Source organism: Rousettus aegyptiacus, unplaced genomic scaffold, assembly GCF_014176215.1.
Source record: "Rousettus aegyptiacus isolate mRouAeg1 unplaced genomic scaffold, mRouAeg1.p scaffold_m13_p_13, whole genome shotgun sequence".
Lineage (NCBI taxonomy): Eukaryota > Metazoa > Chordata > Mammalia > Chiroptera > Pteropodidae > Rousettus > Rousettus aegyptiacus.
This window is the reverse complement of record NW_023416288.1, coordinates 79,982,027-80,054,115: the sequence shown is the minus strand read 5'-3', so window position 1 is coordinate 80,054,115 and position 72,089 is coordinate 79,982,027. Positions and strand designations below refer to the sequence as shown.

At 40.4% G+C, this 72,089-nt stretch overlaps 1 long non-coding RNA gene across 1 annotated transcript; it reads left to right on the top strand.

Moving 5' to 3' along the window:
• The first annotated feature begins 31,566 nt into the window (after positions 1 to 31,566).
• On the top strand, positions 31,567 to 45,191 carry LOC107507083. Its single transcript, XR_001596070.1, has 3 exons — positions 31,567 to 31,676; positions 41,378 to 41,503; positions 44,579 to 45,191. It is a non-coding gene; the product is annotated as an uncharacterized LOC107507083 (long non-coding RNA).
• The last annotated feature ends 26,898 nt before the right edge of the window (positions 45,192 to 72,089 follow it).

The following is a 72,089-nucleotide window of genomic DNA, read 5'->3' as shown; positions in this document are numbered from 1 at the left end:
TGAGGTTATAGCCCCAGGGAGGCGGAAAGGCTCCAGGGAAGAAGTGGCTGTGTAGTGTCTTTTGGCAGGCAGAGCCTTTTACAGTATCATAAAGAGGTGAAGAACCAAGAATGTCAGTCCTGATGGATCTGCAGACAGAAACCAAGGGTGACTCTCCAGGTTGTGTGGTTAGAAAAGACAAAGGGCCAGACAGGCTGATGGCTGCTCAGTGGATACCAAGAGTCTACCCATCTCCTCTCATTTGTCATTAGGTAAACTAAAATATAAAGGAAAAAAAGAAAAGCATCTATGAGAAAGGCATTGTGCTGTATATGTGTGGTGGCAGAGGGGACCCATTTAGCACTGAATTGGCAGTAGTATCTGTCACTTGGTGGAATAGAGCCTCACAATAGAAACTAACACTGTGAGGTAGACCTGGTGCAGAGGCAGTCTTGCCAAAGTAAAACCAGCAAAGAGAGGAAGAGTTGAGCCTAAAGTGATTATAAATCTTAAATCCTAAGGGTTTCATCACCATGATGGACTGCCTCGGGGTTTATAGATGGCAAACGAGACACACACATTTGCCCACAGCCCAGAGCTCTTGGAAAGGAGCTGGTGTCTGAAGCCAGCCTGGGCGCTTTCTTCCAAGTGTCTCATTGTTTCCATAGCATTGGCATGTGTGAAATTTAAAGCTGCACTTCTTAGCTCTATAGAACATGTTAGTCAGCTTTCCAGATGACATGTGGGTATTTATAGAATAGGTTGTGAGAGCTAAAAGGAAATCACTTAGTCCAATGGCTTTATTTTAGAGCTCAGGAAATTTAGACATAGTGTTATGGGTGGACAATTTTCCAGTAAGCCAGCATTAAATATTTACTTCTGATTCTGTTAACCAGGGTGTGGTAATCTGATTAAGGAGATGCTAACAGCCAACTATTAACCAGGGTGTGGTGATCTGCTCAGGGATGTGCTAGTGGCTATATAAACTGCCTCTTCTGGGAGCTTGGGGCTGATTTCTTCTAACCCTGCGTGGTAGAGAGTCAGTCACAGGCTGGCTAATAAAGGCTCACAATTCATCTCAATTGGCTCCATGGGTCTTGGATTTGATCGCACCACAACATTAGCCTTAAACAAGATCACAAAGCTAGTGAATGTTAGAGATGGGTCTATAACTGCATCTTGTGATGCGGAACAGGATAGATTCCTCAATTAGAGGGAAGAACAAGACCTGAATTGAGAGAAGAGGGTTCTTTGGTGGAGTGTAGAAATTTAACACACACTAGAATCAAAAGGAAAGTTTATTGGAAAAGGAGTAACAATCTATACATAGAACGTGGTCTCCTTTCAGAGGCAGAGCCTAAGAGAGACTCAGAGGGAGAGAGACAATAGAGACAAGGACAGTGAGAGAGTAAAGGCACTGAGGGACCGAGAGAAAGATACTGAGAGGGACTCAGATGTTTCAGGCAATTCAGTTTATCTATCATTCTTTAGTTTCTGTGAGTTAGTTTACCCATTTTCTTTTGATAATGAACATACAGTGAGAAAGGGTAAGAGCATGTAGCATGAAAAGTTAAGAGGTAGTGTGATAGGCCTGCTGGCATTTTCCAGCCTTTAAGCCAGTTTCTCTATGGTTTTAGCCATAGGGAATGAATGATTTTATTTGTGTAGGGCAGCTGCTTAAAGACTGTTTTTTCTCTTTCCCTTCACAGGTGTGAGAAATGGGTTGTTAGCAATCCCGGCAGAAATTCTTTCTTCTGCAGGTGTCCTTGTGGACTGGCTGCAGTCTCTTAATGTAGCTTGATTTAACATTTAGTTCTCTTGCGTCTTCCCTACATTATTCCCCTTAGAGATTTTATTCCCTTATTCTTAATGGAGTGTTGAGGGATGAAGGTGTGGAGGCTGAAAAAAATGGCTCTTACTAGAAATTACTGTTTGACTATCGCTATGGGAACATAGGCTTTTGATTATAGGAACATAACATTCTAAACAAGCTTTCTGCTTCTGTACCTCCACTTGCACACCCAACCTGTGGGTCGACAGGTAATGAATAGAAGAAACATAGAACCTTTGTGTTTAGATAGAATGAAGAATGGGATTTTGGGCTTAAAAACCCTGTACTTCTACTTTTCGGGGCTGCTTAATTTGGAGTCTACGTATCTCTGGCAGACCCAGCTGGCTGAATGAAGAGTATGTTTCCTATAAGTCACTGAGTTCTGATGGTCCGTGTGTCTTTTGGGGGCTGGCAGCTACAACATTTGGAAGCCCCAGAGAGATCTCAGGGAGGGACCCTGAGACCTAAGACCAGACCGGCCTCCAAAGCAGTTGCTGTCTTTGTTACAGCTTCAAAGGGGTGGCCAACCTGAGACATTCCAGGACCCTCGAATGCCATGACAGAGTTAATGCAATTGTCAAGGATGCAACTTTCAGGACACGCTCTTTATTCCTGGTCCTGATGGGAATCTGGAACTTTGGAGGCCTCAGCGTCTGGATAAAAGGTACTTTCCTGGTTCTGTTGACTGGTCATTGGGCATCCATGGAAAGAATGGACACAGTCATATCTCCCAGACCATGGCCAGGCCACGGGATGCCACCTCCTGTGCCCTGTTGTCGGGTTCTGTTTATTGTCTCTGGTCCTGTCTAAGTTGTAGGTGGCGGACTTCTCTGGGTCCACCTACACCTCAGTAATTGTACTCTTCTAAGTGTCTGTTTTGTGCTTTGTTTTATATTTTCTGCGCAAGCAATGGGGGGGAAAGCCCAAGTTCACAGAAGACACTCTTGGGGTGTCTCCTGCGACGTTTCATAGAAGGGTTTGTAGAGGGAGCTGACTATGGCATAAAGTTTTCTCCAGGCAGACTAAGAACACTGTGTGAAGTTGAGTGGCAGTCTTTTGATGTAAACTGGCTTCTGGAGGGGCCTTTTGACAAGGTTTTGGTGAGGAATGTTTGGAAGGTTGTCACAGAGAGACCCGGGGATCCCAATCAGTTTCCCTACATCGATCAATTGTTACACCTTGTTCAGAACCTGCCTCCTTGGCTCCGCTGGTGTGCCTTGTCTCTGAGGGTGCAAGTTTTAGTTGTGGGCACCCCAAAACTTGCAGCAACTGAATCTCTAAGACAGCCCAGTCCCCCAGTCCTCCAATCTCCAGGAGAGGACAGTGACCTTCCCTCACCCTACAATCCAGGACAACAGAGGTCAAATAGCACCACCTCACCTCCTCAGACATGGACAGGTAACTCCTATGGGCCTCCTGCTCCCACTCTGGGCAGGGCACCAGCCGATACCACCACTCCGGCTATCTTCCCCTTGCAAGAAGCACCACCCTAGGGGCATCACACTGACAGGCCCTTTATGGTTTATGTGCCTTTCTCAACTAGTGACCTGTACAACTGGAAGGCACAGAATCTACATTTTCTGAGAAACCCCAGGCATTAATGGGACTCTTAGAAAGTATCTTTCAGACTCACTGCCGCCACCTGGGACCATTGCCAACAGCTTTTATTTACCCCCTTGACCTCAGAAGAACATGGACGCATTTGGACTGAAACACGAAAGATAGCTGTGGGAGGGAGGAAAGTTGAGGAAGCAGGAGAACAGATCGAGGAGGAATTTCCCTCCACCCACTCAGACTGGGGACGCAATTCTCAGGCAGGGAGAACGGCACTAGATCAGTACCACCAGATTCTAATTGATGGAATTAGGATGGCTTCTCGTCAGCCAACTAACCTTTCTAAGGTAACTGAAGTTATACAGGGACCTCAGGAATCCCCCGGAGCGTTTCTTGAACGACTACAGGAGGCGTACCGAGTATACACCCCCATTGATCGTGAGGCCCCCGAAAACCAGCGGGCAATTAATATAGCCTTTGCTACTCAGGCAGCCCGATATCTGGTGTAAATTACAAAAATTAGAAGGCTTTGCAGGGATGAACCTGTCCCAAATTGTCGAGATAGCCTAGTAGGTGTTCAACAAGAAGTACTGGATGACCCCAAACGTATGGCTAAAATCCAAAGCTACTATCAACAACCCAGCCTATCTGTTGCCAGACCCAGACCCCAAAACCCCCGTTCATGACTGCATAGATTTCACTGATGCTGTGTGTTCATCACGGCCAGACCTCAAAGACTCCCCTCTGCCTGAGGCTGATGAAGTTCTGTTTACAGACAGGAGCAACTTCATGTAGGAAGGAAGGAGGTATGCTGGGGCAGGGGTTGTAACTCTAACTGGCACCATTTGGTCACAAGCTCTTCCCCATGGGACTTCTGCTCAAAAGGCCAAAGTCATCGCCCTCACTGAGGCACTAAGATCGGGAAAGGATAAGGCAGTCACAATATACACTGACAGCTGATACACCTTTGCCACTGCACATGTAAAAAGAGCCATCTGCAAGGAAAGAGGGCTTCTGACTTCAGCTGGGAGGAGCAAGGAGGAGCTCTTAGCCTTACTTGAAGCCATATAGATGCCAAGGGCTCTTGCTATTGTTCATTGTAAAGGGCATCAAAAAGAGAATAGTCCTGAGGCTGAGAGAAACCGACAAGCTGATGCAGAGACAAGAACAGCGGCCACAAGGCCAGTGGAGCAGCCACCATCTACTGACTGTTGTTCCTTACCCAGAAATGCCTCTGTCTTCAACCTATATGGCAGAAGGGGACATATACTTCCAAGACAAGGGAGCCACTAGGAGCCAACAGGGGTGGTGGATGACCCCAGGTTAAAAAATCGGGCTCTCACAGGCCCTTGGAAGGACTCTGCTCCACCAGCTACACCAGACTATACAGCTAGGGCAGACTAAGATGTTCCAAGCTTTAGACTTCCGCTTTCACTTGTTAGAAGGGAGAAGAATCACAGAGAAGATTGCCTCACGATGCTCAGCCTATCCTCAATTAATCCAAAGAAAGGGAAGAATGAAGAACCTAGGCATAGGGAAAGAGGAACTTATCAGAGAGACCACTGCAAAGTAGATTTCACTGAGGTAACCCCGACTGTGGGGGGCTACAGAGACTGCCTTAGTAGTTACTAAGAAACTACTGCAAGAAATCCTCCCTCATTTTGGTCTCCCCAGAACTTTAGGGTCGGATGATGGGCCAGACTTTGTAGCAAAGGTATCATAGCAATTGGCTAGCTACCTAAATTTGCAATGGAAACTCCACTGTGCCTACCAGGCCCAAAGTTCGGGCCAACTAGAGTGACTGAATCGGACACTAAAAAAGACATTAGTCAAGTTAGGTTTAGAAATTGGTGGGACCTGGGTATATATATCTTCTCCCATTTGCTCTTCTCCAAGCCAGATGTACTCCATATATTAATGGATTCACCCCATTTGAAATTTTTTTTGGAAAACCCACACCTTAGTACCTAGAATAGAAGATTTTAAAAAAAGACAGAACTGCATAACCTTGTCTTACTTAAGTCTTTACAGGCCCTTCAAAGTGTACAGAAAGAGATTTGGTCTTAGGTTCGTGCTGTCCACTCAGCCCCAGGGGACAGATTTCCCCATCAGTTTCAGCCTGGCGACTCTGTGTGGATCCGAAAGTTTACTTCCAAGGACTAGAACCCAAATAGAAAGGACCCTTCGCTGTCTACTTGACAATGCCCACTGCAGTTAAAGTAGACAGTATCCCATCATAGATTCATCACCTCCATGTAAAGGCAGCACTAGAGTGGTCAGCTCAAGAAGACAGGCCCTTAAGACTAAGACTCAAGTGTACATAAGTATAACCCTCTATTTCCTCCTTTTTTCCTCTTTAGCCCAGGCATTCAACCAGCCACAACCAGAACAAGGAGCATTAATAACTTTGCTAATGACAATACACAAGGTCTTAAATAGGACCACCCGAGACATAAGACAAGATTGCTGGCTGTGCCTTAAACCAAAACCCCCTTATTTTGTTGGGGTAGGAACTCCCCTAAATTTAACTGACCTCAGCAGACTAAAACTTCAAGTCAATTCACTAACAGAAGTAGTCCTTCGGAATAGAAGAGGGTTACATTTATTATTCTTAGAACAAGATGAATTATGTATAACTCTAGGTGAAACCCGTTGCTTCTATGCCAATAACTCTAGAATAATTTTTAAAAGTTTACTACTAGTATAGAGAAATTTAGATGTCAGGGAAAGACAGAGACTAGAATCAAATAACTGGTTTCATAGAATGTTGAACCGGTTACCATGGCTAACAATCCTTTTATTTGCTGTAGCTAGACCTTTAATCATCCTCCTCCTCTTGTTAACTTCCTTGATTTCTTGTTTGCATATATAAAGAAGAGTTAATTCTATTAGAATCAAAGACTTGGTTGTCTGCGGAGGCCACTGGGGAATGTGGTGGCTGAAAAAAAATGACTCTTACTAGAAATTACTGTTTGATTGTCACTATGGGAACATAGGCCTTTGATTATAGAAATATAACATTCTAAACAAACTTTCTGCTTCTGTTCCCCCACTTGCACACCCAATCTGTGGGTTGACAGGTAATGAATAGAAGAAACATAGAACCTTTGTGTTTAGACAGAATGAAGAATGGGATTTTGGGCTTAAAAACCCTGTACCTCTACATTTCGGGGCTGCTTAATTTGTGGTCTGTGTACCCCTGGCAGACCCAGATGTATGAATAAATAGTATGTTTCCTATAAGTCACTGAGTTCTGATGGTCCATGTGTCTTTTGGGGGCTGGCAGCTACAATAAAGATTTGTCCTCTGTAACTTCTTCAAAGCTCAGATAGGGCTATAGTATAGTCCTTGCTTACAGGGAATTAAAATCTCTGGAAGCCTAGCCTAGGGGCCCCTGGAGGCAGAGAACATGAGGTTGTTCCAGCATTTGGAAGTAGCAGAAAGTCTTACAGCCTAGAAGATATAAATTTAGCAAAGATTGAAAAGACAAAAGTCAAAATTAATAGTAGAGGTAATTGACAATGAAGTTACTTTTCTGTCCCGGCCCGCGGGACAGTCAACAGGGACCCCTAAGACAGAGCGGGGAGGGGAGGGAGACAAGACGACGCAAAGAATGGAGACAAGACAGGCTTTCTGATCAAGTCTCGTTTATTAAGGCTCGCTGCAGGCTTATATAGGGCGAGATCGGGTGATGTTGCGTTAGCGGGGCTGATTGGCCAGAGGCATTCAGGATATACTGTGTAACACAAAGGGGCCGGGCGAAAAGACCCGCGAAAAGTCCTTTCGGCGGGAAACGAGGCAGATACATCCAGGAGGCTTACGTGGCCTTGGTGGGAAGCCCTGCTGAGCAGCCATCTTAGTCAAAACAGCCCCCGACAGGTCCCCCTTTTTTCTTTATTAAATGGAAGGGGCCAAAACTTTCATAGCTTTGGAGCAGATAGACTGTGCCTGTCTTAGGCGACTCTCTACAGACATGAGCCTTACCCGTCATTGGTACATGAGTGTCATGCAGTCATGCCCTGTCTTAGGTTGGTCTCAGTCTTAGAGAATTCTTACCCGTCTTTGACTACCAGCCTCTGCTTGGGGGGTCTTGCTGTTGACATCTTTATTTAAAGGAGGGACATGGTGGTCAGTCCTCTCCCAAGTGGATATAGGCATCGCCTCTCAAGCATCTCTAGGCGAGTATAATGAACCTGAATAGGTTTTGCTTGTAGGGCCTCTATCTGTTGGCGAATGAAGGTCATGAGCTTCTGGAATAAAACTGGCCCTAATGAAAGCAGAATCAACAAGCCAAGTAGCGGGCCAAGTAGGGGAAGCAAATAGGGCAACATCCCACCCATCCCCGACCAAAAGGGATTAGAGGTTATTTCTTTTCGTCACCTTTCTAAATCTTCTTGTAGTTGTTTTATTTTATCTCGGACAATTCCTGATTTATTGGCATAAAAACATTTTTCTCCTAGGGCCAAGCAAATGCCGTACCCAGTAGGTGTCAGAGGATCCGAAACTGTCTTTTCCTCTGGGCATGTTTGTGACCGCAGCGTTTGTTGCAGTGAGGGGTAACAAAAGCAACTGAGCAATCCTCTGCCCATTTTTAACAAATGCGGGCGCTTTGTGTGAGGATGCCATGACTTTAATTTCTCCAGTATAATCATTATCTATTATTCCAGGATGAACAAATAGCCCATTTAGGGTGGCACTGCCTCTCCCTATCAGTAACCCAAAAGTGTTGGAGGGCAGGGGGCCATAAACGCCTGTAGGCAGGAGTTGTACCCCCGTCTCGGGGGCTAATATTGTGTCGGAGGAGCAACAGAGGTCCAATCCTGCGCTACCTGAAGTGGCCTCGGAGGAGGTCTGAAATTGTTCGGTAACTTTTGTCTGGGGAACAAACCTGATCGCCCCAAGGTTTGGACTCTTTTTGGGGGCCTGGGGCGGGCCCCTCCAGAAGTTTCCCTGATTTGGAGGGAGAGGATTACCTTGTACATCTGTCTTAGAATAACATTGATTTGTCCAATGAGCCCCCTTTTTACACCTGGGACACAGCTTTGGGTTAACATTGCATCCCTGACAGGTAGCGATACAATTTTTTGCAAAATGTCCGGGCTGTCCACAGCTGAAGCATTTAGATTGACTAGGATTATTAATTAAGGCTCCCTTTATTGCCGCCCCGATAGCTAAGCCTAACTGATGACTGGAGCCTATTTCTGAACAGAGACGGATATAGTCCGAAAGACTGTTTGAGAAAATCACTATCAGTTTCGGCACCGCCCAGAAGCCTTTCAGCTGCGCTGGTAAGGCGGCTAACAAACTCTGAATAGGGCTCTTCAGGCCCCTAATACTTGCTAGGGATGTTCTTGCGGCTCCCTTTTGAGGGAGCCTTTTCCAAGCCTTAGTGGCTACATGATGTATCTGGGCGAAAAGACCAGCAGGATACTCAAGTTGAGCTTCATTAGTATCATAAGGTCTATGCCCTCTAAGTTTTTCATAGGTCCACTCGGCACTGTCGCCCCCCGCCTCTAAATTGCGACAGGCAGTGTCTTTATATACTTCAGAAAATTCTGACTTCCATAAAACAAAATCTCCCCCTGTTAAGGTGGCCCGGGCAAGATGTTGCCAGTCATTGGTGGTGAGCCAAAGGTCATCTAACGCCTCTAAAATGGAGAGCGTGAAGGGGGCAACTGGACCGAAAGCGAGACTGCCAATTTTAGTTCTTTTAGGGTTTTGAAGTCAAGGCGTTTGTACTCGCGAGCAGGGGGGGGTCCCCTCTCCATCACTGTTTTCTCCCTCTATTTTAATAGCTGGCTGTTCAAGAACAGGGAAAAGGCCTAGGCCTGCAGATTTCTTGAGAGTTTTCGTTTTGGGCGGGGTCTTGGAAATGGCGGACTTAAAGTCCAGGTCTAACTTATAGAGTTCTTTTACTAAGGCATTACGCTCTTTTTGGAGCTGAACAGTTTTACGTAATTTTTTAACCTGTTGTGACAGGTCTTCAGGGGCTGGAGGGTCATTAACTACTAAATTGTTAACTACCGGATGAGGCTTTTTCCTTAACCTTTACTCTCCTTGATCGGAGTGATTCTTTGAGACCTCCGATAAATTTTTCTTGCGCACTTATCTCTTGCCCCATTTTTTAAATAGAAGCACTGCCCTGAGGCGAGCACCATGAAAAGGATTTTAGCCTAAAATATAAAACCTATTTCTTTGCGCCTTGAATTGTGTCTCTATAAACGGACACCCTTTTTTTTCTCTCTCTCTCTTTGGGGCTCAGGCCCCGGGGTTACAACCCCTTATCTTGTCTCCTAGAAATCACCCTCTTACCTCATCGGCCGTCTTCACGAAGCAGGCACTCTCGCGGTGACCACTTTTTCAATTTTCTTTTTCGGGGACTGCAGTCTATTTTTCAGGACGATCTCATGCTCTCCGTCTCTCCACAGCGTCGGGCCCCACGTTGGGCGCCAGTTGTCCCGGCCCGCGGGACAGTCAACAGGGACCCCTAAGACAGAGCGGGGAGGGGAGGGAGACAAGACAGGCTTTCTGATCAAGTCTCGTTTATTAAGGCTCGCTGCAGGCTTATATAGGGCGAGATCGGGTGATGTTGCGTTAGCGGGGCTGATTGGCCAGAGGCATTCAGGATATACTGTGTAACACAAAGGGGCCGGGCGAAAAGACCCGCGAAAAGTCCTTTCGGCGGGAAACGAGGCAGATACATCCAGGAGGCTTACGTGGCCTTGGTGGGAAGCCCTGCTGAGCAGCCATCTTAGTCAAAACAGCCCCCGACACTTTTCCATGGCAATTTGTTAATTTAAGGTAAAGATATGTAGTAAAAAGAAATGGAATCATTTTGAAGAGAGAGTAGTGGCATAGACACAGGCAAAAAGAATAATTATTCAGACAAGTCCCTGAATTCCCTAGGACAGATGTATTTATCTATATTCTAGAATAAGAACTGAAGATCTTCCACGGGTTCACAGGAATAGTTCACACTTCCCATTTCATTTTCTGGAGGAACCTGTGGGGTTTCATCATAAGAGACTGGTTGAATTTGAGACCAATGCACCCAGCTCTTGATTCCCTGTAATTTAACAGCATTTGGGGAGCTTAACAAAATTTTAGTAGGTCCCTCTCTGTTTGTGTTGAAGGTTGACTTTCAATAGTTCGCAGGGAGGGAGCTGCTTTGTTCTGTACACAAAATCCTGACCTAGAAGCAGGTTGTCCATGAATGGTTTAGCACCAATTTCCCAACAAATGTGCATTGTGTGATGGGAAAGGGAGCTGCTCTTTTTCTGGCTGCACCCTGGGATGAGAGGCTCTCTGTACCAGACCTTGTTCCTGATGTGTGGTGGGGAATTTCATTGCTAGTCCTGGTCTCACAATGGGAAAATAAATTATCTTAATGTTAGGCTGTTTATTTCTGTCACTGTGCAGTTAGTGTTGGGGAGAGTCTGTGAGTGACTCAGTACTCCTCCCCTTATGTAACCTCGTATGCCTGGTCTACATGCACAGGCTTCCATTATCCGGTAGTGTGCCACTATTATTTAACCTGTGTATAAAAGGCGCCACCACCCTGCGAGGCAGGCTGTGCTCTTGCTGGAATAAAGAGCTATGTTGCAGTTGCCTATGGCTCCCTGCATTTTCTTCCAACTGCCCAGGCCTCGTACCCCTTACCTCGGAACCTCGAACCTGCAGCAACACAGAGGCCCATGGGATGGGTCAGGACAGAGTAGATAGCTCTAGTATCCAGTGAAAATTCAGTTTTCCTCCCTGAACCTACACTGTCTTGATTGCAATGGATTTCTCTCGAACTAGAGCCGGCAAGCACTTGGGCCTTGGTTGTTGGAGGGAGCAGCTCTCTCATTTGGGAGGCTTGCTATGAGGGGAGAGGGTTTAGGAGGTCCACCCCTCTCTGGCTTCCCAGGGCTGGATGGACATTCCCCCTTCCAGTGCCCTTCCTTCCTGCACTATGCACATTGATTATTCCCCAGTCCTGACAATGCTAGCCAAGATCCCAACTAAGACATTGTCTCTCCAAACCTGAAAGGTTTTTTACTGCCTTGGGTTACCTCAAGATGGTCCCTGTATTATGGCAGCTAAAATTTGCACCCTTTTTCCTACTCTTTCTTCCCTGCCCGGTTCCAGTTGTTGGATACCTTAAACACCTCTAGCACCAAGGCAGCCCGTGGGGGTTGGGTCCAGGCTCCAACTTTTAGACCTTCTTTTGAATATCTAGCACAGCTTGAAATATGAAATATATAGCCAGGAGTGTCTGGCTCTCCAGACTTTGGGCCAATATTAGTACAATTTCTAAAAGCCTCAGAAAAGTAGTTAAAACAACACAAAACACAGAAAATTATTTTGATTAAGCTCAGAATCCTTGATTTCTACTCAGAAAACTTTCCCATAATATTAGTAGCAGGCCAATAAGCCAAGAAACATTAAACCAACTCTAATTTTGCATTAGTTTACTTTTGATATTTAAATTTCCAATCTTGTTTAGCTTAATCACATAAAATTTTCTCTCAGGATTTCTTTTCATAAAACTTCAACTTTTCTCATTCCTTCAGTTTGTCTCTCTTCACTCATTCAGAAATAACCAACCTTATTACAGGAGAAATTACTTTCTTTCAATTCCTTCAAAATATATCTCCATACTTTATATACCTCTGTTACTGAAAACATACATTTTCCTTTCCATCATAATTACAACTGTTAACACTTAGTGGACCTTAAAATGTAAGCAATTAACATCTTTAGACTGGCAAATTTATGAATACATTTTGCAAACTCTAGAAGCATAGGCTTTTGTTGGCAATATATGTATAATTTTTTAAAGGAACATTTTAATAAGGTTCACGATGTCCATTAAAAGATTCACATTGCTCTTTTAGCTTTTCTGTTAGGTACAGCAGGGCCCTATCCCTAACCCTCCCATAGTGCGGGAACCAGACTTCTCCCTTACCTTTGTGTGGGAACCAAACGTCGCTTCTGGGTTGGCAACGCTATATGCTCACCTCCCACTTCACTGGGCTCTCCTCCCTTTCCTACCAACTTTCCTGCCAAAAATATTCCCACCAAAAAAAGCCTACCTCAAGCCCCATATAAGTTTCAGATCCCCTCACATTCTTATTTGGGGCTTATGCCATCTTTGGCTCAGCCAGGCTGTCATTCTGTTACAATAAACCTTCCGTAACCCCTGGAAGCAAAAAACACTATGTAATATATATGTATAACACCAGCACATATAGATATCAGAGATCATGCACATTCTCTATCATCAGCATTTATAGCTTCTCTGAGGGGCAAATCTAGTTTCCTCAGAGAGTGGTAAAATAGATGAGGTCTGCAGAGAACTCAGTCCCCCATCATAGTGAGAGAGTGAAGGGGGAGAACATTTCTTATTATTGTGAGATGTCTGGGGAGGGGTTCCTACCATTGGACCATCTAATAAGTCTAGGTCTTGGTAAAGAATCATGTAAGCCTGTACATAGGGTATGTGTTCCCACTTTCCCTATTTCTGGCAAAGATGTAGTTGTAGGAGAGTATTGTAGTTCAGCAAATCATTTACAGGCCAAACTTCTTAGTAACCCCCTCCCATCTTTAGTTTGAGAGGAGGCCAGGCCCCTATGGGTCCTTCCTGCAAGGAAGTACTACAGCTTGCAATGCTGGACCCTAATTCCTGCCTTCTCTTTGGTTGCTGGCTAAGCAAGTGTGCGTGCCCCTGGGGAGGAAGGAGGAAAAAAATTCTTTCCTGACTGGGAATTGAACTGAGGTAGCCTGAGTAAAAAAAACCTTAAGCTATCAACTACCAGAGAATATGATCCTACCTATGCTGAAAGCACTTTACTCCACCCAGTGAGAGATCTATATGAGCCCTGTGGTACATGAAGCTGAGTACCACCTTTTGTCTTCCTGATGGCTCCTTCCCTTCTGGCAGGCATGTGCACACTGCCTGCTACCTGGGAAAGTGGAAGGGAGAGAAAGGGTGTGCCCCGGTCCAGCCAGCAAGGGGAGTGTGAGCCCACCAGAGACTCAGAGTGGTACCCCTGGTCCACGAATGGAGTGGTGGGTGCGTGGATTCAGCAGCTGTAGGCAGAGGAAACTAAGAGGACTCTCTTTGCAAAAAGAAAATGTATGCCAGTGGTTTTTTTTTTTTTTTTTTTTTTTTTTTTTTAACTACCCAATACAGGTTAACAGGAATATGTATGTATGGCTTGGGTCTGGGCCAGTCACCGCTGCTAAAAGAGGCAAATGCAGAACAGGTCTAGGCCCGCTACTGCTACAAGCGTGCACAGGGGTCTACTGTTGCAGCTTTGGCTTGGAGAGAGAAAGAGAGAAATAGGAAAAAAGAACGCTAGTTCCTCAGGGAAGAACTACCTTGGAGACCCACACTATAGGGAACTTAGGTCAAGGGACCCGATGCAATCAGGGATGGAGGGCCCAGTGCTCAGTTCTGAGCAATATGGGCTATCTCTGAGATTGCTCCAGGGTCCTGGAGCCAATCGAGAAATAAGGACAGGACAGACAGGGGAAGAGTTTTAAGAGAGCATAGTGGGAGCGGCTACCTTGACCCTACTGTTATGGGTGGACAATTTTCCAATAAGCCAGTATTAAATATTTACTTCTGATGCTGTTAACCAGGGTAATCTGATCAAGGATATGCTAACGGCCAACTGTTAACCAGGGTGTGTTGATCTGCTCAGGGATGTGCTGGGGCTATATAAACTGCCTCTTCTGGGAGCTTGGGGCTGATCTCTTCTAACCCTGCGTGGTAGAGAGTCAGTCACAGGCCGGCTAATAAAGGCTCGCAATTCATCTCAATTGGCTTCGTGGGTCTTAGATTTCATCGTACCACAACATTTGGAGGCCCCAGCGAGATCTCTCCAAAGCGGGAGATCTTCTAAGACCCACTACCCTGGCCACCTTGGGCGAGGACCTGCTCCATCTAGGGGACCGCCACTGAGAGACGTTCCTCAGCCCCAGACGCCAGGCAGACTCGCTCAGGAGGGCAGGTGGACAAAAGGTACAATTCTGTAACAATTGGGCACAGCCATCTGGAGCAGCTTCACCAGTGAGTCAGACTGCACTACAGGTATCCAGGTTTCTGGGTTATCTGTTGGGGAACTAGTGGAAGGCTGCACACAGTGAAACTTCCCTAGTTCGGTCAAGGTCTGAGACATCAGACTTGACTTCTGATATTACAGGTATTCAGGTTTCTAGTATCTGTCTGTCTGTGAGCTCTAGGGTACGTATAAGTTTCGGCTTAGAACTGTCTGCCGGTAAGCCCTAGAGGTCGTCTAAACCTCGGCTTAGACCTGTTCCTGTCTGTGAGCCCTAAGAACTAGTGGAAGGCTGGACACGGCACAACTTCCCTAGTACGGTCAGGTCTGAGACATCAGATCCTGACTCAGTACCTTCCTGATACGCTAGCATTTTGTGTTACTTGTAGTCTGTTTTGTCTGTCTGTATTGTGTCTGTCCGGACTGGTCTACCTTAGTCTGTTACTGTTCTTGTCTGTCTGTATTGTTTGTCTGTCCGGACTGGTCAAAATGCACTGTTACCTTCTTAATGCCTTGGCTTTCATAAGCGTACTCCATATATCAATGTGTGGTATTTTAATTCTTTCCTTAGATCTGGCCTCTGTGGCCCCGTCCGATTGGACACTAGGTCAGAAGCTGATCCTAGCCCTGGTTTATTTGGCTTTTGTGGGGGTCTTGCCTGTTTTTATTAACATGAGTCAAGCTTCTTCCTCGAATCATCCTACCCCCCCCCCCTTCAGTGCTTCCTTAATCATTTTAAGGATTTCAGGAGATGAGCCCATGCCTACGCAGCCTGCGTCACTCTCTTTGACCTCCAGAGGTTCTGCCAGTTAGATTGGCCCACATTTGGAACAGGGTGGCCATCAGAGGGGTCACTCGCCCTGCAAACAGCCCTTCAGGTGTGGTATATTATCTATGGAAATCCTGGCCACCCTGGTCAGGCTCCATATATCGATGTGTGGATCGATATTGTTTCTGATGTCCCCAAGTATTTGAAGGACTGGCGCAGCGGAAAAGAATCGAAGACGATTCCCAAGTCTGTCCTTTCCTCTACACCAAAGGAGCAAAAAGAGAAACCGTCCGGACAAAGACCTAACCCTCTTTACCCTGTCTTACAGGCACCCCCTGAGGACCCTGAGATCACTAATCCTCCCCCTTACGCCCCTTATGACCCGGTCCTATCTCCATCTAACAGGGAGGCAGAACCCCTCCTGAGTCCTCCCCACACCCGCACTGGGGTTGTGTACCAACCCCCACAATACCCTGATACTGTCCCTGACTCGGCGAACTGGACAGCAGTCCTGGCCCCACTCCGGCAATTGGCTCCCCGAGTTGGGGGAGAAACTCAGAGGCCATTCATGGTCTATGTCCCTTACTCCACCAGAGATCTGTACAATTGGAAACACCAGAACCCCTCATTCTCAGAGAAACCCCAGGAATTAACCTCTCTCCTAGATGCCGGAGCCCGCCGGCTGAAGTCGAACAGCACCTGAAAGAGGGGGGTGAAGCCTAAGGAAAAAAAAGACAGGAAAGCACTTTGGGAGGGCATACAGTCTCACTGCTGTAGCCTTGTCTTTATTTAGCTCAGCCTTCATATATGTTTTTGGATACAATAGCAAAGCACAAGGTATATCATTCGGATGCTAACATTCACACAAGATCATATAACATCCTTGTTACCTGGGTTGTAAAACATCCCCTTATCTTAAAAGGATTTTTTAGGAGGCAAACCTCCCCTCCAGGGTCAGTGATGATTAAATCAACCAATTGCTTCCTTTAACCATTAATAACACAGTCTCAGAAGCTGCTTTTTGGCTCCCAAACTATGTGACACCTTCAGTGCCTTGTAATGGCTACCAACACCTAGAGACTATTTTTTTTTACTCACCAGCCGACCTGGGATGACTGTCAGCTACTCCTCCAGGTCCTGTTTACCTCAGAGGAGCAGGAACGGATCCTGAGGGAGGCTGCAAAAGCAGTATTAGAGCCCAACGGGCAGCCTTCCAACATGTCCGCCCCACGTCCAACATGTTCTCCCAAACTCTCGTCTGCCTTGGGACCCCAACACCGACCAAAGTAAGGAGGCTCTCCAACAGTATCGCCAGCTTCTGCTCCAGGGCCTCTGGTCTGCCGCCCGATGAGCCACTAACTTATCTAAGGTAAGCGAAGTCATCCAAACTAAGGATGAGTCACCGGTGGCGTTCCTGGAACGACTCTTAAGAGAGTCGTACTGGTTATATATCCCTATTGACCCGGAGGACTCCAATAATTTATCCTTTGTCTGTCAGTTGGCCCCAGATAGTAGAAGGAAACTGCAGAGGTTGGAAGGATTTGAAGGAAAGAACCTGTCTGAGCTGGTCAAGATAGCCCAATGAGTATTCAACAATAGAGATGAGGTAGATATAGCACAGACTAAGAAGATGACCAAGGTCCTGCTTACAATCATGCAAGGAGTCCAGCCAAAGGGCAGAGGCTGGGCACCCAGTGTGAACAGTGGACCCAGGAGAGTCAGGTTAGAGAAGGACCAATGTGCATATTGCAAGAAAAAGGAGCATTGGAAGAATGAGTGCCCTAATAACAGGACAAGCCCCCCAAAAGAAGGCCCCCTCATCCTTTTCAAGGATGCAGAACGAGGAGGTTAGGGCTCTTACATTATGAGCCCCCGGGAGCCCAGGGTAACTTCACAAGTTGGGGGCAAGCCTGTGAACTTTTTGGTGGACACAGGTGCTACCTCTCTGTCCTACAAAGTGCCCAGGGCCCACTCTCAAAGGAAAAGACACTTATACAAGGGACCACTGGACAAGGGAAATCTTACCCTTGGACCTAAGTTAGGATAACAGATCTGGGAAAAGGAACAATTACCCATTAATTTCCAGAATGTCCATACCTGCTGCTGGGTAAAGACTTGCTACAGAAGTTACAGTGCCGGAGCCTGCCAGCAGAGATGGAACAGCACCTAAAAGAGGGGGCGGGGGGAGGGGTATGAAGGTGAAGCCTCAGAAAAAAGAAGACAGGAAAGTGCTTCAGAAGGGCATACAGTCAATGCTGCAGCACAGCCTTTATATAAGTTTTTGGATACAATAGCAGAGAACAATAGCAAAGCACAGAGTACAATAGCAAACTACAGAGTACAATGGCAAAGCACAAAGTACATTACCATAGGAATGCTTACATTTACATAAGTTCCTATATATCCTTCCCTCAGGGTAGGAACATCCTTTTCTGGTCTGTAAAACCTTCCACTATCTTAAAAGGATTTCTTTAGGAGGCAAAACTCCCCTCCAGGGTCAGTAACCTTTAACTCCACACCCTGCTTCCTAGAACCTTTGTTTAAGCAGTCTCAGCAGAAGCAGCTGCTTCATGGCTATCAGCTACACGACTTCTTCAGTGTCTCTTAATGGCTCCCGACATTACAGGCCACAAATTCCTTCAAGGAAGGGCATACTGAATTACCTGCTGGGTCAGGTTCACTGGACCGGTGGATTTCCAATGCTTGGATCACCCAGTTTCAGGTCCTACTTCTCAACTCACCTCACATACAGTTCTTGAAAACTGCCACACTCAACCCAGCTACCCTACTGCTTGACAATGACCCTTGCCAGCCCCTGCATGACTGCCTTGAGGTCCTAGAGAACGTCACCTGCACTAGACTGGACCTGACAGACAGCCGTTGGCTGAATCTGGACACTACTCTATTTATGGATGGGAGTAGCTTCATCTCAAAAGGAGTCAGGTTCACCAGAGCACTCACTTGGGAGGAACCAAGTTAACTGAACTGTTAAAAAGAGACTGTTACATTCTGGGACTGCAACGAATGGCCAAGCAGATATCAGCCCGGTGTCAATGAAGAACCAAAGTGACTCCATCTTAGGTATAAGACTCCATCTTAAGCACAGGCCAGTTCCCGGAAAAGCCGCAGATAGCTAGAGGATCACCCCACCCTAGACTCAGCCAATCAGAGCAACTATGGAAAGTAACTCTCCAAATTCCCCGCCTTGTTCCTTGGTGCCATCACCCAGCCAATCCTGCTAAGCGACAAGCTCGTTGTATCAATCCTGTAACGCCAAGACATCGCTCCCCATGCTTGCGATTTTTCCCTTCAAATACCCTTGAAGCCCCATGTTCGGGACCACCTCCTACTCACTGCTGCGTCAGTGCGTGGACTGCGGTCCGGACTCGAGTCTGAAATAAACTCCCTCTTGCTCTTGCATCGGTGTTGGCTTCTTGGTGGTTCATGGAGATACGAGTCAGGGCATAACATTTGGGGGCTCGTCTGGGATCTCCACGGCCCCAAGGCACCCGACCCGGAGGGACCTCTGCAGCCGCCCGGTGAGTAGTTGTTATATGTTTGTCCAGTCTGTTGGTCTCTTCGGCGCCTCAGTCTCCGTTTACCAGTAGCCGGTTTCTGAATTTCTGGCAGTCAAGAGTGGTTCGGGTGGACGCACCCATTAGCCACGACTACGGGGGTCCCGGGAGACGTTCCAGGCCCCTTCTGTATCTCGGGTGAGGAGCGAGACCTCATATCTGTTTTCTTTTGTGTTCCTGTGTTGTCGTATCCGTGCTGTTGGTGTGGTTGTGTAGTATCTGACTGACGGACGTTATGGGACAGACAACCTTTTCCCCTTTAGGACTTTTAACCAGCCATTTCAAGGATGTTCAGGAACGGGCTCACAGACTCTCCGTAGAGGTCAGGAAGGGAAAGATGGTCACTTTCTGCAACACGGAATGGCCCTCTTTCAACGAAGGATGGCTCCCAGAGGGGACCTTCGATTTGTCCATTGTTTCTGCTGTCCTCAGTAATTTCAAAGACTTCAGACAGTGGGCTCAAGGTTATGGGTCCCGCGTCACCCCCTTCGATCTCCAGAGGTTCTGCCAGTTAGATCGGCCCACATTTGGAACGAGTGGCCATCAGAAGGGTCACTAAACCTGAAAACAGCCTTTCAGATGAAGAAACTGAGGTACAGGAAGTTTAAATAATTTACCCAGTGATAGAAGTGAGTTTGTTTTTGATATTAAAAATATAAGAGTTGAAGAAGCTAATAGGGGCCTGTTAAGCTAATCCTTCTTTATGACTGAATGCGAATTTGATTAGAAGTTTCACAGAGTGTAGAGTCTCCTTTCTAACTGGTTCTTCGGTTTGAGTTGGAGTTTATTTTTATAGAAAGGTTGATTTATAAAAGAACTCTGCTTTGGTTAGTTTAATAAGAAATAAGCACTTATAGATAAATTAAGTCTTCCTAAAATTGTACTAAAAAATATGCCTTTAAAATTATAAAGTTGGTACATTCATAAATTTGCTAATCTATTGAATGCTCATATATATAAAACAGTTTACAATTGCTTACTTTATTGTTTTCTCTAGAAATTAAGGAAGGCTACCAAGAGTTATAAATTCTAGTATATGTAAATGAATTACTAAGAATAATACAAGTAAAGGACAAAATTCTGTATACAAAGTATGTAAGGAAAATAAGATGTGTTTTGAGATATAAAGGAGGTGTTTTGTTTTTTTATCCTAAAATAGTTTCAGGTTATTTAAAGGTTGTTTGAGGCACAAAAGAAGGTATAAAGTATGGAGATTTATTTTGAAGGGAATTGAAGGAAAGGTGTTTGTCTTAAAGTGGTTATTTTTGAGTGAATGAGAAGAGGCAAACTGAAGGAATGAGGAAAGTAGTAGAAGGTTTGTGAAGAGAAATCCTGAGAGGAAAATAAAAGACAAGAACATAAGTACACATGAAGTTGTAAAGGAAAAGAGAAAGAGAAAATCTTGTTTTAGACAGTCAAGTTGGCTAAAGTTAAATGTATTTATCATAAGGTTTTAAAATGAACTTTAATGTCAACAATGTATTGATACAAAACTAGAGTTTGCATTATTGGTCTGTTCCTAATAAGAGATTTTAAAAGATTTTTCTTTACCTGTGAACAATACATTTAAGAAACAGGTTATGAATATGTTACCAATACAAGTGTTTCAAAAATTGTATAAAGTTCCTAAAAATTTGTCAATATCTTTACTATTCATATGTCCTTGTATAATGGTATCAGTCATAATTTCAGTTATTATGAATTATTGTATGTCATGAATATCAAAAATAGATCTAACTATTCAAAAACAAAAGGCTTGTAAAGAAGCAAAGGGCATGGCTCTGATTTGGGCCATGACAATACAACTATTACAATAATTAGATAGCTATAATTTGAGTAAATACGTGGTCTTGATATTGAAATTGAAATTTCGGATAACAGAAAAGATCTGTATAACTAAAAACATAAAAAACCCTTCTTTCTCAGAAAAACCACAGGGACTAATCTCTCTTTTAGAGACTATTTTCCTTCACTCATCAGATCAGCCCACCCGGGATGACTGCCAGCAGCTCTTACAGGTTCTATTCACTTCAGAAGAAAGGGAACAGATCCTGCAGAAGAGCGCCAAGGCTGTGTTAGAGCCAAATGGACAGCCCACTACAGACCCAGCTCGTATTCAACATGTCCTCCTGTCCACCTGTCCACCTTGAGACCCCAACACCGAACAAGGTAAGGAGGCTCTCGATCAGTATCGCCAGTTTCTGATAAAATCATGCTTTTATCAGTCAGTCGGCCCCAGATAGTAGAAAAAAAAAAAAGTAACAAAGGTTAGGAAGGTTTAAGGATAAGAATTTGAGCAAGTTGAGGTAGCCCTACACATCTTCAACAACGGGGATGAAGTTAATATCACCCAGCTTAAGAAAATGACTGAAGTCCTATTTACAACAATAAGCCCCACATTCAGTTCCTGAAAACTGCTGCTCTTGACCCGGCCACCTTGCTACCAGATAATGACCCCAAACAGCCACTACATGACTGTCTCAAGTTCTTGGATAACATCACCTGCCTCAGACCAGACCTGACTGACGTCCCGTGGCCACAACCGGATGCCACCCTGTACACTGATGGAAGCAGCTTCATCTCAGAGAGAGTCAGGTATGCTGGGGTGGCAGTAGTCACTGGAGAGACTATCATCTGGGCTCAGGCCCTGAGTCGCAGAACTCATTGCTGTGACCCAAGCACTCCAATGGGGTAAGGAGAAGACAGTTAACATCTATACAGATAGCAGGTATGCTTTTGCTACTGCACATATTCATGGGGCACTACATAAAGAGAGGGGATTACTCACCTCAGGAGAGAAGGAAATTAGGAACAGAGAAGAGATCCTAGCTCTCCTTGAAGCCATCTGGCTACCTAAGAAAGTAGCCATCATACACTGCCCAGGTCACCAGAGGCCTGTGTCTGAGATAGCCCGGGGCAGCTCCTTTGCTGACCAGACTACAAAGGAAGCCGCCCAAAAACCAGTGGGGCCTATTGACATTCTGCTGGTCCTGCCTCCCAGAACGCTCTCAGACTTGCCTGTCTACACCCCTGCAGAACTTGAACTGAGCAGTAAGCTAAAGGGGTCAAAGGGACTCACTGGATGGATCTACCTCCCGGATGGGTGCACTCTGCTGCCTGGTGCCCTAGGTCGGAAACTAGTCTCACTCGTCCATCAGAGCACCTACCTAGGAGGGACAAAGCTAATTGAACTTTTAAAAAGAGACTATGATATCCCAGGGCTACACAAAATGGCCAAAGAGGTAACAACAAGATGTCATATCTACGCCCAAGTTAACCCTGGGCTTCCTGTTGAAGTACAAATTGGATCAAGACTTAGGGGCCAATCCCCAGGAGAACATTGGGAGTTAGATTTTACAGAAGTAAGCCCTGGAACTTTTGGATTTAAGTATCTACTTGTGTTCATTGACACCTACTCAGGATGGACTGAAGCCTTTCCAACTAAGAGAGAGACTGCTCAGGTAGTAGCTAAGAAATTAGTATCAGAAATAGTGCCTCGATTTGGCTTGCCCTTGACACTGGGGTCTGACAATGGCCCGGCGTTCATCGCCACAGCAAGTCAAACTTTAGCCAGAATGTTAGGTATTGATTGGAAGCTGCACTGCATATATAGGCTTCAGAGTTCAGGCCAGGTAGAAAGGATGAATAGGACATTAAAAGAGACCTTAACCAAGTTTAAACTTGAAGAAACTGGCGAGAACTGGGTGAGCCTCCTTCCCTCCCCTCTATTTAGGGCACAGTGCACTCCCTACTGTAGGGAGATCACACCTTGTAAATTCATGTTTAAAAGACGACCTCCGCTTCTCCCAAAACTAGGGAGGGTGGGCTCGCAGGGGTCTGTAAATTCTCCCTTCTTGGGTCCTTGCAGGCTCTCCACCTAGTGCGGCAAAGGGCTCACCAGTTGCTCTCCGTGGCCAGAGTCCCAGCTCAGTCTCTTGCCCAGCCACAACCTGCCTCACCTAAGCCTCACCTAAGCCTCGCTGAGGGGGGTATTTGCCAGTTCCTAAGAGAGAAGTGTTTTATTTTTTGTTAATGCATCAGGCATTGTCCAGAATAAGGTAAAAGAACTCCGAGAGTCCATCAAGAACCCCCTGGCTGAAGCAGAGGCTCAAGGTGCGTTCGGTTGGTTTAGATCCTCCTAGATGACATGGGCCTTGTCGCTCCTAGGCCCCTTGACTGCTTTCATACTGATCCTGACTGTTGGCCCCTGCATTCTTAACTGGGTGCTTAGGCTTATCAGGGAATGGTTAGGCACCATCCAGCTCATGGTTATGCGTTCGCAGTACCATTACCTAGAAACAGAGGAAGCTCATGATTGAGCTTCTTCATTTACTAGTAGAACGGGGGAATGAAGAACCAAAGTGACTCCATCTTAGGTATAAGACTCCATCTTAAGCACAGGCCAGTTCCTGGAAAAGCCGCAGATAGCTAGAGGATCACCCCACCCTAGACTCAGCCAATCAGAGCAACTATGGAAAGTAACTCTCCAAATTCCCCGCCTTGTTCCTTGGTGCCATCACCCAGCCAATCCTGCTAAGCGACAAGCTCGTTGTACCAATCCTGTAACGCCAAGACATCGCTCCCCATGCTTACGATTTTTCCCTTCAAATACCCCTGAAGCCCCATGTTCGGGACCGCCTCCTACTCACTGCTGCGTCAGTGCGTGGACTGCGGTCCGGACTCGAGTATGAAATAAACTCCCTCTTGCTCTTGCATCGGTGTTGGCTTCTTGGTGGTTCGTGGAGATACAAGTCGGGGCATAACACCACATCTGCGCACAAATGAATCCAGGGCCCTTCAAGGAAATACAAGAGACAAGACTTTGTGGACAAGCACCAGGGGGAACATTGAGAATTGGATTTCACTGAAGTTAGCCTGGGAAACTTCAGATTCAAGCACTTGCTTCTGTTCATAGACACCTACTCTGGATGGACTGAAGCCATCTCTACAAAACAGGAGACAGCTCAGGTGGTAGCAAAGAAGTTAGGTTCAGAGATAGTACCTCGATTTGGCCTGCCCATAGCATTGGGGTCTGACAATGGCCCAGCGTTTATCGCCCAGACCAGCCAATCTCTAGCCGAGGTTCTAGGAATTAATTGGAAGCTACGTTGTATTTACAGACCTCAGAGCTCAGGACATATAGAGAGGATAAATAGGACCTTAAAGGAAACTTTGACTAAGTTTAAGTTAGAAACTGGCGAAAACCAGGTAAGCCTCCTTTCCTTCACCCTATTAAGGGCACGGTGCACCCCCTACTGTAAGGGAATCACACCCTATTGTAAGGACATCACGCCTTATGAAATAATGTTTGGAAGACCCCTATTTCTCCTCCCCAAGTTAGGGGAAGAAAGCTAACAGAAGTTAAGTTTTCGCAGGCCCTCCTTCTCGCACAGCAGGAGACTCACTAACTGGTCTCTCCCACCAGAACAGCCGCTCAGTATCCAGTCCAGCTACACAACCACGCTTCAGGCAATTGGATCTGATGAGAAAGGTACAGCCTGCTTCTCTTGAGCCCCTCTGGGACGGACTTTTCCCTGTCATCCTCACAACACCCACCGCGGTCAAGGTAGCTGGACGCCATCATGGGATTCACCATACCAGAATCAAGGCTGTGCATCCACCACAGACATCAGAGCAATGGACCCTGCATCGGACAGAGGACCCACTAAAAATAAGACTGTCAAGGGTCCAGTCTGGACCATCTTAATTCTCTCCATCCTAAAGTAAGGGGGTCTTTGTATGGCTTTAGGTGAGGCCTGACAGAGTAGGAGAGGATTAGACCTACTGTTAATCACATATGTCAAAAAAGGGTGCAGGCAGTGAAACTCACAGTTCTCAGAGCTCACTGCCCACTGCTCCAGGTTGACAAATCAATGATTTGAATTCTAGAAAACCAGTGGGGAATGTTAAGGGTGGACAATTTTCCAGTAAGCCAGCATTAAGGATTTACTTCTGATTCTGTTAACCAGGGTGTGGTAATCTGCTCAAAGATATGCTAATGGCCAAATTCTGCTTCTGTAATCTGTTTACTTGTTCTAGGCTATATAAACTGCCTTTTCTAGGAGCTTGGGGCTGATCTCCTCTAACCCTGCATGGTGGAGAGTCAGTCGCCGGCTGGCTAATAAAGGCTCACAATTCATCTCAATTGGCTCCGTGAGTCTTGGATTTGATCACACCACAACGCCGGGTCTCCCGTGACAATCTTCTAAGCATTCCTCACTAAACCCCTGTCAAAAGAACCCTCTGGAGGCCAGTTTACACCAAAAGACTGCCACTCAACTTCACACAGTGTTCTTAGTCTGCCTGGAGAAAACTATGCCATAGTCAGCTCCCTCTAGAAATCCTTCTTTGAAATGTCACAGGACACACCCCAAGGGTGTCTTCTGTGAACTTGGGCCTTCCCCCATCGCTTGCACAGAAAACACAAGACAGACACTCAGATGAGAACAATTATGAGGTTATAGGTGGACCCAGAGAGGTCTGCCACCTATAACCCAGACAAGAGCAAAGACAATAGACAGAACCCAATGACAGGGCACAGGAGGCGGCATCCCGCAGCCCGGCCACTGTCTGGGAGATATGATTGCACCCAGTCTCTCCACAGACCCCCAACGACTGGTCAACAGAAACAGAAAGGTACCTTTTTATATAGATGTTGAGGCCTTGCAGATTCTCATCGGAATCAGGAACAAAGAATGTGTCCTAAAGGTTGCGTCCTTGACAATTGCATTGACTCTGTCACAGCATTCAAGGGCCCTGGAACTCTCAGGGTGGCCACCCCTTTGAGTTTGTAACAAGGACAGCAGCTGCCTCGGAGGCCGGTCAGGTCTTTGATTTCAGGGCTACTCCCTGAGATCTCGCTGGGGCCTCCAAATGGTATAGCCACCAGTCCCTGATAGAAACACGAACCACCAGAAATCAATGAGTTATAGGAAAATACACTCTTTATTCAGCCAGCTGAATCTGCCAGAATTATGCAGACCCTGTTAGGTCAGAGAAGGCCTGCCTGGAGGCTTCCCAGTTTGACATAGGAATCTGGACTAGGACCCACCCTAAAGCCCTGGTACCACCACCCTAATCTGCCACCACGCTAATCCGGATGCTCAACTGACATTTCCTTCTATAGCCTACACCCACATAACCCTATAAAAACTACGTCCTCCCATCTCAGGGCATGACTTCTCTGGCCCCCTCCTCTCCATACCAGAGAACCTTGCCCAGAGTGCTCTCCCAATAAAGGCTTGCTTTTAAAAACTTCTCTCGGGCATGTCCCGCGTTTACCTTACAACCCCAAATCAAGCAGCCCCGAAATGTAGAGGTACAGTATTTTTTACCCCTAAACCCCTATTCTTCACCCTGTTTGAACACACAAGTCTATTTTTCTTCTTTTTACTGTCAGCCCACAGGTGGGTTGTGCAGGTGGGCGGTACAGAAGCAGAAAGCTTATGGTTAGAGGATTATGTTTCCATGGGCGATAGCCAAACAGTAATTTTCCAGCCAGCACAACTGAATACCCTTAAATCTATATTTTTCCTAAATTTCTGCTAACATAGATGCAGTTATACCCTTCCCCTCTTTTGTGCTGCAAGAGTTTCCAAAAAGGATTTTGTAAGGGAAGAAGCCTAAAAGCCTTGGGATCCATGATGATTACAGCAAACTCCTTCTGAGATAGGATGACCTCAGTGTCTCTGCAGGCAGACCTAGAAACCTCTTAACTAATTTTCCTGCCTCTTTTCTAAGAGCCATGAACCCCCTTGTTATTTGTATGGATGTCGAGGGACAGGAGGTCTCTTCGTCATCGTATCTGGTTCCTGCTTAAAAGGGTCATAGTCCCTACCTACTGGGGTTTCATGGAGCTCTTTCCCTTTCCACCTCAGTCAGGGTGGGGTCTTGAGTTTCCTGCTGAGGTGCAGCCTTAGTCCCCAGACAAGGAAAGATTCGAACTGATTATTTAAATCATATATCTATTAATTTGCCTATTAAGCGAGTGAACGGAAACAGGCTTGGTTAATATATTTCTTAAAGAGTAAAAAAAGACCTTTGGCTGAAAGTCCCCTCCCACTTAGAGTTTAAGGGCCCTGCCTGTCTTAACACCATTTCTGCTTAACAATGAGATGATGACCTTTATCAATAGCCAGAGATTCTGAGTTACCAGTTTTGGGCAATTATCAAGATTTGAGGAAGAGGGCCTTTTTTCTGTAAAGAAAGGAGGGAAGAAAACTTAACTAGGTTTACTAAAAAGATGAATTCTGCTAAAGATGTCCTATTTCATTTCCTCCCTCTTTTGATAGGTCTCGTATCTGAGACTAGCTTAAGATGAAGTTGATTGCTTTGTTGCTGTAAGAAAATTCTTCCCTTGGCTTTGGTTTTAACATAAGAAAATTTATAAGATATTGTTAAGGGTGGAAAACTTCTGCTTCTATTGTTAAATGTTAAACAGGGTGTAGTTCTAGGAGATATCCTGTGTAAAGATATGCTAATGGCCAGCCTCTGCTTCTGTAAACCTGCTTGCTTGCTGGAGGGGTTTTAGGGCTTTTTAAGCTATCCCCTCGGGAGGCTCGGGCTGATCTCTTCTAACCCTACCTGGTAGAGAGTCCCTGGCCGGCTAATAAAGGCTCATAATTAATCTCATTTGGCTCCTAATGAAGGCTCACAATTCATCTCGATTGGCTCCGTGGGTCTTAGATTTGATGGCACCACAACAATATTTATAATAAGAATAAGAAATAAACTATCTAGTGAGTAATTTGCATAACTTACAGAAGTAGTGGAGCTGTAGTTCAATGTTATATTATTTGAGATGTTAAAACATTAGTTAGCGCACTTAGTAAATGTTACACATTTTCTGCTGGTGTTATAGTGTTGTGGTGTGTACAAATCTAAGACCCATGGAGCCAATTGAGATTAATTATGAGGCTTTATTAGCCGGCCAGTGACCGATCCTCCCCACTAGAGAATCAGCCCCAAGCTCCAGAGGAGGCAGCTTATAAAGCCTAAAACTATGTCTTGGTGAGCTTTGATTACGCAAGCAAGCAGATTTCAGAAGCAGATAATCGTGGTTAGTTTTGTTATCTATACTCTGGCGACAATATCGTTTTATTTTTCTTCTTGGGATCCTTGGAGCTATTTTCTCCTAGGCAGCTGGTGCCTGGAGATATCACTCTCTGCCCTGTCCTTGGGGCTGACTTACTGAGAAATTGATACCAATAACCATAACAACATTTTTTCCAAAGTAGTCACGGCCAGAATAAAGAGGGGAGATCTAAACAAGGAAGATGTTATTGAAATGCACTTTTACACCTTTACAATAGTAGACACTTTAAAGAAAGCATTGCCTTATCCTTCCTAAATTTCAGGTGAGGCCCTTTCTGTTTGCCTTGAGGGCTGACTTTTAACAGATTTTGGGAGGTAGTTGGCCTGCTAGTAGGAAACCCTGACATAGAGGCTGCTTGTCTAGGAATGGTTTAGCCTTAGGTTCCCTACAAATGTGCACTGTGTGGTGGGCAAGGGGTCTGCTCCCCTTTTAGACTGTGTCCTAGTTTCTCAGACAAGGCGCTTTCTGCACAGGACCCTGGTCCTGATGTGTGGCAGAGAACTTCATTGCTAATCCCGGTCTCACAATGGGAAAGGAAATTTATGTTAGACTGACTGTTGATTCCTGTCACTGTGTGTTAGCACTGGAGAGAGAGACCTATACGAAGGATCAGGACAGAGTAGGCAACTCTCGTATCTAGTAAAAAATGAGTTTTTTTCTTTTTGTCATGTCGAGAGTGACCTGAGGTTCTACTGTTGTGATCCCGGCGGATTTTTTCTAGGACTGGAGCTTGCAAGTGCTTGGGCCTCCATTGTTGAAAGAAAGAGCAACCCCTTCACGAGAGGCTTGCTATGTGGGGCAAGGGCTTATGAGGTCCATCTCTCCCCAGCTTCCCAGGGCTAGATGGACATTTGCCCTTCTGGTGCCTTTCCTTTTGCAGTTTGCACATTGATTAAGTCTCAGCCAAGACAATGCCACTCGGAGCCAACCAAGATTGAGGCCTTCAAGGCCTGAAAGGTTTTTACTGCTAAGGTCATCTCGAGATGGTCCCTGTACTATGGCAGCTAAAATTGGCAGCCTTTCATACTTTGCTTCCTTCTCTGCCCAGTCCCAGTTATTAGACAGCTAAAGACCTCTGGCACCAAGGCAGTCTGCAGGGTTTAAAGTACTTACAGTTTTGAGATGGACTTGGCGTTGGTCAGCTGCTTATTATGTTCTTCACTATTCATTAATGGAATTACGGTATGAGGAAACTTTACATTTAAACCTAGCACTCAGAAGTGACAGAATTCAGCTGCCCCTTGAAACTTACTGACTCCTCTTTGATATTTGGCCATGACTATGGTGTCGAGTGTCTACGATACAAATTATTAATTGGCCCCCCTACTTCTATTCTGACTGTTCCTAGTTTGATTGTCCTTCGGCCCAGTCTTTGATGACTGTCTCAGGTTGATGTCTTAAATTCTCTGGCCCTTTTGAACTTATAGTTTCCCTGAGACGAGGGCACTCCTTCTTCTAATGGCCAATCTCTCTACAGAAGACACATTGGTTACAGTGTAATTTCCTTTTGGTTTCTTTCTGCGGTGTGTGTGTGTGTGTGTGTGTGGCGGGGGGCGGGGGGAGTAGCAGTCTGTTGCACTAGACCTGGGTTCCCTAATTAATGTAGCTGCCAACAGGGACAACTTCTGCTTTCCCCATTTGTCAGTTACTTCCTGGTATATCTCTGCTGTTTTTGACACATTTATTGACTTCCTAGCCCCAGCCTTTACCTTTAATTTAGACTTCTCACAATGTTTTCCTTGTATTGGGGAATCTCATGAGCTTTCTAACAAAAGGGACAGGAATCATTCTAACCTGGCTGTCTTGTTTCTGGGTAGTCCACCACTGTTCTTCAGGCTTTTCTATTATCAAGTTGAACTTGAATGAGACAGGAGGCATGGTGTTGGGTAGGGGCAGCAAAGGCACTGATGGTAGAGGCCCGTCTGGCAATTGATAGCAAAGTGGCCTCGCGGGGACCGATGGAGTTATTGGGATGTGCAACGGTGATTAGATAGAATCTTCCTTAGGGCCTCTGGGTGAATTAATTTTGTTGGTGCCTTCTTGTTCTTTTGCCTAGCCCAACGGGCCTTGAATGCCCTATTTCGTCCCTACCTTTTTGTGCCAAACCAGACGCAAGGGAGCACTATAGTAGTGGTCTGAAGCCATGTGTCTATGTACAAATCTTGTTCTAGATATCCTGGGGTCCCTGTCACTACCCAATACACTGCTCTCACTGTGGGGAGGTCTAAGGTCTCTTCTGAGGGCCAACCTACCGCTAAGGTGGGCCATTGGAGGTTACAAAGAATACAAAGTTTTCCAAGGTCAGCATGACCCTATACTCCTCAAAGAAACCCTCCTTAAAATTTTCCAATATGCAATCTAAGACAGTTGGCTTAGTGAAACTTGCTCCCCACCCCCATATTTGCAGGGAGCTTCCTTTGAGAAGTAGGCAGAGGACAGTGTTAATATATTCTCTAAAGTCTTAGAAACCTAGTTAAAGCAATGCAAAACACTAAAATTATTTAAAAGAAATACAGAATCCTAGTTTTCTTCCCAGAAAACTTTTTCAAAACATTTGCATCAGACCAATAGTCTAAAAAACATTAAAAACAATTCCATTTTTTTTTCGCATTGGCTTGCTTTCAACATTTATATTTCCAACCTTGTTTCACTTTATTACATAAAATTTCCCCTCAGAATTTCTTCACAAACCTTCTCCTACACCTTCCCCTCACAAGATTTCCTTTCAAGATTTCCCTTCACAGACCTTCTACTACCTCTGCAAACCTTCTTTCACACTTTCTTTATTCCTTAAGTTTGCATCTTTTTACCGGTTTAGTAATAACCACCTCTGAGGCAAATACCTTTCTCGAAATCTTTTAACATATTCTCAAGAACCGTTGCCTTACTCTGACCCGACCCCATGTTTCCCACTGTGTCGGTACTGCAAAAACAAAGAGTGAGGTGTCCCTTTCCAGAGACCACCCAGATGCCCGCCTGGCCACGTCTCTCTCAAGACTTGCAGCGCGTCTTGGCTAAGAAGTACCCATATAAACCCCGGGTCTGGTCGTTCCCTGGGGGGACAAATTACCGTTATGCCTTATTATGTTGCTATGGAACTGCAGATTGGAGCTTTCTCAGACCCCATAGTGTTTCACTATGGGGCCACAGACCGGAAACTCAGAGACACGTCTCTGAGATCCACACAGACGCACACACGCTCTCAGAGGTTAAAACATTCCCTCCCTGGTGGTCCCTGCCTGAGGGGTGCTTGCCCCTGGGAGGTGTTGAGTCTCCCCTTCCACTCTGTCTACCATGGGCCACGGCCTTACCATGTCCAATGTGGATCCGCTGAATTTCTTTGTTCTCATTGCTCAGAGTCTGGGGGAAACAACAGAGCAAGGCCTGCCAAGCACAGCCGGGCCCAAGACCACCCAACTGGAGCGGGGTGCACCTTCTAGTTCCTCAGTTGCCTGGACCGACCAGCATCTCTGCATTGCGCCCAAACCGGTGGCTTCAAAGGGCCAGTGTGGTTGGGTTTCCTGGGCAGGGAACCAAAATGTTGTGGCTTTTGGCCTGTGAACACAGAAGAACCAAGCAGTACTCAGTGAACTAAGAATCAAAGAAGGTTTATTTATGTTGGCGGGCTCAGAGGAGTCACTCTCCAGAGTCTGAGCCTCAAATAAAGGCAGGCAAGTAGATTTATACATTGATTACTTCCGCATACTTGGCAGTCTTTTGTTTTGCGCACAGGGAAAGGTAGTGTTCCAGGGAGAGGAGGTTGTTAAAATTCTCCGGGACAGGATAGCCATCTTCAATTTCTTTACATTTTCCATCCATATCAACAGTAAGTATGTCATGTTATACTAGCAGCATCCTCATATACCTTGTGTTTATTACATCTTTTGATTGAATCAATTTCTTTTATACTATTTTTACTCTTGCTTTGTACAGTAACATGCTGTACAGGCTTCTAGCCCGGGAGCAATTGGCATAACATGTAACTTAGGTGTGTAGTATACCACACGATCTAGGTTTGTGTAAGTACACTCTGATATTCACATAAGGACAAAATCTCCTAACAAACATTTTTCAGAATGTATCCCTGTAGTTAAGCAGTGCTTGATTGTAGATATATATAGATGTATGTTAAAATATTTCATATTTTTCTCCATTTTTTTTTCTATTTTTCTTTACCTAATTCCTTGTTTACTAATTTCTAAATCTGGGTCCTCTATTGATCTGTTTCTATTGACTATTTTTTTCTCTCAATTATCTGTAACTATTTCCTGCTTCTTCACTTGCCTAGTATTATAAAAAAAATTTTTTTGCCAGACATTGTAGATAAATTATAGAAGTTGTTCCTCTAAAGACTGTTAAAATTCATTTTTGCAGAAAATTCACTTACTTGTAGATTACCTTGATCCTATCAAAGTTTGGTTTTTGGTTTGATGGACTGTTTTGCTCTTATTTCTGGGTCATAGTATTTATTTTAGCTTTTGAACTGTGGTAATAACTAAGGCCTCTACTTTCTCACTGAGACTGATCTCTCTAGCCTTCTTCTAGCTATGGGCAAACTCTGAGAACTTTGCTTAGCTTTCCTACTTTGCCGAGGTTATTCTCTGATAGGTTCTCAAAAGGATGACTTAGCTTATAGTCATTATCAGAGAGACCAAGATCTCAAAGAGAATATTTATACATATTTTTGGAGAATTTTTTCTGCACTACCTCATCTCTAAACCCAGTCTCCAAATCCCAGTGACTGTGATAGCCCTGAACTCCAAGCACTTGCTCACCAAAAATGCAGCTGTTCATTTGACTCTATTTTCTCAAGTGATGATTTGAAAAATGTTTATGGGAAGAAAGTGGAATCAAATGTGTGTCTCACTTCATGTGCTTTCCTTTGCTCAAGGTTTATAGTTCTCAGTTGGCTGCTGTTTGATGCATTCAAATAGTTGTTTGATATATTTTTGTCCAGTTTAAGTTGTTTACAGTATGGAATAGCCTAATATTAACTATTTCAATATGACTAAAAAGGGTAGAGTCTAATTATTTTTACTTAATGTTTGAGTATTAGGTTGTAAATTTTCTCTATTATGTGGGTTTTTTTTTTTTTGGTAAAAATCTTGGATTCTCATTTTCTGTTTTTTTATTATTATATCTTTGCATACTTTTTAGGTTTTATTAATTTTTTACATTAAAATATATTTGACTTTCTTGAAACAGCTATTAGCAGAAGATCTGGGATGAGAGAAATGGGGAAGGATTTAGTTGGCTTTTCTAATTTCACAATTCAAGGGATACCACTTTTGGTGCTATTTGGTAAGTGCAGTTTTTAGACTATATTGGGGTGTGTGTGTGTGTGTGTGTGTTCTGAATTCCTATAATTTTTCAACAACCCATTTTAGTAGGGTCATTTTCATAAGTTTCTTCTTTCCTTCAGCATTGGATTCTCTCTCCGAAGGATTCCACAGCCTTACTCTCTCCTAATTCAGTGCCTGCCAATACTGCCATTTCTAGTAGAAAGTACTTTTCAAAACTTTTTATTTTTTATTATTATACTATTTCATGCCCTTGGACTCTCCTTGTCTCAGATTGGTTCTCCATCATTCACATTTACAGTTTTGCTCTGTACTTTTGAGAATGTAACATTTTGGTTTTCTTTGGATTCTATTTTCCCCAGAACCCCTTTAAACTCTCCACTTTTCCACGTAGTTCCTGCCAAATCTGCTGGTTTTGGATGTTTATTTTCCCATTCATTTATGAGGTAGAGTTTGTTATCTTCTCTATTATAGTTATACTATAGGAGTAGGTTATGGGTGTTCTATTTGGTCTTCTTATTCTATATAGTTTAGAGGAGAGCATGTGGGGAAAATGACTCTAGATGGTTATTAATAGTTTTACAACACATCATTAAATAAATATACCATAATTTTTATAAACTATTATATGGTCTACTATTGATGGACTTTTAGGAAGTTTATAGTGCTTTGGTATTCTGAACTAGGACTATTGTCAAATAATTTATTGTCTAAACTGAGAGACTTCTGAAAATAAGGAAATTGTATGACAATAGGGTTGTCTCTGTTGAACTGTGCTGTCCTGGGCAAGTTAGATATTCTGCCTTGCCCAAAACATAAATTCCTAATGGTAGAATTGAAGCAGTATAGATAGCCTGGGATGCCCCCTTTTCTTCCAGGATACAGTTCTGGCAATTTTTTTTTTCTTCAGACCTCCCCCTGTTTTAGCCCCAGAAAAGGGAGATAAGCCCAAACTGGTCTTTTCTAGCTTGTCCTGCCCAGCTAGAAATTTATGATCAGATCATCCTGTGAGGTTACTTTCTGCAGAACTTTCCTCCACATAGCTGAGCTGTAAAAATTACAGAGCTTTTGGGGAAGAGTTTCACTTGCAAAGTTGAATTGGGACAGACATAGAAAATATAAAAATAAATGAAATCAGGCATAAATAGCTAATAACTCTCTATTAAGTGACTACAATCTATTTAATGCTGTTCCAAAGATGTGATATAAGGTGGAAGAAATTGTCCTAAGTAAAGTTTTCTAAGTGATTTTGTTGTCTTTATGGTGTTAGGAAGAGAAAGAGTTAGCATCTTTGCCGAGTCTTCCCAGGCAATCAGATTTTGTTCTTGGCTGAAAAACTTAAGTGAGAAAGTAAAGTTTTGAAGCAATAAGACCTTGATAAAAAGCTGGGGGACTGCACTGAAAAATCTGACCAAGATGAGTTGTTCTGAAGCAAAAGAGGAGGATGCCTGGTGCTAGGGGGCAGTTGCCACAGTCTACCACTGGATTTCAATCTAAACTCCACAAATCTGTAAATTTAGTTTCATTTGTGTCAGGAGCCAGAGCATGAGCAGAATTACCATAAACAAAATTTACGAAAACATAACAACAGTCAGGGATGCTCATATATTAGTTTTTATCAAAGATGTTGATGTAAGAAGCGTTCAGATCTATAGAGAATTTTTAATAAGAGTTTATTTGAGCCAAATAGATGACAAATGCCAGGGAGCAAAATTTCAAATGCTCCTGAGAATAACATTTTTCAGTTTCGTTTATGCATTTGAAATTAAGGAGGGAACATAAGATAAATGGAGGTGGGAGGAAGCCATGCAGAGATTGAATTACAGCAGTGAGTCCCAACCCTTTTGGCACCAGGGACGGGTGCTCCTATGAGAATCTAATGCCTGATGATCTGAGGTGGAGCTGAGGTGGCATTGCTAGTGTTGGAGAGTGGCTGCAAATATAGATGAAGCTTCTTCGCTCCCTCACTTGCCTACCACTTAACCTCTTGCTATGCAGCTTGGTTCCTAACAAGCCATGGTCTCTGGTCCAGGGTTTGAGGAGCCTTGAATTGCAGGATAATTAACAATATTATGTGTTCTCTTGAGAGTGCTTATGGCTTATCTCAAAGGTGCACAGAAATAAAGGACAGGGATTGCTTAAGGCAGTCAACCTTTCATTAAAGAAGTTATCGCCTGGGGTGTGACTACCCACCATGACCTGCCCAGTTAGGAATTTATGATCAAATCACTCTGTAAGGTTACTGTCAAGGCAGCCAGAATACTATTGTCAGCTGATCAGATGGTATCAGGAAGTTGATGGCACACAAGTACCCTTATAAATCAGCTAGGAGCACAGGCACTTGAGTTAACTGGACACTTGCAAAATCTCATGTGCCCAAAAAACCTGTACTGGATTGAGGAGAAATTATTTATATTCTTTCCTTTCTTCACTTAATGTGATTGTTTATATGTTTTGCTGCTGAAACATTAATATGACTTTTTTTTAAACAAAGTGCTACTCCAGATGCAAATTGCCTTAAGTCTCTGCTTTATCTAATCTGTTGTTGATTTCTTCTAGTGTAACCTTCATTTCAGTTACTGTAGTCTTCATTTCTGACTAGTTGTTTTTTGTGTTTTCTATATCTGTTCTAATATTTTCTATCGCTTTGTTAAAGTTCTCACTGAGTTCATATATTCTTCCCCTAGGTTCATTGAGTATCTTTGTAAACAATGTTTTGAACTCTGTATCTGGTAGATCGCTTGTCTTCATTTTGTTTAGTTATTTTTCTGAAGCTTTGTTCTGTTCTTTCAATTGGGAAATGTTTCTTTGTCTCCCATTTTGGCTGCTTCCCTTTGTTTCTGTGTTTTAGGTAAAGCTGCTGTGTCTCCTGGTCTTAGTAGAGTGGCCTTATGTATTAGGTGTTCTGTGAGGCTCAGTGGCACAGCCTTCCATTGTCACTTGAGTCAGGTGCTCCAAGTGTTTCCTTTGTATGGGTCATGTCTGTCTTTCTGTTGTACTTGAGCCTTGGTTGCTGTTTGCACCTCAATGGGAAGGATTTACTCTTGGGCTAATTGATTGTGACAACTGGCAGGTTAGAAGATAATCCTTTGGAGCAGGATTTACTTTAGCAGGGCTCTGTCGCCTGCCTAGTCTGCCCTTTGGGTATGTTGTCCTCAGCTGCAGCCCTTGGTGATGCTCCAGTTTGGTTGAAAGCTGGCCATAGGGCGTGCTGGCCCCAGAGCCTCCTGGGAGGGGCCCTACTGCAGGCTAAGGTCAGCCACAGCTTGTGCCCTTCCCAGAGTGACCTGGCAAGAGTCACCAAGCAAACTGCAGATGGCTGCCACCTGCTCTAGACTTGGTGGTATCTGAGAGGCTAAGCTGCAAACTGAGGCTGGCTGTCACTAGTGATGGGCTTAAGGCTACTCAGCAAGAGGCCAGTGCTGCTTATTTGGGTTTTGTGAACCTTTGAGAGATTTTTGGGAAGGCCGTAGAATGAGCCAAGACAGGTCCATTTGTATGGAAAAGCTACTGGAAATGGCTTGAGTGGCCCTGAAAGTTGGGTAGGGCGGGGTCTCAGAGAATCACTAGGCAGGGCTACCAGTGTTAGTCAGGTTGATGGAGACTCAGATATGTCAGCCACCTGCTTCTGCATGCTGGGTTGGGGGAGGGCTCAACAAAGAAACAATGGATTCTGCCAGCACTTCTGCCTGGGAGAAAGCTGCTCCTCCAACCCTCACCTTGAAGCCAGCTAATTCAGTTCCTCCCCACTTGTTCCTGGTGCTTTTTGAGCTGCTGCCCCAGTGCTGGAGCCAAGAGTGAGTAAGTCTGCCAGAAAATAAGTCCATGTGTGGGCCCCTTAGGAGGAATGTCTACTACTCCAGACACCTTCTGTCTCATTCAGCCACAATATTTCCTTGTTTACATAGCCAGAAATCTGAGGACTTCTCTTCCCAGCATCGGAACCTTGGTTGGAGAGCTCAGTGTGGGGCCTTGATCCCTTGCTCCTCTGGGAGAACCCCTGCAGCCAAGATATCCCTTCTGATTTTCAACTGCCACACGCAGGTGTGGGACCAGTCTATTTTGCGTTTCTGTCCCTCCTACCAGTCTTGAGGTGACCTCTTCTGTGTGTCCCCCGTTGTAGGACTTTTGTTCAGCTAGACTTGAGGTGACTTCCAGTGATGGCTGTTCTGCAATTTCATTGTAATTTTGATATGGTTGTGAGAGGAAGCAAGTATTTCCGTACTCTGCCATCTTGACCAGAGCCTGAATGAGCTTTTCTTAAGCTTAGACTCTGAACACATTTCAACTTCCTGGACACTACAAACATTAGAGAAATGATAAAAATGATAAAGGTTTAGCTTTTGAATGGAATGATGATCTAGTCCAGTGTTCTTATGTCCCAGGAAAAGAAAAAGAGTTTGAGTGAGAGTGGTCATGAACTTCCTAGGCAGTATAGTATTGTGGAAAGAATATACTTGGGGTGAGGCAAGCCTGGGCTTTAGTGTCAACTCTGCTACTCTACTGTATGTTTTTAGGTGAGTTATGGCCTTTTGGATCATGAAGACAGAAACATCAGTCTTGTAGAGAAGATATGAGGATGGATTCCAAAACCATCAATTTCCCTTTCCCCTCTAATTCCCAGTCCTGTGCTCTTCCCAATGCATGAGGCTGCCTCATTCATTTATGGATGGAGTGTGCTCTCAGAAAAAGTCAGATTCTTTACATTTTTTATTTTTTATGATTATTTTCTATTTGAACTTATTAATAATTTATTAAAAGCAGATTTTTTTTACATGCCAAAGAGTTTAGTGGAAATCACCTAAGACATTTGCAAAAGCTGACCCATAAGATGATACATACATATTAAATATCTAAACTTTTTAGAAATAATATTAAAATTTTGTGATAGTTGTTTTCTTCCAAAGGAAAAATTTTTTGAAATAATTCTATTTTTATGACTATTGACGGAAGATCTGTATTAACATTTAATAATGTATCAGACCTGGTAAAGTTAACACTCTTACATGATCTCCAGCTACACTTGCCACTTTAGGGCAGAAGGGATAAGAGGGCACTGGGCTTTCACGCATTGACGAAGAGCACGGGTTGTTTTAACCTGTACTGACCACACGGGGGTGCTTTAAGCCTATTCTGAACAGTCTAGTTGCCCGTCTAATATTCATGGCACCTGCTCCAGAACCAGGACCATGTTTTGACCAAATGGATAGCCCCTCTTCCGACAGAATCACCAAATCTGGCCCTCTTCACTAAAAATTAGTGTCAGTTTAAAGTCATGTAGGAATTATGCAGACATTACAAAATTCCCTTGTGCAAATGGCTTGTGTGTAACAAGTTATCTCTAAAGCTGAAGAATTAAATTGGCAAATAAGATCCAGGCTGCATTGTGTTCTGTTTTACAGAATCAGTAAATATAATTTGCCCCCAAGTATACAAGGGGGAAAATATGCTATTTTATAGAGGTCTTCAAGGCTCTCTTAAAACTTCTTAATTTTTGAAAATTTCAAATATATATAGAGAAAATTATACAGTGAACCTAACATCATATCATACACAATCATACACAATTGTAATTATCAATACCTGGGCAATATTATTTCAACTATACTCTCTTCAATGGTATTTTAAAACAAATTCCAGATCAAATCCTGTCATTTCATCTGAAAACTTCTAAAGATAAGGCAATCACAATATTATTTTCCCACTCAAGTAATTAACATTAATTTCTTAGTATCATCAAATATCCAGAGTTCACAGTTTCCTGATTGTTTTGTAAATTTTTAATATTTTGTTTTAATCACAATCAAAATATATTCAGTGCTACATTGATATTGATATCTATATATCAATATTTATATTAATATTGTGATAGATTAAAATTTCTCTTACATTTCTTATGATCCATATGTACTTTTTATGTGTTTATATGTTGTGGAATAAACTGGGTCCTTTGTCCTGGAGTATTTCCCACAGCTTTGATTAGGCTGTTGACTTCTTGTGATGGTGTTTCACATATTTCCTATCTCCTATAATATTTAAATTGGGAGTGTAGAGTTATATGCTCAGTTAGATGCAGATTCTATCTATCTATCTATCTATCTATCTATCTATCTATCTATCTATCTATCATCTATCTATCATCTATTTATCTATCATCTATCTATCACCTACCTATCATCATCTATCATCTATTCATCTATCCATGTATCTAGATTGTCTATCCATCTACCACCCATTTATCTATTTATCTATCCATCTATCTAATCTACATTTATTTCTCTTTTTATCATGTTGTCAGCCATTAGGATCGTTGACTACATTCGTTAATACCAAACAGTTGCAAAATAGTGATATTCTAATTTTACTCTAATTCTTTTTTCTACTTATTAGCTGGAATACTTTTATAAAGAGAATTTAACCTTCATCAACTAAATCTAGGTCATGGCCAGCCACTTACTAGCTTTGTGCCATGACCAAGTTATTTAAGTTCTCTGAACCTCAGTTTCTTAATCTGTAAAATGGAATTAATAATATCTACCTTATAGATTTTCATGGGGATTAAAGTAGGTGAGCTTTTCTAGCTTAATGAATTTAACCTGTAAAGAGCCTAGCACAGTACTAGATAATCATTAAATATCAGCACAGTTAATATAGACTATTCTCTCATACCCTAAAATATTCAATTGATGATATTTATTTTAACCCGAAACAGGTATTAGATACTCTGCTCTTAATTAAATTATGCATCATACTGCTGTGAAAACAAACAATGAGAAAAAGTCTAGACTTGGAAGCAGGTGAATTATTCACTGCTCTGGTAGATCCATTAAAGTCTAAGATATTTTCTGTCTTTAGATAAATTTGTTAAGGTAAGTACCAACATGTAATTTATGTTTCTAGTATGGTCCAATGAAAGTGATTCCTTACTTTCCAAAGTCCTGTTCTTTGATTCTATTTCTCACACTCATAAATATTCCCAGAAGTAGGTCTGGGACTATATAAAATTAAGCCTATAACAAGCACTCATGACTTTTAGAAAAAGAGGATTACGAAAGAAGAAATAAATGCAGACAGAAATATTCTTGTGTATCATATCATCAATAGAACAATACATTTTGAGGTTCACTATAATAGTCAGAATTATGGGGCCCCACAACTGATGGGTCCCCACAGTATTATGTACACATATCTGTGCACAATTACCTCATCACACTGTATTCTTAGTTTGGTTGACAGAAGGCAAGCATTACTTTATTTTTTTAAGGTCAAGTGGCTGTTATATAAAAGCTAGGACAGTGGCTGTTATATAAAAGCTTAAAGATAGTTTTTTAATGGTAGTCATTGAAGTATGTTAAGATTCCTTCAAAAAACTTTGTTTTTGTTTTTAAAAAAACATTGAAATTGTACAAAATTTAGAAAATAGTGATAAAAATGATAATCTCATTATCTATATAACTACCGTATTTTGCTCTTTTTTGCATAATAAAATTTTAGATGTATACTTTATACATTTTATATTGTATTTTTCTTAACATAATATGATAGCATTATTATGTTGTTATGTAGTTATTGTAATTTTTAAAAAATAACTATATTTGGACATTTAGATTGTTACCAATTTTTCTGATACAATAAAATATCACTATAAGCACTATAATAAACATGTTAGTACATATAATTTTTAAATAAATTTTGAATTATTTCTCTGTGAAAAAGTTAGGGATGTAGAATTTTTGTATTAAAGGATATAAATGTTTTTATGAATTGTGATACATATTGTCCAATTATTTATATAAATTTAATATCATCTTATAACTCCATCACACCTATGTATGAATATCTGTTTTATCACACCATGATGAGATGAATTTTTTAAATGATTTTTATAATAATAAGAAAATGGAATTGTGTTTTATTATTGCTGGGGGTAAGCATTTTTTTCATGTTTTGTTATTCATGTTCCTTTAGGTTGTAAAATGATGGATCTTGACTAGATCTTAGAAATCATCTCCTCCAGTGAACTTCAAATTTTTTAAATAAATGAAAATTTACACACTCCTATCTCTGGAACAGATACGAATACAGTGCTCTGATTGAAGTGGGAGTAGTAGGGCTTATTACTTAACTTTCTCAATCCATGAGACCGTTCTATGAAACTTTAAAGCTCTGTGGAACAAAGTTTGCAAACTATCTATTTGCCTCTATCATGGTCTTACTCCCTTGGCAGATATTCCTACTGAATCCTCGCATAGGTAATTTAGTGACGTGTGGAGCCAAAGCCTGCTTGTGAACTGGGAAAGAGGAAAGTGCTGCGATGGCTTCCAAGGACCATTCACAAAGTCACTTTGGGGAGGTAGGCAGAGTGGTGTTGCGTATGTGGGCATGGTAGTAGGGATATTTTTTCTGAGAGATTTAATCTTTCTCTAATAGGACAGTCTTTTACGTTACTAAATATTATGCTTAATGTTGGTATCTAAACATCTATCTTGTAAAGTAAAACAATAAAGGGTGTAATGCCTATTATAAAAGGACCATAAGGTCTGTTTAAGTGGTTTCTTACTAGGAGCTTATTTGCAGATCATTAAATATTTAATAGAGGGAGAAAGAAATAATTGATGTTTTCTGGGCCACTGATATTTAAGTAGCAATCAGATAGAAAAAACAAAGCAGGTCTGAAGTTACACTGATTTATGTGTCTGATTTTGAAATTTGCTTTTTCTGTCCAGGGAGCTAAAGAATGAAACCAAGAAATTCAATATCTAGGCACTTGCCATTTAAAAATTGTCTCTTTAATCCATATACTGCTGGTATTGCCCATGCAATGCATATGCAATGTCTATAGCAGTCCTTTGATAATTTTGTTAAAATGCACATTCTGATTCAGAAGACCTGGGGAGAGACTGGGACATCTTAATTTCTAACAAACTCCCAGGTGGTGCTAATGATGTTGCATTCAGGACCATTCTTTGAGTAGTAAGGGTCTAGGGAACCTTTCAACAGATTAGTAAGAGAGTTAAAATTTCTCCATCTTTCCTATCTTAGAACAAATTAGGACCACTTTTTTCCCAAGAGAATAGCATTCAAAAATTAGGAACACTCAAATTAAACAAACATACCACTGACCAGCCCTAGAAAGTTTTTGTGCTTCTTATAATGCTCTCATGCTATTCTCCAAATCCCAGTTCACTACTTGTTTTCTCTTTGTCTTGTGGGGTTAAATACAAGCAACTCACAGAGATAAAGAGCCACTTAATGAGCAGATATTGAACATTGTATGATTCTGGAGTCTCTCAGCCTCAGCACAACTGACATTTTGGACTGGATAATTCTTCGTTTTAGAGGGTCATTTTGTAGAGTGTTTAAGCACATCCTTGGCCTCTACTCACTACATGGCAGGAAGATTCCAGTTGCCCCCTCCCTGCTTGCCAAGCCAGAATCTGGTTCTTGACAATCAAAAATGTCTCCAGATACTGACAATTGTTTGCAGGGGAAGGAGAATTGCCCCTAGTTGAGAACTATTGCTCTCGACTGTGCATGGCTTAGGGAACAAACAGAAGAAACTTTTGGGTATAGCAAGGAAGAAAGCAACATTTTTTAAATTGCTGATTCTCAACATGAACAGAGTCAAGGACTAGGCATTGAGATCTCTGCTTTGGCTGCAGCAGAACATGGGCAACTGCAGTTTAATATACTTTCTGCCACTTTTCAGACTTCGTATGGGAGCATCTCATTGGTGGAACCCAAATCACTTTCCGAAACCTATTTGCAAAGGTGGTCAGAAAATGTGATAGTTTTTCACTTCTACCGTGAAGGAAGGCTCACTAGAAGAGTCTAGAATGAATGTAGTGTGTGCCAGTTCACAGGTTCATTCCTCTCCCAAGCCTTAGACTTCCCAGCAGTGACTGGATTCTGGAGAAATTAAACTTGGCAAGCAAAAAGGCTCATTAAAGCTTTTTATAAACAGTGGAACAATTCTCCTGAAATGCTTTAACATGATTATTTTATTTTCTTTAAAAATAATTGTAATTTTATAAGATTAGAATCAATAGAGAAATATATAAGGCCTAAACAAGACATCTTTTACCAGGCCCATTTTATGGCTGATTGTTTATTATTATAAAATGGGCATACTTTCCATCAATAGAAGGACCTTCCAACCTCCGGTCTCATGAAAGATTAACAATTGTTGCTAATGCTTATAGAATGCTTCCTATGTATCAGGGATTATTTTTCTATATTAACTTATTTAAATCTCGCAACAATCCCTAAATAATAGCTTTTACAGATGAAAAAATTGTAACCCTGAGATGTAAAGTGTCTTGCTCAAGGTCACCCAACTAGGAAATAGCAGGTCTGGGACTCTGACTCATGGAAATCTGTTTGTAAAGTCTGTTTTTAATAACTACACCATAACTAGGATTCAATTAGACACCATCTTGTTATTTTAAAAGGTTATGTGGTTCTAACAGAGAGAACATGGAAAAAAATGCAGTAGTCTGCCAAGTTCAAGGTCTTCAGAGCTTGTGAAAAGACATTTAAATGTTGTATGAAGAAGTGAAAATCTATCTAGGTAATATAGCAGCATAAATAGGGGTAGCAAGTTTTCACTGAGTAGAATTTGATTAGCTGTAACTTGAACCTAAGAGACATAGGCTCTCTGTGATGCCAACTCCTTTGCTATGAAGTCTCAGTTATAATCTGTGAATATGTTTGAAGATGGTCCATTCATGTAATTGACTAGAATTTAGTCAGCTTTTTGCCTAATATCTCTAATTGTTAAAAACTTGTAGCTATTAAGAAGGTATTTGCTAAATTTTGGAGAATGATACGATTAAATCGTAGCTGGTATTAACTTCAAAAAGATTTAATTAAGCTTAAGACTATTAAGATAATTAAAACTATTATTTTAATATTTTTGTAATGAAGAATCTGAATATGTTTATAAGATTTGGTCTCAGAGTAGCTGTCAGCATGTCAATAAATTAAAAATGAGTAATTGAGTAATTGATTTAGACGTAATTTCTAGGCTTAAATGTTCCAAAGTTGTAAATAATATTAAATCATTTAAGGGAACCAAAAGTTTTTATTTATGTTTAATTTATTAAATATGTAGTCTAATATTTAGGAAAAAGTTGTTCAATAAGACAACTGTATTATTTAAAAGGAAATCAGTTGTCTTAAATTTGTAAATGCCATTATACATATTTAAAATTTTAGAATTAAGTTTTTAAGTAGGACCAAACATTAACCAAAGGCCAAATGAAAGTGATTGTTAAAACTTTTTTAGATTTACATATAGAATAAGATGTATAGATTGAACTGAAAAGTTTAAGGAAGAACTAAATGTTCCAAATTTGTAACTTTAATAAATTGAATATCAATATTTTAAATACCAAAATAAATCTCTAATTAATCTTTTCTATCTCAGGCACTCTTCTTGAAGACGTACCTCTCTCCCTACTCCTCCCACATGCAAAGCCACAAATACAGCCAATCATTGAAGAAATACCAAAAAGCTTCTTGGTGTAAGCAACAGGAAGACAAATGCATTTAGGAAAGAACAGAGACAATCCATATCCTTTCTCAAAATTAGCAGTCTAAGTTTTTCAACATGAAATATAAAAAAATCAAATGAAATATTTTGTTCAATAATGTATTTCAACATTTTTGCATTTTATACTCTGTTCTCTTCTAGAAAAATTTTGATTAATTTCACCATTCAAAGATCAAATGGTGAAGCAACTCTTACTAGCAATTTTGAAGTCTATGTATTTCACAATCTATCCTTTAGTGCTAGCTGTAAGTGCTTCTCAGAACATTTGCTAATTTACTTATTCAAAGTAAGTAGGAAGGAAGGCCTTCAACTTTGAAAACTTCAATCTGGAGGACAAGGCTTAATCAATATATTGCTTACAAAAAATTCAGAATAAGATTTTATCCATTTGGTTAAGAATGTAATTGTTGCTTTATTATAATTGATTCATATCTATTTTTATAGATTCTGGAAACTTTTCACTATAGAACTTGTTTTTGTTAACAAAATAAACAAATATATTTAATGGAAAAACTATAATAAGAATATTTATATATGAGTATTCTTGTTATAAATTAATATGATTACAGAATTATATATATAAACATGTACCTATTTCCTCACTGAAACTGAAAATGAATGTCTTCCTTACATGTGCATTTTGGTTTCTTTTCTGGAATCAGGGCTGGCTCTTGATCTAGCCTTTATAAGGGGTAGACAAGGATGGTGAATCAAAGAAATCATGCTGCTTCATGTCTTTTGCCCCATTTGGGCCTCAGATTCCTTATCTTTAAAGGCAGGAAATTAAAGATGACCTCGGAAGGATTTCCTGGCACTCATGAGATATTGTTCTGGGATTTAAAACCTGTTTTACTATTCAGAAACAGTCCCTTTTGGTGGTAAAAGCAGTGGAAAAAATGTAATTATTCTATTAATGGTCATGTGAACAGTCCCCACTTGGGGCACTTAGATGGCATAGACTTTTTCTCAGAGGAAAGGTGCTTAACACTGGATAAGAGGCCAAACCTTAATTTTCTATCTGTAAGATAGCAGTATTCAGATATCCTGTAACTTAGTACATTATCTGACTTATAGCACAATAATCAGTACTATGGCACTAAGGAAAAGGCCCTGCTAATCATTAGTAACAAAACCACATCCTTGCTCAGTAAGACTGTAAAGTGATCCAAGGCTCTGGTTAGTAATCTCAAGACTCTCCTTTCCATAAATCTCCCACTTTGCGTTGTCACCCCTTTCTTAACTTCTTTTAGATTATATGTCCAATATCTTAGGGTACATTTTTTCCTTTACTTCCCTCCCTTCTCTGTCTCTCTTAAGAGAGACTTTCCTACCTTTAATCTCTTGCTCTAAGCCATTATTTTGGACTACGGCCCACAAATCATTTGTTACCAAATCATCCAGGGCACTTATGAATTTGAGGTGCCTCAGCCTCAGCTAAGATTTGGACTAGGTTCTTATTTTTAAAAAAACTCTTGGGCTGATTATTAGTGTCCCAAACTTTGAGATTCAATGCTCTAGGAATTAATGACTCTGCTATTTTAAATTTTAAAAAATACTTAAGAAAGATACATGGTTTTAGGCCAAAAAAGTGGTTTAAATTCTGTATTTCAGGCATTAGGAAAAAAGTAGGAGAGGTGAGAGTTTTTGAAGGACATGTTGGAACTCAGGAAATTATTATACTCAAGTCCTTATTTATCTTCAGTGTCTGCTTGCAGAACTGGTCTCAATAGGCCTAGTGATCTCTGGCACCCTCATCCTGCAAGCTGTTTCTGAGGTTAGAGTGACCTCTTAAGAAATGAGTTATTCAGAGAGAACAAATCTTCCAGAAGGCAGAACTCAGAATCTCCAAACCAGGATGGGCTGTCGAGTAATTACCAAACTAAACCTTAACTTTTAATTTGAATACGCTGACTTTAAAACTTTGGAAAATAAAAAGGTGTTTTATTTTGTGTGTGTGTGTGTGTGTGTGTGTGTGTGTATGTGTGGTGTGCTTGTATATACAAATGTGTGCAACTGTGTGTGTATGGTGTGTATGTATGTCTGTGTGTGTGGTGTTTTGTATATACAAATATATATGACTATATGTGTCTGATTTGTATGTATGTGACTCTGTGTGTGTGTGTGTCTGTATGTGTGTGTTACATGTTTGACCTCTGCTGAAACAGTAGTTCAGGTGATGGAAGCATTCTGTTCAACCAAAAAGCAGATTGTTTTCCTCTAAACCCCTTGGCTGTTGTGGGAGTTCCAAGCCAGGATCACTATCTCCACCATGGAGTATGAGTTCATTCAGAGTAAACACTGTAAGGCAGACATAGTACTGAATCAAACTTTAGTTTGGGTTTCTATTTATCATAAGTTCTTAAGAAAAATATTTGAGAGCATATTATATGGTCAAAACACTTTAGTTGGAGTGAATTGTAGGAGAGAAGAGGTAATTTTAGTTTTAAATCAGCAAAATACAATATTATGTCATTTTTTTCCAGATGTTTTTAAGAAGCAGCTCAGGCTACATCAGTAGCAATATTTTTCTCAGGCCAAAGGCTACTCGTTCTTTTTTCCTTTGACTTTTCTTTCTGAACTATTGCTCATCATCCCAGATGTTGCTAATCCAGCACATACTTGCAATCCTCATGATCCCATGCACTTGGACAGGGACCTGCCAGGTGAAGCACACTATACCTTCTAAGGCTAAGAATAAGGAGCCTGGGGACAGCAGAGGGAGCTTTCTAACCAGAGGAGCTGTTTTAGATTTTGCAGCATAGATTTATATTTACTCTCCTTTTAAAACTTTAGAAGGAATTTTCAGGCAGCTTAACTGAACTTGAAATTCCAGCCTAGCTTTGTGCATCAAATGGCATGTGTATTCCATATCTGAGGCATATATGTGATATTTCTCATGAGCACTTTCAATGTGGTAAGTTACCACGAAGGGAGAATGCCTATGATATTCCTGTGCATTTGACTTCAGGTTAACTTTCTGAATCCAGTCCTGCCCTTATCATAAAGCCATGGAGCAATATTGGATTCTCAGTGCTTTCTTGTTCTTTGTTCCTTTGTTTATGAAATGAGGCTGCTACAACATGTGGTAGAATAAACAATGACCTCAGCAATACAATACAACTCAGTGCTAAAGCCAAAACAAGGATATGAGAATCCCAGCATCTCAAAGCTGAAGAGTCTGGAGGAGGGCCTACCTGATCCAAGACTCCATTTGAGGAGGCAGAACAGCTTCCAGGATGGGAGGGCTATTGCTACGTGGCCACAGTCCCTGGACTTGGGATTGCAGCCTATTGTTGTCCTATATAATGGGTTTCTGCAGCCTTGTCTGTATGACTGAGGAGCCACAGTTTTTGACTCCAGGGAAAAGAAAAATGTGCTTTCTGATACAACTTGGGCATGAACCCTGTGTCTTTCCATGAAACAGTAGCATTCTAAATAGAAGAAGTTAGGACCAAACTGACTCTTTTTCTACTCCATCTGCAGAATTTACTTGTTTGATGTACTCATTCATTTGACAAACAATTTCTGAATTCTTCCTGAGTATCAGTCACTGTGCTACATAGTAGGGCTGTAGCCAAAAGATAAGCAATGCCTTTGTACAGCTTACAAAAAATGTTTGGTTGAATGCAACCAGTTTGACCTTCTCATATATATTCACCTCATTCCCTGTCCATTGGTGTAGTGTTCTGAATCTCCATACTGCACTTCAGTGTCTACAGAGTTACTGTTTTATTTATTTTCAGTGGTACCATTGCATGTAATACATCAAATATTCTCAGCTCTCCCCACCTTGCAAACCCATGGGAAGTTTGTATGTCCTGGCCCCTTAAGGTTGAGTGGGGACAGGTAACTAGTTCAGGCCAGTGACCTGTGAATGTGATGTATTTTGCTTCTAGATCAGAGCATTTCTAATGCATTCTAGACCCTCCAAACAAGAGCTCTGGAGAAGGGATGGCAGCTGTTCTTCACATTGTTGCCCTAAATGACTATCCTAGGCAGAGCATCCTGCTAACGTATAAGGGCCATGTATCCTGAATGAGAAGTAGACCACTGGACTGTTCTTTACCAAGAGCCTAACCCAATTGATTATCCTCCTACAGAGCATAGAAGTTTGGTTCTTGATTTCTATGGGGGATCACCAGAATAATTTGATTTATCTTTTGATTAATTAAAAATAGGGAATGAATCCCTCTTGTATGTCAGATAACATTCTGAGGATGCAGCATGAACACAGAGTCAATAATCTTGTACCTCACTGATCTTACCTTCCAGTGACGAAAAAGAGGTATGAATACAATAACCTCCAAATAAGAATAGAAACTAAGTGGGCTTTGCAGTTAACAAGACTATTCCCAATAAATCCTGGCATTTCAGAGTATTGTATAGGAGATATGTAGTGACACTAGAAACCCCAAACTGTCATCCAATTGGATAGTGTTCAAAGGAGACCTCAGAAAAGACTAGAAGGCTCAGAGTGTATGAACTTTTTAGGCCTACTGATAAATACTACAAGGTGGCTATTCAGGTAAGAAAAATCTTACGATCACTTCAAATCAGTTAAATAAATCCTGAGACTGAGGAAATTCTCTCTATTTATCTGCTTCCTCCAATTCCTGCTCTCACTCAAAATCTAGCCTATTCTTTTACTACATGGGTGGTGTCAAGAGTTAACAGGGAATAAACAGAAAGATCATCTCAGAGAAAGTAGAGAGTCCATCTGTGAAAGGTAGGATTGTCCCTTCCCTCCTTTCCTCTGGTACAAACGGAAGAACCAAGTTCACGAGAATGACAACAATTTAGAATCATATTCAGGCAGAATCCTAACCCTCTGCTTTCTAATTTATATGATCTTGAGCAAGTCATTTATCCTATATGAATCACAATTTATTCCTTTAAAAGCTACCTTACAGAATCACTGTGGAGATGAGAGGCAATATGTGAGTGCCTGACCATACACAAAGCACTCACTGGTAACCATTATTTTATGGATATAAATGTGTCAGAATCTATTGTCTCCTTTATGACTTACGATACTCCTTAAAAGGAGGGTGGAGAAGAGCTCCAGTTGTGATTCCCAAAATAAGAGAGATGCACAAAGTTTACAAAATAGTACCTTTTGGTTATTAGATCATTATGGTTACTTCTTAAGATATCTGCTTTCTGCTGAACATCAACTTTTATATTTCAAATAAGAAATATCTGTAAAGATAAATGTTTGAGTATAGACTGAGAGAAAACTTAAATACCTGAATCATGGGGTTGTATTTGAACCTCTGGGTTATAAGTGAAACTCATAAATTGAGAAATTTTTCTAATGGTGCCTATTAGTTGGTACCTTAGTAAGCTAAACATCTACTACAAGTATTTAGACCTATCACATCTGTGGTTATGGACTCCTACAGGCTGATGTAAGCCTGGAAGTTGTGCACTTATGATTGCTTGTCTGTGCTGAATTCTGCTAGACCTGTGGGCTGCCATAACTCAAGAACTCAGATTGATTCTTAAGTTTATTCCCTAAGAGAGATACCCTGGAATCCAAATTCCTAAGCAAGCATTCATCTGATTAGAATTCATAGTAGTTTATGCATGAAAACAGCTCTGACCATTCACTTTTTTTGGGGGGGGGGGCGGTGTTGGTTAAGGAATTATAGCAACTTGGGTACATTATACTGTGGAAGACCTATTGCTTTCTAGAAAATGATTTCTTCTTTTATGTATATCTTGACACTATAGGTAGGTATTGCATTTGGGAATTTAGTTGATGAATAATAAAAATATTAAATCAAGACAGTGTTCTTTGTCATGACTTAAATGATGTTCGACGTTATTGCTGCAATGCCTTTAAAATAACTTAGTAAAAAAATGAAAAACTCTTTCTGTTCAACCACAGCCAGTTAACTTCTTTATATAAAATTGTAGGTTCTTTTTTTTTTTTTTATTAGACTACAAAACTATTTCAAGCAAATAAAAACCAAATGTACACCAAAAAAGCCCATGTATATTTTCAAACTGTTATGCCTCAATGGTCCATGGCTTTGGGCTCTGGAGCAAAGAGCAGTCAAATCTTCCTTTTTCATTTGTGCCTTTAGTGGGGAATAAAATATATACCTATTGGGAACATGTTTGTATTATTGTATTAAATATATGATATATTAAAATAGTCCTAAATATTTTGAACAGAGCCATTCCAATATTTGGTTAAAAACTACCAAAGTAATATATGCATGATCATTAAGTTCCCAAATACTTACTATGGAAGAGAACATTTCTTTGTAACTAAAGCTTAATCTTATTTTCCATAGCCCTAATATTTGAATATCTCTGATTTCTTGAAGTCTGATGAGCAAAGACCTATGAATCTCTTAATCACCAATGCTAATGGAATATAATACTCTAAAATTAAAATTTAACCTTTAAATAAATAGAAATACTTTCATACCACAAAATCTGTAGGGGTAAGAAATGGATGTGACTATGACCAAAATGGCAAGTAATCAAGGAAAGGAATCGGATCCTACAAACAAATTCACATACTAACACCCACACTCAACTGAACATATCCTCATGCACAGATACTCACAGTGTAAGTAAGGCTATGTTTAATTCACGATAAATATTGGATAGTTTACATTTTTTATTTCTAAAATTGAGAAAAATAATATTCAATGGCAAATAGTTTGAAGAGAGTATCTTTAGTTTCTTTGAATATTACTCCTTGAGCCTCATGCCACCCCACCCCATTCTCTTTTACAAGACTGGATTCACATAATGTTATCTTCTTGGCAAGCTAGGCAATAGTAGCACACTCAGTGTAGTCAATATACAAGTAATTAAATGCCCTAGTATGAGAGAAGCAGGCCTAGCCATAATCCAATCTTTGTTTTCTGTATTTATTAAACTTCACACTACCCTTTGTCACATTAGTCTTAATAAAGGCTAAAAGAAGTGTCAAAGAATAGATTTGTTGAATACTTGATGCCTGTTTTTTTTTCAGTTAAAGCAATAGGTCTGATTGGGAAGAACACTGTATCCGACAGGAACCAGGGCTGAGAGTAACATTCAGTGGGAGATTTCAAGTGCATAGATGTGACCTTTGAACCATGGAAAATCAAATGGTCAGAAGTTGGACAAAATCATATGTAGAGCCTCCAAGCTCAACCAAGTGAGTTGTAAAGAAGTGGTTGTTCTACTGAGACCAAGTGATCCAAAAGTTATCCATTTTTGTTTAATTTAATAGGACTTAACCAGCGCACATGATGCATCATCTTGAGAGAAACATTCCTCTTTCCTAAGATAAGAAAATCAACTCAGCACAATTGTTGTAATGGGATGCAAAGAGGATGACAACATGTCATAGCCCTTGAGATGCAGCATCTTGATACTTTCAGAATCTGGGAGACACTCACACCATAGGCTCATACACTCCGTTTATCAGTTCGGCCAGAGATAATACAATTCAGGAGAAGTTATTCATGCCAACTCCAAGTTTATAAACCAGAAAAGCAATGTTTTCCTAGTGGAGCTCACATCCTTTTCTTGGAGTGAATGTTTCCGGGGAACCAATTTTGCTTTCAGGGGTTGCTTATTAAGCCCTGGCTTGGAACAAACATTTTGAGGAATCTGTCATACAGAGCCTTGTGAACTGCTCCCTGTTCTATCATAGTGTGCAGCTTTCTAGAGAACAAACTGTGAAGCCCCAGTACAAATTGTCTCACTTGGCTTGAACTGTAAAACTACTGACACTGTTGTAGCTGCCAGCCCCGGAAAGACACATAGCCCACCAGAACTCAGTGACTTATAGGAAACACACTCTTTATTCAGCCAGGTGGATCTGCCAGAGGTACACAGACCCCAAATTAAGCAGCCCTAAAATGTAGAGGTGCAAGGTTTTTAAGCCCCAAACTCTATTCATTCTATCTGAAAACAAAGGTCTATCTTTCTTCTATTCACTACCTGTCAACTCACAGGTCAGGTGCGTAAGCAGGGTTACAGAAGCAGAAAGCTTGTTTAGATAATTATGTTCCTATAATCAAAGGCCTATGTTCTCATAGTGATAGTCAAACAGTAATTTCCAGTTAGAGCCAAGTTTCTAGCCACCACATTACCCACTGGCCTTAGCAGACAATCAAATCTTTGATTCTTCATGCAGAATTTGCTCATAGCCTCTATTCTGCAATACTAAAAGTCTAATAGAATTAACTCTTTTCCTTATATATGCAAACAAGAAATTAAGGAAACATGGACCAAAAGTTAACAAGAGGAGGAGGATGATTAAGGGTCCAGCTATAGCAGATAGAAGGGTTGTTAGCCATGGTGACCAATTGAACATCCTATGAAACCAGTTATTTGACTCTAGTCTCTGTCTTTCCCTGGCATCTAAATTTCTCTGCAATAGTCATAAACTTTCTCTAATTATTCCAGAGTTATTGGCATAGAAGCAACAGACTTCACCTAGAGCCATACATAATCTATCTTATTCTAAGAATAAGAGATTTAAAACTCTTTTATTCTGAAGGACTACTTCTGCTAGTGAATCAACTTGAAATTCTAGCCTGCTGATGGTCAGTTATGTTTAGGGGAGTTCCAACCCCACATAGTAAGGGGGTTTTGGGTTTTGGCACAACCAGCAATCTTGTCCTATGTTGGTGGTGGTCTTTTTTAAGGCCTTGTGTAAACAGAGGGTTATACTTATGTACGCTTGAGTCTTTGTCTTAAGGGCTAGTCTGCCTGAGCTGCGCGCTCTCATGCTGTCTTCACGTGGGAGTGATGAATCCATGATGGGATGCCGTCTACTTTAACTGCAGTGGGCAGTGAAGGGTCCTTTCCATTTGGTTTCTAGTCCTTGGAAGTGAACTTCTGGATCCACGCAGAGTCCTCAGGCTGAAACGGGTGGGGAGGTCCATCCCCCAGAGCCGAGTGGGCAGCATGAACCCGGGACCAAATCTCTTTCTGTACACTTTGAAGGGCCTGTAAAGACTTAAATAAGACAAGATTACGTAGTTCTGCCTTCTTCTCATTTTCTATTCTAGGTACTAAAGGTGGGGTTTTTTTTTTTAAAGAAAATTTCAAATGGGGCGAATCCATTAATATATGGAATACACCTGGCATAGGGAAGAGTGAAGAGGAGAAGTTCTACCCAGATCCCACTAATTTCTGATACTAACTTGACTAATGTCTCTTTTAGGGTCCGATTCATTTGCTTTACTTAGTCTGAACTTTGGGGCCGGTAGGCGCAGTGAAGTTTTCATTGCAAATTTAGGTTGCTAGCCAATTGTTGTGATACCTTTGCTACGAAGGCTGGCCCATTATCCGAGCCTAAAGTTCTGGGGAGACCAAATCGAGGGAGGCAGTCTATCTCTTGGTGGGGATGGCCTCTCTCTACCCATCCTGAAAAGGTGTCTATAAAAACAAGTAAATATTTGTAGCCCCCTATGGTCAGGGTTACTTCAGTGAAATCTACTTCTCAGTGGTCCCTCGGATAAATTTCTCTTTCCCTGTGGCTAGGTTCTTTTATCTTCCCCTTCTTTGGATTAACTTGGGCACAAGCTGAGCATCGTGAAGCAATCATCTCTACAATTCTTCTCCTTTCTAACAAGTCAAAGTAGGGGTCTAAAGCTTGGAGCATCTTAGTTCACTCTAGCTGTGTGGTCTGGTGTAGCTGGTGAAGGAGAGTCCTTCCAAGTGCCTGTGAGAGCCTGATTTTTCTATCTTGGGTCATCCACCACCCCTGTTGGTTCCTAGTGGCCCCCTTATCTTGAAAATATATGTTTTCTTTGGCCATATAGCTCAGAGATAGAGGCAATTCTGGGTAAGGGGCAATAGTCAGTAGATGTGCTGGGGGCCTCACTGGCCTTGTGGCCACTGTTCTTGCCTCTGCATCGGCTTGTCAGTTTCCCTCAGCCTCAGGACTATTCTCTTTTTGATGCCCTTTACAATGAACAATAGCAAGAGCCCTTGGCATCTATATGGCTTCAGGTAAGGCTAAGATCTCCTCCTTGTTCTTGATGTCCTTCCCAGCTGAAGTCAGAAGCCCTCTTTCCTTGTAGATTGCTCCGTGTACATGTGCAGTGGCAAAGGCGTATCGGCTGTCAGTGTATATTGTGACTGCCTTATCCTTTCCCCATCTTAGTGCCTCAGTGAGGGTGATGACTTTGGCCTTTTGAGCAGAAGTCCCATGGGGAAGAGCTTGTGACCAGATGGTGCCAGTTAGAGTTACAATCCCTGCCCCAGCATACCTCTTTCCTTCCTACCTGAAGTTGCTCCCGTCCGTGAACAGAACTTCATCGGCCTCAGGCAGAGGGGAGTCTTTTAGGTCTGGACATGAGGAATACACAGCATCAGTGAAATCTGTGTAGTCATGAACGGGGGTTTTGGTGTCTGGGTCTGGCAACAGATTGGCTGGGTTGTTGATAGTAGCTTTGGATTTTAGCCATACATTTGGGGTTATCTGGTGCCTCCATGTTGTTGAATACCTTCTGGGCTATCTCAACAAGTTGAGACAGGTTCATCCCTGCAAAATCTTCTAATTTTTGTAATTTACACAAGATATCCAGGGCTGCCTGAGTAGCAAAGGCTATATTAATTGCCCACTGGTTCTCAGAGGCCTCAGGATCAATGGGGGTATACCTGGTACGTCTCATTCAAGAAACGCTCCAGGGGATTCCCGAGGTCCCTCCCTGTATAACTTCAATTACCTTAGAAAGGTTAGTTGGCTAACAAGCAGCCATCCTAATTCCCCAAATTAGAATCTGGCGGGACTGATCTAATGCTGTCCTCCCCACCTGAGAATTGTGTCTGCAGTCTGAGTGGGTGGAGGGAAATTCCTCCTCGATCTGTTCTCCTGCTTCCTCAACTTTCCTCCCTCCCACAGCTATCTTTCATGTTTGTCCAAATGTGTCCGTGTTCTTCTGAGGTCAAGGGGGTAATTAAAAGCTGTTGGCAATGGTCCCAGGTGGGGCAGTGAGTCTGAAAGATACTTTCTAAGAGTCCCATTAGTGCCTGGGATTTCTCAGAGAAAGATGGATTCTGTGCCTTCCATTTGTACAGGTCACTAGTTGAGAAAGGCACATAAACCATAAAGGGCCTGTCAGTGTGATGCCCCTGGGGTGGTGCTTTTTGCTAGGGGAGGATAGCCGGAGTGGTGGTATAGACTGGCGCCCTGCCCGGAGTGGGAGCAGGAGGCCCATAGGAGTTACCTGCCCATGTCTGAGGAGGTGAGGCGTTGCTATTTGGCCTCTGTTGTCCTGGATTATAGGGTGAGGGAAGGTCACTGTCTTCTGGTGGAGATTGGAGGACTGGGGGACTGGGCTGTCTTGGAGATTCAGTTGCTGCATGTTTTGGGGTGCCCACAACTGAAACTTGCACCCCCAGAGACAAGGCACACCAGCGGAGCCAAGGAGGGGGGTTCTGAACAAGGTGTAACAATTGATCAATGTAGGGAAACTGATCAGGATCCCTGGTTCTCTCTGTGACAACCTTCCAAACATTCCTCACCAAAACCTTGTCAAAAGAGCCCTCCAGAGGCCAGTTTACATCAAAAGACAGCCAGTCAGCTTTACACAGTGTTCTTAGTCTGCCCGGAGAAAACTTTATGCCACAGTCAGCTCCCTCTACAAACCCTTCTTTTACATGTCACAGGAGACACCCCAAGGGTGTCTTCTGTGAACTTGGGCCCTACCCCCCTCCATCGCTTGCACAAAAAAATACAAAACAGAAAGCACAAAACGGACACTCAGACAAGTACAATTACTGAGGTGAAGGTGGACCCATAGAAGTCCGCCACCTACAACCTAGACAGGACCAGAGACAGTAAACAGAACCCGACAACAGGGCACAGGAGGTGGCATCCCATGGCCTGGCCATGGTCTGGGAGATATGACTGCGTCCATTCTATCCACCGACCCCCAAAGACCAGTAAACAGAATCAGGAAAGTATCTTTTATCCAGACGCTGAGGTCTCAGAGATTCCAGAGTCCCATCGGGACCAGGAATAATGAGTGTCCAGATTCCCATCGGGACCAGGAATAATGAGTGTGTCCTTAAAGTTGCGTCCTTGACGATTGCATTAACCCCGTCATGGCATTCGAGGGTCCTAGAATGTCTCAGGTTGTCCACCCCTTTGAAGCCGTAACAGAGACAGCAACTGCTTTGGAGGCCGGTCTGGTCTTAGGTCTCAGGGCCCCTCCCTGAGATCTCTCTGGGGCCTCCAAATGTTGTAGCTGCCAGCCCCCAAAAGACACACAGATCGTCAGAACTCAGTGACTTACAGGAAACACACTCTTCATTCAGCCAGCTGGGTCTGCCAGGGATACGCAGACCCCAAATTAAGCGTCACCGAAATGTAGAGGTACAAGGTTTTTGATTCCAAAACTCCATTCTTCATTCTGTCTGAACACAAAGGGCTATCTTCTATTCACTACCTGTTAACTCACAGGTCAGGCGCGTAAGCGGAGTTATAGAAGCAGAAAGCTTGTTTAGATAGTTATATTCCTATAATCAAAGGCCTCTGTTCTCATAGTGATAGTCAAACAGTAATTTTCGGAGAGTCAATTTTTCAGCCACCACAACACAACTGTTCCTGTTTTATAATACTGTCCACAAAATAAGGCCTCACAATCCTGTTTGTCTGCTCTATGTTTGCTTTTTAGTTAGTTTACTTTCAAGGCATGTTAAAATCTCATTGACAGGAGTCAAGAGAATGTGAGGAAAGGAAGTAAGCCAGGTTTTGCTCTTTGTTTCTCTCTCTGATCTGGCAAAGGATTTAATCATTGATAAGGTAAGGACAAGGGAAAAGGCATTTTAAGGCCTTCCCTGAATTTATCCATTTATTGACAAAGATGAGTGATAACATAATGTCATTAACATGCTTCAGACAAAGCTCTGAATTTGCTTAATTCTAAAAATTAATTAAGGTATAACACATACTTCGTTTAATAAAACTATACAAAGGAGCTTTAAATGAAAAGGAACTGCCATCTTCCCCACCTTTTTCTCTCACATGGCCTGTCCTTCAGAGGTATCCACTTCTGATCCTTACTTTGAGACTGCTCATATTTCTAAATAATATGATTTTATATTGATAATTATACTGATAGTATGAGTTTATACTAATGTTTTTTAGCTTATTTACTTGTGACATTGTATAGTCCTTTCCAGTTATCTATGGGATAGATGAGCTTTTAGTCTTCCACCTGATGTATTTTTGTTTGTTTCTCTTTTAGTATATCTTTTTATTTATTTTATTTAATTAAACTTTTCATTTTGAGATAATTATAGATTTACATTCATTATAAGAAATAATTCAGAGAGATCCATGAATACTCAATTTCCCCTAATGATATATATCTTGCAAATGTATAGAACAATATCATAGACAGGATAGTGTCTTTATATGGTCAAAAGACAGAACAGTTCCATCACCACGAGGACCCCTCATGTTGATATTTTATAGCCACATCGCTTCCTTCTTATCCTCACTCCGCCATGTATATAATTTTGTCATTTCAAGAATGTTATATAAATGAAATTATATAAACTTTTGGCATTAGCTTTTTTCATTCAGTGTAATTCTGTGAAGATTCACCCAGATTTTTTGCATGTATTGGAAATTTTTTAAATTGTTGAATAGTATTGTAAGGTATGGATTTACCACAGTGTGTTTAGTATTCACCCATCGAAGAACTTCTGGGTAGTTTTAAGTTTTTGACAATTATGAATAGTGCTATTATAAAAATTAATGTACATGTTTTTGTGTGAACATGATTTTCATTTATATGGGATAAGTGCCCAGGAGAACAATTGCTGGCATGTACAGCAGTTACATGTTTAAATTTTTAACTGCCAAATGTTTTCCAGTGTGACTGTACTATTTTACAGTCTCACCTGCAATATATGAGTTTTCCAGTTTCTCTACATCTTCGCCAGCATTTGTGGTATCACTATGCTTTATTTTAGCCACTTTGAAAAGTGTGCTTTGATATTTCATTGTGGTTTTAATTTAATTATCTTAATTGCTAAAGTTGTAGAACAACTTTTCATATGCTTTTTTTTGCAATCTATCTTTTTTTTTGGTGAAATATCTTAAAATCTTTTGCAGATGTTCAAGAAGATGGTTTTAATTTTTACTGCTGAGTTTTGAGAGTTCATGATATATTCTAGCCCTTAGTTACATATATTGTTTGGAAACATTATCTTCCACTGTGTAGTTTGGCCTTTTGTCTTTAAAAAGTTCTTTTTATAGAACAAAAGATTTAATTTTGATGAAGTCCAATTTGTCAATATTCCCTTTTGTAGATCATGCTTCTGGTGTCAAGTCTAGAAACTTTTCATCTGTATCTATACCCTGAAGACTTTCTCCTATATTTTTTCCTTAAAAGTTTTATAGTTTTACATTTTAGTCTTTTACATTTATATCTTTTTTGAGTTAATATTTGTATAACATGTGAGATTAGAACAAGGTTTCTTTTCTTTTCTTTTCTTTTTTTTAATCAAGTTTATTGGGGTAATATTGGTTAATACAATTATATAATTTTCAGGTGTTCATTATAATTTGATAGCTATATATTCTATTGTGTGTTTACCATCCAAAGTCCAGTTTCCTTCAGCTACTATACATTTGATCCCCTTAACCCACTTTACCATCCTTTTATCCCCCTATATATAACTCCCTTTACCCTTCTATCTCCCCCTTACTCCCCCACTCCACTAGTAACCACTAGTCTGTAGTCTTCTGATAACCATTAGTCTTTAGTTCGTGTCCATGTGTCTCTGTTTGTTTGTCTTGTTCATTTGTTGCTTTTAGGTTTATATTCCACATTAAATGATATCATGTGATTTTCAACTTTGTGTCTGGCTTATTTCACTAAGCATGATTATCTTGAGATCCATCCATGTTGTCACAAATGGCAGTATTTCATCTCTTTTTATGGCTGAGTAACATTCCATTGTATCTATGTACCACAGCTTCTTTAACCAATCATCTATTGTAGGACGCTTTGGTTGCTTCCATGTCCTGTCCACTGTGAATAATGCTGCTAGGAACATCATTGTGCCAATATCTTTTCAAATATAAGTTTTCAAATCTTTAGGGTAAATACCCAGTAGATCAATTCTCAGTTTTTTGAGGAATCTCCATACCACTTTCCATAGTGGCTGTACCAGTTCACAGTCTCACCAACAGTGTATTAGGGTTCCTATTTCTCCACATCCTCTCCAACATTTGTTATTACTTTTCTTGTTCATTATAGCTATTCTAGGAGGTGTGAGATAGTATCGCATTGTGGTTTTGATTTGCATTTTCCTAATAGCTAGCAATGTTGAGCATCTTTTCATATATTTGTTGGCCATTTGTATGTCCTCTAGGGAGAAGTGTCTGTTCAGGCCCTCTGCCCATTTTTTGATTGGATCATTTGTTTTTTTGTTGTTATTGAGTTGTATGAGTTCTTTGTATATTTTGGATATTAGGCCCTTTTTGGGGGTGTTGCTTGCAAATATATTTTCCCATTCAGATGGTGTTCTCTTTATCTTTTTGATGATTTCTTTTGCTGAGCAGAAGCTTTTTAGTTTGATGTAGTCCCACTCATTTATTTTAGCTTTTACTTCCCTTGCTTTGAGGTCAAATTCATAAAGTCCAAGGTCCTTGAGTTTAGTTTCTATGTTTTATATGCATTTTATTGTTTCAGGTCTTATATGTAGGTCCTTAATCCATTTTGAGTTAATTTTGGTGCGCAGTGATAGACAACAGTCTAGTTTTATTTTTTTGCAGGTGGCTTTCCAGTTTTCCCAGAATCATTTATTGAAGAGGCTTTCCTTTCTCCACTGTATGTTTTTGGCTTCTCTGTTGGAAATTATTTGCCCATATAAATATGGGTTTATTTCTGGATTCTTGATTCTGTTTCACTGGTCCATGTGTCTATTTTGCTGCCAATACCATGCTGTTTTGATTACTGTCACTTTGTAATATAATTTGAAGTTGGCAGAGTGATGCTTCTAGCCTCGTTCTTTCTTCTCGGGATGACTTTGGCAATTAGGGGTCTTTTGTGCTTGCATAGAAGTCTGATGATTTTGTGTTCTATTTCTTTAAAAAATGCTGATAAGATTTTGATGAGGATTGCATTTTTTATGTATAATGCTTTAGGTAATATGGTCATTTTAACTATGTTGTTCTTCCAATCAAGGAACTCAGAATATCTTTCCATTTCTTTGTATCTTCTTAGATTTCTTTTAATTGGGTCTTATAGTTTTCATTATATAGGTCCTTCACTTGTTTCATTAAAGTTATTCCTAGGTATTTTATTCTTTTTGTTGAAATTTCAAAAGAATTTATTCTTTCTACTTCTTTTTCTGACACTTCGTTATTGGAGTATAGGAAAGCTATGGATTTTTTAACGTTGATTTTGTATCCAGAAACTTTACTGTGTATTTTATTGTTTCTAGAAGTGTTCTTGTGGAGTCTTTAGAGTTGTCTATATAGAGACTCATGTCATCTGCAAATAGTGTCAGTTTAACTTCTTTATTTCCATTTTGGATGCTTTTTATATCTTTCTCTTGCCTGATTGCACTCGCTAGGACTTTCAATGTTATATTGAATAACAGTGGCAATAGTGGACAGCCTTGCCTTGTTTCTTATCTCTGAGGGAAAGATTTTAGTTTTTCACCAATAAGTATAATGTTGGTGGGGGTTTTGTCATAGATGCCCTTTATTATGTTAAGGTACTTTCCTTCTATACTGATTTTGTGAAGTGTTTTGATCATAATGGATGCTGTATCCTGTAGAAGGCTTTTTCTGCATCTATTGATATGATCATGTGATTCTTATTTTTTAATGTTTATGTGGTGTGTCACATAGATGATTTGCATATGTTGAACCATCCTTGCCCCTCTGGGATGAAGCCCACTTGATTGTGGTGTATACTCTTTCTAACAGATTGCTGTATTTGGTTCACTAGTATCATACTTAGGATTTTTGCATCTGTGTTCATGAGAGCTATTCTCTGTAGTTTTTTTGTGTGTGTGTTATCTATAGGTTTTGGTATCAGGGTAATATTAGCCTCATAAAATGTGTTGGGAAGTATTATCTCCTCTTCTACTTTTTGATAGAGTTTGAAGAGAATAGGTATTAAATCTTCTTTAAGTGTTTGGTAGAATTCACTGGTGAAACCATATGCTCTTGGACTTTGACTTTTTGATAGGATTTTGATGATTGTTTCAATTTTCATACTGCAGATTGATCTATTTAGATTTTCCAGTTCTTCTTGATTCAGTCTAGGAAAGTTGTATTTTCTAAGTACTGATTCGTTTCTTCTAGTTTATTAAATTTGGTTTTATATATATATATTTTTATAGTATTCTTGTATGATCCTTTTTGTTTCTGTGATACCAGTTGTAATTTCCCCTCTTTCATCCCTGATTTTGTTTATTTGTGTCCTTTCTCTTTTTTCTTTAGTGAGGCTAACCAGAGGTTTATCAATTTTATCAACCTTTTCAAAGAACCGGCTCTTTGTTTCATTGATTTTTCCTATTGTTCTTTTGTTTTCCTCTTATGACTGCTTTTGCGGTGTCCCCAAAATTTTGATATATTGTTCTATCATTATCATTTGTTTCTATGTATCTATTGACCTCTCTTTTTATTTCTTCTCTGACACAGTTATTCTTCAGTAGTATGTTGTTTAATCTCCATGTATTTGTGGTTTTCCTGATTTCTTTTTGCAGTTGATCTCTAGTTTCAAAGCATATGATCAGAGAATATGGTTGGCATGATTTCAACCCTCTCACATTTGTTGAGGCTATCTCTGTGTCCCAGTATGTGGTCAATTCTTGAGAATGTTCAGTGTACACTAGAGAAGAATGTATAAGCAGCTGTTTTGAGATAAAAGGGTCTGTAAATGTCGATTATGTCCAGTTGGTCTAATGTGTCATTTAAGGATGTTATTTCCTTATTGATTTTCTATTGGATAATCTGTCCATATCTGACAGTGTGGTATTTAGTTCCCCTACCACAATAGTGTTTTGGTCTGTTTCTTGGTTTACTTCTGTTAGTAATTGCTTTACATATTTTGAGGCTCTCTGATTGGGAGCATAGATATTAATAAGTGTGTCTTCTTGGTGCATGAGTCTCTTTATTATTATTAAGTATCCCTCAGTATCTTTCTGTACCTTTTCTTATTTTGAAGTCTATTTCATCTGATATCAGTATTGCTACTTCTGCTAACCTCTGAATGCCATTTGGTTGAGATAACATTTTCCATCCTTTCGCTTTGAGTTTCTATTTGTCTTTGGAGCTCAGATGTGTCTCCTGAAGGCAGCATATGGTTAGCTTTTGTTTTTTGATGCATTCTGCAACTCTGTCTTTTCATTGGTGAGTTCAGTCCATTTACATTAGGTTGATCATTAAAATATAAGGTCTTCTTATAGCCATTTTATCTTTTACTTTCTGGTAGCTCAGTGTTTCCCTTGCTTCCTTGTCCTTGTGTTTCTGTTTTCTTTCTTTTGGTGGCTTTTGTTGGTTTTGGCTCTTGTCCATCTTATTTTATATTATATTATATTATATTATATTATATTATATTATATTATATTATATACTTAGGTTCTGTATCTTTTGTGTTGATACCATTACTAATATGAAAAGGATAATTATATCCATTCCTCTTTGTGAATTGAGATCTTTGAATCCCCCCTTTTTAGTCATTGTTATTTCAATTTGTCTGTATGTATGCTGAACATTCATTACTATCTTGTTTTAACAATTCTCTTTTTATTATTTAAACTTATAATTCCCTGTTCTTAGTAAGGGTTGCATCCTCTGCTTCTATTTGCCTGATAGTCACTTTACTCTTAATAATGTGTGTTTTTTTTTCATTTTGTTTTAGGTGAACTGACTCCTTTCAGTATTTCCTGTGGTACAGGCCTCGTAATGGAGAATTCCCTCAATTTTTGTATGTCTGGAAAGGTCTTGATTTCTCCTTTATATCTAAAGGAGAGCTAGGTGGATACATTATTCAGGCTGGTAGTTTCTTTCACTTAATAGTTTAAATATTTAATTCCATTCCTTTCTTGCTTGTAAGATTTGTGCTGTGAAGTCTGACAATAATCTAAAGGGTTTACCTTTATATCTTACCGTTTTTTTCTCCCTGGCTGCCTTGAGAATTCTATCTTTGTCATTAATTTTTATAACTTTAATACAATGTGTCTTGTTGATGGCATTTTTGGTGTGAGATCATTGGGTGTTCTATTGTCTTCTTGAATTCCAATCTCTAGCTCATTCCTTAGGTTTGGGAAATTCTCATCCACTATTTGTCTGAAAATCCTTTTTAGTCACTGCTCCTTTTCTTCACCTTTGATAGTGCTCATTATTGTTATGTTTCCTCTCCTGATGGTGTCAGCTAGTTCTTGAATTTGTCTTTCATTATTTTTCATTATTTGGTTTCTCTCTTTTTCTCTTTTTTAAAGTTAAGTTTATTGGTGTACCTTTGTTTAATACAATCATATAATTTCCAGTTGTACCTTACCATTTGATATCTGTATATTCTATTATGTGTTCACCACTCAAAGTCCAGTTTCCTTCAGCTACCATATATTTGATCCCCCTTACCCACTTCTCCCTTCCCCTGAATCCTATATTTGACCCTCTTTTCCCCTTCTACCTTCCCCCTCCTCCCCACCTTACTAGTAACCACTACTCAGTAGTTCTCTGGTAACCTCTAGCCTATAGTCCATGTCTATGAGTTTCTGTTTGTTTGTCTTACTCAGTTGTTGCTTTTAGGTTTATATTCCTCTCATAAGTGATATCATGTGATTTTCAACATTTTTGTCTGGCTTATTCACTAAGCGTGATTATCTCGAGATCCATTCATGTTGTCATAAATGGCAGTATTTCATCTCTTCTTACGCCTGAGTAATATTCCATTGTATATATGTACCACAGCTTCTTTAGCCAATCATCTATCATAGGACACTTTGGTTGCTTCCATGTCCTGGCCACTATGAATAATGTTGCTATGAACATTGGCGTGTAAATATCTTTATGGGAATGGTTTTCAAGTCTTTGGGGTAAATGCCCAGTAGAGGGATTGCTGAATCATATAGTAGATCAATTTTTAGTTTTATGAGGAACCTCCATACTATTTTTCATTGTGACTGTACCAATTTGCAGTCCCACCAGCAGTGTATGAGGGTCCTTATTTTAGTACATCGTCTCCAACATTTGTTATTGCTTGTCCTGTTGATTATAGCCATTCTAACAAGTGTGGGAATGTATCTCATTGAGGTTTTGATCTGTATTACGGTTTCTCTCTTCTTCTTTCAGATTTATTTCTGTATTCTGTCTTCGATATCACTGATCCTTTCCTCCATTTGGTTCACTCTATTTCCTAAGCTTGCTATTTCATTTTTCAACTCTTATAGTGTTTTTGTTTGTTTGTTTGTTTTTTTAATCTCCAGAAGACCTATTCTGTTCTTTTTGAGGGTTTCAATCTCTTTGCCCTGCTCAATCAGTTGTTCTTCTAATTCTTGAAATTGTTGATATGACTCGTTTCACTACTCACTGAGTTTTTTTAGAAGTACCATCCTAAAGTTTCTATAATTTAAGACACATATTTCTATGTCTATGAGCTTATTTTCTGGAGATTTTTCTATTTCTTTTTGCTTTGTCACCTTGGCTCCTCATGGTGTTTAATGGACTATTTCTCCACTTGGGCATTAATAGAAGTGTATTCTTCTGTTTTTCCAGAAATAAGGTTTATTATATAAAGGTTTCTCTTTAGCTTGCTGCAAAAAGGCACTTTTCTTTTTGTTTCCAGTAAGTGCCATCTATGTTTCTTGGATCTCTGCTTTATAAAGTCTTAAAATTCCGTTTTAAAAATTTTCTTGTAGATATTTAATCATGTTCGCTATCCTTATTTTTAGTCCCTGTCAGCGTCAGCAACAGTTTTGACAGTGTTTGCTCAGATTCCCCTTGGGCTCTGAGGTGGTCAGTCTTGGAGGGTATAGGGGGAGGGGCCCTCTGGGTAGGGAGCTGAGAGCTGTGCCTCAGCCTTGGTTTTGCAACCAGTGCCGGTAAAAATCAACTGTTGCTTCTCTGTGGTCCTGTCCTGCTTCTTCGTCTTCTGCTCTTGTGACTGGGCCCTTCCGCTCAGCACGGGGAGCTCGCAGTAGTCCCAGAAAGGGCTTCAGAGGCAGCTTCTTTATTTCTCCCAGTCCACCACCTGACACCCAGAGTTCTGACCTGTGGTAGTTTTTATGCACTGATCCTATGCTTAGACTTGCTGGTGTGCAGTTTAGATGTCTTTTGCTGAGTTTTAGATGTTCAGCTTATTGTTGTTTCAAGGGGAGAGATCTTGGGATATCTCTTAGTCCACCATGTTTCTGCCAGTTCTAATTCTCCTTTAAATGTAACTTGGAAAGGCTGAAACCCATAATCAACAAAATGACATTTCCTTTTTTTTTTTTAATCATTTTAGTAAGAATGTCAGTAATCATCATATTAAAGGTCTCTAGGGGAGAGGATTAGTAGGATGATACACAAATCTTGAAATATTTAGGAAACAAGGTCAAAATGCAGCTTTCCAAATCTAAAGATTTGCTAAGGAGAATACTTTTTGGAAAACTCAAAATTTCATGTTTAATTATTTTGAGAATTTTGACAAGCCTCTCACTAAGTTTATAAAATTCAACTAATGTTTAAAAATGATTGAAGACATTGTTAGAGCAGGACATCCAATTTTTCTCTATCAAAAAAAAAATTCAAAGGTTTTCATTGATTGGGAAGCACAGTTTTATGTGCAGTAAATGGTAATTCTCTTAATGTTGTTATTATTAGATATTAGGTACTCAATAAATTCTACTCACTGAATAAAAAATTTTTCCATACTAAAATTTCACATTGCTTCTTTGATTATTTTGATTCCTTGCTCAGAAATCTTCCATGGTTCTCTATCATTTAGAAGTGTACTATCCAATATATTAACCAAAAGCCACATGTGGTTCTGAGTACTCAAAATATGTCTAGTCTAAATTTAAATATGCTGTAAATTTAAAATATACCCTAGATTTTGAAGACTTATATAAGAAAAATAATGTAAACTATTTCCCTGAGTCTTTGTTATATTAGTTATCAATTGAAATGATACTATTTTAGATATATTGAATTAACACATTGTAATTCATCTTCTGTGTTTCTTTTTACTTTTAATTTTAAATTTGGCTACTAGATCATCTAAAATTACTTTTGTGGCTTGTAATTGTGGCTTACAGTTTAATGCTATTAGAGAGCAATGGTATAGAGACTAAACTGTATTTTTTTTTGTACATTTAACTTCTAAATCTTATTTCCTGTTATATTTTCTTCTTTGTATTTCTTTTTCTGTTCCCTCCTCTTAAAATGCTGTTTCTTTTAAGACTAACCACACTTTTGGATCTAGCTCAAAACCCTCCTTCTTTATGAAAATTTCCTGGTTCTCTTGCCAAAAGCACTTGTTCCTTCTCTAACCTCTTGAAACGCCATGGCACCAATAAATTTCTGTCTGTATTATAGGTGTTTGTGTGTATGTGCTATTCCCTTACTAAGCTGTGAGTTTTTAAAGAAAAAGGGCACTCTTATGTCTATTTAAAATCCCTTGAACCGGGTGAAGATACCAGTGTATAAGTGAGAAATCACACCAGTCGCTTTAACAGAAGTTGTTTAATGTAGGAAACTGGTTCACAGATATGGGGGACTGAGAGGTGAAAAGGGGGAATATCAGAATATAAAGGTGGTAACTGCAACAAGAAGCTACCACTCTTGGGGCAGCAGGATCCCAAGGAAGTGGTAGAGTGATAGGAAGCTAGGAGAAAGGTCTGGTGGACATGGAACTCAGACCTCTAAAGAGATGTGCTCTCAGGCTGGTACTTGGCAGCAGGGCCTCACAAAGTTACAGTTCCAACCTCCAATAAGAAGATGCCGTTGTTGGTGCCTATGAGAAAATATAAGACTGATTCTGGGAATGTGAAAATAATCTGGAGATTATAACTACATGCTACTTGTTCTAAGTACTGCTTCCAAGGTCAAGAGCCATGGCCGAAGACACTAATAGGATTATTGGGAAATAGAAAGGTACAAGATTCTCTCACTCTTTCTTCCTTTTTACCTCCTCTAGGGCCCTGCATTGATATACCTTAATGGGAACCAACTGACAATGGAGAAATGTAAATTCCCAGCCTGGAATAAGAGGTTCTGATGTGGTTCCAAATGATCTCTGCATCCTGGTTTTTATGCCTTTGGGTGTGGACTGGACCTAGTCACTTGTTAAAATATGGAAAAAGTTATAGGATATCATTTCTGTGTGACTGCCACCTTGCTGGTATACTCTATTATCTTCTTAGCTTTCATACTCTGATGAGGCAAACTGCTATGTGAGAGAAAGCTACATGTCAAGTAACTGAGGTTTGTTTTCAGCCAAGAGCAGGTGAGTACCTAAGGCCTGCAGTTCAATAGCCTATGAAGACTGGGATCCTGCTAAATACCATTGAATGAACTTAGAAGTGAATCCTTTCACAGTTTAGTCTTAAGATGAGGCCACAGACCGTGAGCTAACACATTGAATGAAGCTTTGAGAGAGACTGTGAAACAAGGGATACAGCTAAATTATGACTGGATTCTTAATTCAGAGAAATTAGGAGATAATAGATGTGTGTTGTTTAAAACTACTAAATTTTAAAGCAATTTGTTACATAGCAAAAGCTAATACTACATAGCTCTAGAATCACAGAGCAAAGTATAGAAAGATGGATTTGAAAATAAGAGATAATAACTTAGTAACTGGCAAAACTAGTGTCTAGAATATATATATATGTATATATATATGTTTCAATCTCTATCAATCATGTATCTATATTTCTTATAAATTCATAAGTAATAAATACCAACAACCCAATAGAAAAATAGGCAAAAGATTGAACAAGCTTTTAACAAGAGAGGAAACATATGACCAATAAGTATTTGGCAAGAAACTCAATGTCATTAGTAATCAGATAAATACAAAATAAACCACAAAGCAAAACACTATTATATAAAAACTGGCTCTAATACATTTAAAAGATCAACAATATGAAAAGGTGGTGAGGCTAGGAAGCAAAGAAAATTTTTATTTTTTGCAAGTGAGAGTGAATATTGGCCTATTATTGGTGAATATTGGAAAGAGGTTGGTATTATTTAGAAAAGTAGAATGTTTGCACAGTAAATAATACAGCATTTCTACCCTGAAGCATACATCCTAGAGATACTCTTGTACATTTGTACCACAGAATGCTCAAAATGTCCATGGAAGCATGATTTGTATTAGTTAAAAATTTAAAGCCCTATCAACATTAATCAATAAATGGATAAATTATAGTTTTTTCATATAATGGAACGCTGTACAACAACAAAAATGAATGCACTGTAATTTTTCATATAAACAGATGAATCTTAGAAATATAGTACTGAACAAAAAAAGCAAGCTGCAAATTAATTCATATGGTATGATTCTCTGTACATACTACTCAAATCAGGCTAACCTAAACAAATATTGTTTAGAGATGCTTCTACATACAGTGAAACTACTAAGTAAAATAGGAAATGATTATTGCAAAAGTAATGGAGGCAAGGCGAATGTGATCTGGGAAGCCCCACAGAGTTTTTAATTTTCTAACCTGGGTAATATCATGTAAATATTGACATCGGATAATTCATATAAGTATACAAGTTAATTTTATACATTTCATTTAAAAAATTTATCTGAGGTTCAACAATTCATTTAATTTCAGTTTAGTTCCCCTTTTACTATTAAATCTGAGGAAATTAAATGAAATATTACATACACACAAAAATAACCTATGATCTGCCCATCATTCCTCTACCTATATCCATTTATCCTTGAGAGATATCTAGAAGAATGTTCACCAATTTTCTTTGATTAGCATAAAATTATTTAAGTACAATTAAAAACATTTATTTATTATTATATTAATCAAGGATAACAATAAACAAAAAGTAAATATTTAGATATAGTATAATTTCAAGTTGCAGTCATAAAGTACTTAAAATATTCACATTTTGGGGGATATAAAATGTTCAGAAAATTTGGATTCATGCAAACCAGTAATGGAAATGGTACTACTTTTCAACCACTCACTTTTATTCTGACAATTTCTTTTGTTCAATTAAACAGTGATGGCAGAAGTAACTTCACTCCTTAGTCTTAGGAAAATTAAATTAACTTACATACATTGTAACAAGAAGGTAAATCTCCAAGTTGAAATTTTTAAATGATAGTTCTAAATAAATATTTTTAAAAATATGTACAAAGTAAAATTTGGATCAAATATTTGTGAAAGTACTTCTGTGGTCCCCTAAGTTTTGTGGGGGGCACTAATTGAAAACTATTGTACTGGACATTGTGTCAGATTTTGTTCTGTCTCCTTAATATAAGATAGCGATTTATTATTACTTTTGAGAAGTTGATTAATAGAGGCAGGAAATTTAGATTAAAGCAAATAAATACATTGTGTTTTTCTTTAGGCAACTAACTTAGTAATCGATACCTTAAATTACTCAGTAAAAACATTAAGCTCTTAATATAAGCATGTAATATTCACCAAATTTAACATAGGTTATTTTTGTATGATAAGAATTTGGGTGATTTGTTGTTTTATTTTTGAAGTTTTCCACATTGCTTGAAATGTATGTATCAAGCATGAATAATTTTCATAAAAATAATAATGTAATTAGTAAAACATAGAAAGAAAAATTATGTTTTCATTTATTACCTCTATAGAGCCTCAGGATAACCATATGAAATTGGCACTAGATAAATTAACTTGCCCGATGTCATATAGGTAGAAACCGGCGGAATTAGATGACAGGTGTGAAATTTCTTTGGCCAAATGTATGAACTTCAATATGTAGTTTGATATTCTGCCCATCATCTTTATTCATAAAAAATTCAGAGCTCTTCCATTCTAAGAAGTCCTGGCTACAAGACAGTAGCTCTGCTAATCACCTCAGTGATTCTATGGCTTAGCCATGTGACTACAATTATTTGCTTCTACCTTGATGTCTTCTAAACACTACATCAACTCTTGAAGCTATGGCCAAGCACATATGCACCAATTAATTTTCTGTCTGATCACTTCTTCCGTTCGATCACGCATTAATGATGATTTGTGAAGTCCTCAGCACAGCTCTCATAATGATTGATGTAATGGAAGCAGGCCACACAGACTTCTCTTTTGACTTGAATAAATCTCTCTCTTTCTATTTCTTGCAGGTGCCTCAACTCTCACAAGTGAAATCATATTTTCCATGTTTGGACCAAATTTTTCAAATTTCTTACTGACAGGGGTAAAGCTCTAATTAAAGCTCTAAAGTTCATGTGTGCTAGCTAATTAGGTAAGAAATTATTTTGCTAAGAATCTAATGCAAGCCTTACACTGGGATCACCTCGACTGTATTTGAATCGGAAGCTGTATATTCATGTCCCTGCTCTATTGACAAAAAGATAAGATGCTAACTTACCTTAGAAAAAAGAAACAAAGATTATGATTTTTCCTATGATTCAAAGTAACTTCAGGCAAAACTGTTCAAAGGCTAAGTTTTTCCCAGGTCACTCTAGTTTATACTCTAAGCACTCCCCTTTCTCTTATCCAGGAAGTTCTCTCTTGCTTTTTTTTTTTTTTTTTTTGGATCCAAAGCTTTTCTTAGAAAACAAACTGATAAACTTATTCATTTTACAGGATAAATGACTATTTCTTGTGGTGATATCTTTAATTCATGACAGGATAAATCCTTGAGCCAAATGGATACATTTCTAATGATGATTTAGGATTTGAGCCACATTTGTAAAACAAAATTAGTTCTAGATAATTATTCATGAATTTCATGTGTTTTCATAGTATCAGTTTCTATATGAAGGATAATTAAGAACATTCTACTTACTTTTTATATAGGTAACACTTAGAGAAGTGTTTTTACAGAAGCTCTAAGATCACTTAATTTTATCTATATCCTTATTATGAACTAATTAATCACATGTGTACACTGTTGTCTGAAGAACTACAGATCATCAGGTCTAGAGGTATTATTCAAGATTTTCCAACAGATCATCAGGTCTAGAGGTATTATTCAAGATTATCTCCTTGTTTTAGAGAGGAAGAAACTGACATCCAGAAAAGCAAAAGTGACATGTCTCAAAACACAGCTGGTTAGGAGCGCAATAAAGATTAGAACCCAGGTCAGCCATTTAACAACTAAAATAAGGACATGGACCAGGCCATTCTCCCCATAGGGCACAGGTAAGGAGGCTCCCTATGCCCTGGCCTAAATCCTTTAGTAATCAGCCAAAGGAGAGGAGCTGGATTTCAGAGGGGGCACTTG